The 70534-nt window shown below is 42.8% G+C and overlaps 3 protein-coding genes across 12 annotated transcripts; 2 read left to right on the top strand and 1 right to left on the bottom strand.

Annotated features, from left to right (window-relative positions):
* The first annotated feature begins 1130 nt into the window (after positions 1-1130).
* On the top strand, positions 1131-27065 carry YBX3 (Y-box binding protein 3). The gene is made up of 9 exons (XM_064462663.1): positions 1131-1517; positions 5349-5412; positions 7138-7171; positions 12088-12177; positions 12840-12962; positions 19269-19363; positions 25165-25336; positions 25983-26083; positions 26542-27065. The coding sequence occupies exons 1-8, from the start codon at positions 1241-1243 to the stop codon at positions 26046-26048; spliced, it is 921 nt and encodes a 306-aa protein (XP_064318733.1). The 5' UTR covers positions 1131-1240; the 3' UTR covers positions 26049-26083; positions 26542-27065.
* Positions 27066-29569: 2504 nt separating this feature from the next.
* SYCE3 (synaptonemal complex central element protein 3) lies at positions 29570-36860 on the bottom strand. 4 transcript variants are annotated; one of them, XM_064462702.1, is made up of 3 exons: positions 36560-36860; positions 35200-35308; positions 29570-34119 (listed from the first exon to the last, which is right to left on the bottom strand). In XM_064462702.1, the coding sequence occupies exons 2-3, from the start codon at positions 35306-35308 to the stop codon at positions 33950-33952; spliced, it is 279 nt and encodes a 92-aa protein (XP_064318772.1). In that variant the 5' UTR covers positions 36560-36860; the 3' UTR covers positions 29570-33949. The 4 variants fall into 4 exon arrangements, with proteins under 4 accessions (XP_064318772.1, XP_064318763.1, XP_064318744.1 ...); XM_064462693.1 differs by having other exon boundaries at positions 36526-36612; XM_064462674.1 differs by lacking the exon at positions 36560-36860 and adding an exon at positions 35955-36471.
* On the top strand, positions 36500-59081 carry STYK1 (serine/threonine/tyrosine kinase 1). 7 transcript variants are annotated; one of them, XM_064462598.1, is made up of 12 exons: positions 36583-36841; positions 39914-40125; positions 42351-42686; positions 50183-50287; positions 51123-51330; positions 52303-52551; positions 52836-53017; positions 54658-54741; positions 54994-55202; positions 55445-55485; positions 55749-55845; positions 56544-59081. In XM_064462598.1, exons 4-12 carry the CDS (start codon positions 50273-50275, stop codon positions 56746-56748), a joined length of 1290 nt encoding a protein of 429 aa, XP_064318668.1. In that variant the 5' UTR covers positions 36583-36841; positions 39914-40125; positions 42351-42686; positions 50183-50272; the 3' UTR covers positions 56749-59081. The 7 variants fall into 7 exon arrangements, with proteins under 7 accessions (XP_064318678.1, XP_064318668.1, XP_064318657.1 ...); XM_064462617.1 differs by lacking the exon at positions 39914-40125 and adding an exon at positions 47084-47181 and having other exon boundaries at positions 36585-36841; positions 51187-51330; XM_064462608.1 differs by lacking the exons at positions 36583-36841; positions 39914-40125 and adding an exon at positions 36500-36563.
* Positions 59082-70534: the final 11453 nt, after the last annotated feature.

Consider the following 70534-nt stretch of genomic DNA (forward strand, 5'->3'; position numbering starts at 1 on the left):
GCAAAACTTTGAGAAGTGTTAAGAAGGCCAGGTGCATGAAGCTTCATTCAGGCATCCATCTCGTAGGGAAGGACGGACAGAAGGCGGAGGCAATTAAGAAAAGTGATGTGGTGGGGGTGTGGAATAAGGATGGGGTGTGGAATAAGGATGGGGTGCCAGTGTGCAAACTGCAAAAGAGTAGGACCGCCACCAACACGGCTCTTAGGGAGGCTGTACAAAAACTCAGGGGAAGACGGGAAAAAAAGAAGAGGTAGGACGGAAGGCGAGGGAGGTGTAGGGGCAGTGCCAAGGAATTGCGGCAGCAGCGGGACGGCAGGGGTGAAAACTAGACGTCGTGGAGGGTGCAAACGGGCGGCCACCACGGGAGAAAAAGTGCCGACGTGGAAAAGGTGACCACTTGGACGTGGTCACTTTCCACCGACGTGGAAAGGAGAGTGACGATGCCAACGCGGACATATCCACGCTCACCAACACGGCTGTGCCGCCTCTCACCAGCACGCTGATGTCCCCCACAAAACGCACATGCACCCACGCCCCGAACACGCACGCTCCCCCCCCCCCCCCCCCAAGCAGACGCACAACCAGCCTTACCGTCACCCGCGGCGGTGTGGGCGCACAAAGCACCGCGTGTCCCGCGCGGAGTCACGCTCGCACGCGCGGCCACCCACTAACAGCGCGCGCCCTCCGCGCACCCACGCGCCGCTGCGTCTGCGCGTACGTATCTACACACCCGTGCGTAGGGGTACGCCTGTGTGTACCCACGGACGCGGATGTTCGCGCACACGCGGCGCTCAGCTCCACGCCGCCCCCGCGGGCGGGCGCACTCCCCACGCACGTACACACACTCCTGTATACACACGCGGGAACGTATATACCCGCACAGACGCGCACGCACAAACGGCCGAAGCGCGTCCGTCCGTCCACCCACTCACCGGCACGGCACGGCACGGCACGGCACGGCACGGCACGGCACGGCACGGCACGGCACGGCACGGCACGGCACGGCACGGCACGGCCACGCGCGGAGCCGCTCCCCACTCCGCGCCACCCGCTGAATGTCGGCGCGGCCCCTTTAAATGCTAATGAGGCGGCGCGAATCCCGGCGCCGGCCCCCGCTGACTGTGTTAAAACTTCGGCGGGGCCATTTTGGGGGCAGTAAGACCCAGCGCGGGCGCCAGGGACACCCGCCGCCGAGCGCCGCGCACCCACCCGCCCACCGCCCTCCCTCCCGCCAGGCACCATGAGCGAGGCGGCGGAGACCGGCACCGCCAGCCCGGCGCCCGCCACGGCCGCCGCCGCTACCACCACCACCACCACGACGACGGCCGCTGCTGCCGCCGCCCCGGCCGGAGCCCCTGCGCCGCCGTCGCCCGCCGCCCCGGACGCCAAGCCCAAGAGCCCCGTCAGCGCTGCCGCGCCGGGCGCGGCTGTTAGCGAGGCGGCTCCCGGTGCTGCTGCTGCCGCCGCTGCCGCCGCCACCACAACCACCGCGGCTGAGACGGAGAAGAAAGTGCTGGGTGAGTACCGGCCCCCGTTCCCAACTTCCCGGGGCACCTGCGGCGGGCGCCGTGCTCCCCCCCCCCCCGCCCGCCCCGGGCAGCACATGGCCGCCGCCCGGGGCCCGGCCCGGCTGCCCCCGCCCCCCCGCGGCTGTGAGTCAGGCTGCGCTCGGGGGAGGCGGCCGTGCCTCCTCCTCCTCCGGCCGGGACGCCAACTCGGAGTTGGGCGGGAGCACCTGTGTGCAGCGGCGGTGTCCGCTGCCCCGCCCGGCCCCGGAGAGGCGCCCGGGGCCGCGCACCGCTTCTCCGGGGCCGGGCGGGGATCGCGAGTGAAGCGCAGCCATGTTGACGGGCTTCCCGGCACCTGCCGGCCGCCCCCTGCCCTGCTGGGGCATCCCCCCTTGCAAGGGGGTGGTGGCAAACCATGCGTTGCCCTCCTTTAATCTTAAGGTCTTTGCATAACTTTTATATCTATAAAGAATACGGCTTCAATAATTCTTCTAGGATTAGGGTTTTGCTTTTGTTTTTTGTGTTTTTTTTTTTAAGTCTCTACTTTATTAGGAAAGAGGCAGGTGGAATGCCGAGCTATCTGCGCTCAAGTGCAGCGCGTAGCTGGTGCGGTTCTTTTCTTTTTATGGTGATTAAACAGGATGAACCTGTTGAAAAGGACAAGATATCGATCAGCAGTGGAAATAGGGATCTGCTGTTTGTAACTGCGTACCTTTAAGAGGTTAGTAAGGCAAAGCTGTGGCTGGCTGCTAGTGCAGTCCCGAACTTCACTAAGGATAGACACATCTTGGCTCTGGAGGGAAAGGCTGAGGTCTTACTGCAGCAGGTAGAGGAGCCGGGTAAAGGATTTCTCTGGAGCTGAGGTAGGAAGGATTCTAGTAAAACAGAAACTGGAGGTACAGTTTATGTGAATTTTTTTTCCACCCCACCCCCATTCTGTTAAGTGATTTGTCAATAATCAGTCAAGGCACATCCACATCTGTTGGTATATCTGGCTGCTTCTTGCCATAACATGGCTTGTTTAATCCTTAGTAATGTTTTCATCTTGTTCATCTTGCTATTGCTTGAGGAGGGGGGAGTGAAGGCACAAGTGCCTTTCCTGGTCTAGCAGGAAAAAGAAAACTGCCATGTTGATGGCTTTGCACATGGTCCTGTTACTATGCAAGCTTTTTAGCAGGAATTGTAAGGAAAATGATCATTGATAATGCTAATTGAATATGGATTTATGTTCAAGTCCACCTCAAATGTCCCTGTTGATGGTCTTGTAATTACATTTACTTAAGCCTCCTTTTACAAAGATCCCATTAGAAGCAAGGTCTGATGCTGGCCCAGGGCATCTAAATGTCTGACTCCTAGGAATAAGGATAAAGGTTAGCCAACCTTCTCTTTTTCTCTTGGTCACAGAGAACTTTGGCTTGCCTTGTTAAAACTAATGGAAAGGTTATTTTGGCATGGTTGGGAGTGGCTGATGATTGTTTCCTCTGATAGCATCAGAGTACAGCATCTTGTAGAAATACACGGGCTTTCACTTGCTGGTGGGATAGGAGTCATCATGTCAACTGCCTTCTCTGACTCTTCAGTAAAACTGGCTATGGTTTCCTCTGGACTTGTCTTCCTGCTTGTCTGATTTCCCTGCTGTGACAGCTCAAGCTTAACGATGGCTGCACCACTGCCACATGGATGTTCAGTGTCATGCTATTGTGTCTGATGATCTCTTTCCCTGCCCCCCGGTAATGATTAGGGGAGACTGTAAGACTAGTGCAGGTAGGGAATGGTGTTTCCCCAGTATACTGTTTTAGGGAATACATTGGAGACTCGCTCCTGGTCTCTGGCAGCTTGTGCAAGCAAAAGGAGTAATGTTGCCCTGAAGCTGTGTTTGTGTACTTCCATTTATCAGCATCCAGCCGGTCATGTAGATAGTTTTGACTGTCTCTCCTTCCACCAGCTTTCTGACTCCTCTGAGAGTTGTCATGAGTTTTCCTAAGTTTCTCAACCTCTTCCTACTCTGACTGAAAGAGGCCAACAGACTCAATAGCTATTTTGCAGGTCAGGGAGAGGATGATGGTGGGGGAATCACACACTATATATAGTAAGGGAATCACTAAAACCTACATGTGCCATTGGCACCTGCTTCTGGCCCCCATTTCCCCCCCCCATCTTCTTCCCCTGTTGACTTAGTGCAATAAGCTCTTTCATGTAGCCAGTGCTTTTGTGGTAGCAATAAGCATCTGTACCTAGTGATGTCCTCATGAAACTAAACCTTAAAGCACAACTATAAATGTTGATGCTAGAAACAGTAACAGTCTTCGAATCGGTGCTAGGCAGTGAAACTTGGGGTTTTTATCTCTGTAAACAAGAAGTCTTGGGAATGGATGCTATAGTAGGTAGAGTCCTTTTCTCTAACTGTCTCAGTCTTAGCATGGTTTTGCTGCTTCTAAATATGAACATTTTCTGCTAAAATTGTATTAAGACCAAAACCTTCCCTTCTAAAAGTGCAATGAGAAATGGCCTATTATTAGTCTAAACAACAGCAACAGCACTACCATGGAGCGCTGTCAGCAAACATTCCTACTTTAGCCCTGTATTCAGGGGAGGAGGAAGAGGTTGCCTTTTTTTTTTGCCTGTCAGAGCGGTATATAAAAATGGCAAGACTGCGTAAGACCAAAGGTGTCTCTAGCTCTGTCATCTCCTAGTGGATGTTTAGGGAAGAATGAAGGTGTAGAGCAAATGAAGGTAACAATTTGCAATGTGTTCTTGCTTCTAGCAGGCTGGCTTGGACTTCTCAATTGGAGATTGTCTCTAGACTATTCTTTTTAATTGCCTCTCGAGTTCCTCCCATCCCCCAAGTATACGTAAGGTTTTTAACAAGCAGTCATCTGTAGGCAACTAGACCCCTTTCGGATAAGTATGATATAGATTGCTTAGATTGTGGTCATGCTATGTAATAAGTAACATCTACTAAAATCTAGAGCCCAAAATTCTCCCTTTCCTGCAGGTTTGAAAAGTACAAGTTTGTGGTTTCCACCCAGTTGCTTAGAGGGAAGGAGAGGTTGAACTACCTGCACTGCTGTTGAGTTCCTCCTACACGTACCTGTATATTGGAGGAACAGGTTTCACCAGATCCTGTAAGACACTCGGTATGGTTTCTAAGTAAGATGCTGTTTTGGTGTTGAGATAGGAGTTTGTCTTGATCCTAGAAGCCTTGGAACGTAAAGTTGGTCAGTTTGTAACTGGTAAATCACAGAAGGTCTCCAGAAGTAGGAATATATATACAAAAAAAATCCCAGTCATCTTGTGGGGTCTCTTTTGGTTAGAGTGATGCTGACAAAGCAAGAAAGAGCTTGTCCAAAATAACGATGTGCTGCATCTCCACTGGAGAGCTGCATGGTGCTTGATACTGCTGCTTTGGCCAGTTCTGGTTTCCAAGGAAGATAGGAAGGGTAACTCTGAGTGAAAGAGAATACTTTTAAACAGCTTTCTTCAGCTATGTTTCGTGTCTAGCTACTAAGCTAAAGAGAACTGATGAATGGCAGTGGGATTTTCAGCTTCACTGCCCATTTCTGGGATAAGAAATAAAGAATGGATGGGTGGCCAGCTCTGAATATAGAGCTGGACTTCATTCTAGATGCCGTGCATTAAACTCTTGGCTGAAGAACAGCAAGTGAAAACACTGCTTCCTGCTACTGCTTTAGTATCAACTGAAGTGGGAGATGAGGGTATGCTTTGAGTGTTAAGGGAGCCCAATATGTCTGGTTGTGACTTCATGCAGAGGTATAATAGTGTTTTTGTAATATTCTTACTTTGTTATATTTTAGAGTAACTTTAACTTTTTCTTTCCAGCCACCAAAGTTCTTGGCACAGTCAAGTGGTTCAATGTCAGAAATGGATATGGCTTTATCAACAGGTATGTTTAAATTGTGATGGTCATATTTATACTGCCCTGAGGCTCATGATACAGGTAATATGCCATGCGTTAGTCAGATCCTTGGGTCCCTGCTGCAGTTACTAAAGTTCATGCAGTTGATGGCCAGATTTGGCCAGGCATTCAGCAAACTTGGATATTGTCTCATCCAACATCCCCCCTTCCCCCTGAAGGTTCTGTGTATGGGGAGAAAACAGAAGGGGTCAAAACTCATTACAAACTTGATCTGTTACTTGTTTCTCATGTTTACTTGTACTACACCATTCATGAGCTGTATGGTCTTTCATGACTGCCTGGCTTTTTTAAAGGTGCAAGTAAGGTTGGAGGATGAAGGGAAATACTTTTGGATAAAAATTCAAGTGCTAACTGATTGGTCAGAATACCTACTCTAGAATCTCAATATATATTTAATGTCATCTAACTGAAGATATTCCAGGCCTGGGATCACAGACATTATCTTTCTGTATCTTTTCTTCTCTTTTGAACATGAACAAACCTCTGAATGGCATTGATAATCTGAATAGCAGTAAGAGATACTGATCACACTCCAGCCCTAGGTTTGAAAGACCCGTGCTTCCAAGTTACTGGAGAAAACTTGGCTTTTAAGGCTGGAATATCTGTGGGATTGAGGGGCTTAAATGTCTTGTGTGCTTTATGAAAAACAAAGCTCCTGCATGGTGAATGCTTGTCTTGCAAAAGACATACCTGGCAAGTTATCTTTTTTTTTGTCCTGCAAGTCTTTGAGCTGTTGCACAGCAGGTAGATTTGGGTAAGTTGGACACCTGTAGAAAGGGGTAGAAAAGCCCTGTTTTATGGATCTAAAGCCAGTTCTGGTACAGTATTAGTCCCAGACTCTGGAGACTACTACCCAGTGTTATGTAAGGCTAGAAGAAAAGTTTGAAAGACTTTAAGAGTACTTCCTAATTCATAGCAGTTCATATGAGACCCTTCAGCTGGATATGGTGTAATAACTTGTTGTGCTGGACTGAAGTAATTGTAGACTTCAGTTCAGGAAGAAAGCTAACAAGTTTTGAATTATGCATTATCTTCACAAACTCTTTGACCTACCTGTTTCTTCTGCAGAGGAGGATTGAGTGAACAGGCGGCAGGGTCTAGGCTCTTTCTGTTGTATGGGAACACAGAATCAAGGTCTCGGACCTGTCTTCATGTTTTGCATGTGGAAGCCTGAACTGGCTGGCCTAATCCAGGCAACCTCATGTTCATGTCTGTGTCCCCCTCCAATGGACTCTCCTAACACCTCTTTTGCATGGTTACTTTGAGTCTCACTGAAAGGAGAGCTCTGTTAACAGCTGTGGCCAGTCCTGTTGATAGTCTTGCTTGACCTCTGGAATAACAGCTCAGGTTGCAACCCATGTGGAAGTTTTTTTTGGGGGGGAGGGGGAAGATGGGATAGTGAAAGGCAAGCAGTCCTGACTCTGCCCTGTGTCAAAACAAAATATTGAATGTTTGCCAGAAGAGTTCAGAGAACCTCACCCTTCTGAGGGGTGTGGAGTCTCTTCTGCTGTCAAGCATATGACCCTGGAAATTCAGAGCAGGGTCTTGGTAGCACAGACTTACGCAGAATGTATGGAATCCAGGGGACGTACTACAGGCTGGGGGAAGGCAGGTTCCTCTTGTGAAGTCAGGGATTTCTATTTAAGTCTCTTAGTTTAAACTCTCTTATGACTTCTTGCTTTCTTTTTGCAGAAATGATACCAAAGAAGATGTGTTTGTTCATCAGGTAAGACAGCAACGACTGTATTTGGAGATGTGCGCTATGATAGGTTTCTAATGCAATTTTCTGAAATAGCCATTCAACCTTGTCCTGGCTTCTTAGAATACTTACCACAAATACATTGAATGGACATGTATGAAATTTTCAGGGAGGAATATTAGAGTATGTTTTCCTTCTCTCTGGAATTATAACTGAAGAAGTAGGTATTATAACCCTTCATACTTTCTTTTGTCTGCTCTGATTTAAACACTGAAGGTTTTTTGAGCGTGTGTTTGGTTGCCCCTTCCTTGATGAGATGACTCCTCTGTTTTGTAAATACCTTGCTACATGTTGTCTGTCCTTCTCCTCCATTTCCTCGTGCTCCTTGTCTTCTGTTTCTTTGTACCCTCTTCATTTCCAGGTCTGTTCTGTCTGCCCTCCCTGGTATTAGAGAGAAAGTGATCTAGTCTGGCTCTTGACCAGCCTGGGTTGCCATCAGCTGTTGCTACATGAGGCAGCTGCTCTTGGGAAAAAGAGGAGGAAGGCTGTGTGCCAAATGTGCCCAAGCAGAGAGAGGTTGCCCAGCGGCTTGTCATTGGTTAACTTTCCTTGAACTGTCAGTAGACTGTTCTAAGTTTATACTGCAACCCTCGGGTCACAGGCAACTAATGGGAAGACGGAGGATGCTGTCTCTATGTTCGTATAAACTGAGTAGTTGGTTTAGATCTGGTTTTACATCACCTGAGAATTTCACTTCACCAGAAAGTGAAATACTGCCCATAGAGCTTGTCACATATGAGATGTCTGTAGGCCCATGTCATTCTTAAAAGCATGAGCTTTCTCTGTGGAATAAGTGGCAGTATTCCTGGTTACATTTGATGGAAAACTTACCTCAGAGTTGGTGACATGTGCATGTGTAGTTGTGTTAGACATGCTGGTCAACATCGACAGTTAGTTTAGTTTTTGTGGCTTCATGACTAAATAGCCTGTGACAACTGTTTCTTTGGGTCAAGGGGTGTAGACCTGTTACCCCTAAAATGAATGAAGCTGGGAGGGAGTAAGTCTAGTGCCCGTATTGAGTGAAGATATCGGGAAGTGTACACAGTACATGTTCCTGGGTCCAGTTGGTGGACTGGGAGCAAGAGCTCTCAATGCACGTGCTAATTTCTAATGGTCACCTTCCTTCCTTGATGACTGTGCATACCGATACAGATAATGCATCCACATCCCAATGGGAGTGTGTCCAGAAGAAGGTGGGAAGAGTTCTAGTAATGGAAACATGTTCTGGATAGGCAGAACTGTAAAACTACCTTGAAGACAAATGAGGTCTCCCTGAGACCTGTGAGAAGATATCTTGGAAAGTGACTGTTGTGCTGATGACAGAGATAACATGGATCAGCTGTTATTCTGCTTGGGAAGGCTGCCTGTGGAGACCCAAACAGCGACAGCCCACCGCAAGCTAGTATTACCTGTCCTGTCTTATCTACTTCACTTGTGGAGGTTATTCACCTAAATGTAAACTGGTGTGTCTGTAGTTTATTTCTCATTCTCCAGTGGTTGAAAAACTTTTGTAGTGATCACTGAGCAAAACTGGCTTGATGTTTCAGAAATACTGCATCACATGTAAGCTTGCATCCGATTAACCCTGTTGGTGGGCTGTGCATGGCAAAGTAGATGCTTCCAGCGCTGGCCTGGGCTGGTGGCAATTGGGTGTTCCTCAGCTCTTCCACCTCGAACTGTTCCTGTATGTGAATGTGCTCATTACCAGGGCCTGGGGCTTTCTGGCTGGAGCTCCTGGCTGAGCATTTGGCTCAGCAGGGCCAGAGGATGGGCCTGCCTGGCAAATCCTGCTGAGAGCTCCCTCTCCATGGTTAGTGCTGGTTCTGCCCCTCCTCCCTGTGCCTGTCCCGGGAGGGGCTGGATTACATGCCTAATCCCTTCAGAATAAGGCTGACCTAGTTGAACAGATACAGCCTCCTCCCTGCTGCCCTGGCACACATCCGCAGTGGGGAGGGAACAGGCCGATCTCATGATTGGAATGGGGGTTAATGCTCGCTGTCTGGCTATTGGATGCTATTTATAAACCTAGTACAGATTAAAATGCTTTTCTCTTTAGGGCATGCATGGTTTGCTTTGAATTAACCCTTTGTCTTGTGGGGGACCAAAGCAGTGTTTTGGGGAAGGGCAGTCCTTCACCTGCATTGTCTTGCTTGGGTCTTGTTGAACCAGCTGGACGTGCAGGTGCTATCTAGAGCACTGTGTGAGTTAGAGGTAGTGCAAGCAATACAGATCAGATCCCTCAATCTGATCCGCCTTGTGGGGTAGAGTGTGTTGGGGGGCAGGGATCTTGCAATTTAGCACCATTAAAATTGTCAGTAGCCAGAGAAGTCCTGTTTAACTCCTCCTCACTGCTTGTGATTCAAATTATGCCTCATTAATCTCTTCTGCTGCACAGGTCTCTTTCTTAGCTTCACTGGATTGTATTCTCTGTAGGCAGCCTGGTGTAACTTTGTTACTGGTGTAACAAATTTTGGCTATTGCTGTGACAATACTGGACGGGCATGTGATATGGTGATATCATGGGGATATGGAAAAGAACTCTTCCAAACAAAACACTGAACTAGCTCTGAAGATTCTAATAGCTGTCTGTTCATCAGTGTACCCTTGGGAAAGGAAAGGCTCTGTCTTAATTGTTGAGTGCTGTTTGTGTTAACACAAAACATCTGTCTTTTGAATTAAAGAAGCTGGAGCTTCTTTAATTGGATGTTGGTGAACAGTAACAGGGAGAATAGTGTTCTCTGTCCTCTGGATACACAGAGTAAAACTCGTTTCACCAAGCTTAGAGCATAGGCTTGTTAGAGGCTTATTTCAGCAATGTTTACCTGCAGCTGAAGTAGTAAGCAGTAAAGCTCTATAGTTTCTGCTCTGAATTCTAGGACTTTCTCAAAATTTTTCCTGGTTGCCTTTATAAAACAAACCTCAGCCTACTGTGTAGCAGCCTCTATTTCCTATTGGCAGGTTATTAGGTTGTAAACCTGAATTTTGAAGTTTCTGTCCATAAAGCTGTAACAGAACATGTGTAATCCTGTTGAATTTATCTTCCATTACCCTTCTTGGATGATGACTGAGGAGCTTGATTAATCTTAGGTATACCCTATGAAAAGAAATCTAGTAGTCCTTGCTTCCTCTGCAATTACAAGGAAGGGGAAGGAGTTTGAAATACAGCTTGTTGACACCTCCGTCATATGCAGAGCACAAATCTTATGAATTTGGGTCAGTTGTCTCAGCACAAGTGGTGGTGGAAGAATTAAACCCTTAATTGACAATGAAGATAACTTTGTTATTAGTATATAACACTTATGGAAAAGCTAGCACTTCCAGCTGATTTTAGAAATGGGACAGTTGCACTAGCAGGTCAGCAGAAAGCAAACAAAGCTGTCTCAGCTGATGGTGGGTGTCTCTGCTTTGTAAAATAATTCCCAGAAGAATTCACTTGAGCAGCTCATTCTCTTCCTGTATAAAAAAAAAACCCAAACACATGGGTTGTTTTTGTTTTGGTAGCAATAATATGTACACTCTTGCATTCTTCCTTAAGTTGTTCAGGAACACTGCAGGGTACAGGGAAAGGTGTGGCTAGATGTAGGGCTAAAAGGACATGCTGGCTTACTGCCTGAAACAGAGGGGACTGTATTCAGCAACAATAAGAATACTTTTCCTAAACTGGTCAAGCTCAGCTTTAAACTGATTAGAACTTTGCTTCAGTGGGAAATACTTTTTGGGCTATTGTTGTCTGAATGATCATAGTTGCCACGCACAGGCAACAACTCAGCTGACCTTCCTTCTGCCTGTTTTTCTTGAACTGCAGACAGATATGGCAACAGCCTCTTGTGTTTCTGCCCTGCATCCAATTTCTTAAGCCAGATTTGTGTCCTGTACTTCCATGTGTGCTTCTGTCTACTGGATCTGCACCTGCTTCCTTCATGCTAAAAGATGATGACCATATCAGGAAACTTAAAGTGAATTGGTCTTTAGTAATCTTAAGAGAATTTAAGTAAAAAGCTGGCTCCTAGACTGACTTGTACAATGTGTGTGTTTTGGTTTTGTTTAGGTTTTTTCCTCCCCTGGCCTCTTCAGTTTGTGAACCCTTAACTAATGTACAGATAATAGGGTTCGTCTTGCTAACTGCCTTTTGTGGAATGCTAGAAATAATCCAGAGTGAATGGCATCCATAATTGACAGGCTGAAAATTGCTCCAGGAGGTTTGAGTGTTCCTGTGAGTCCGAGAAGGTTTTCAACTGGTTTTGATCTGAAGCCATATTGTTAATAGTATTTTGGGGTTTCTGTTTAGGAGATGACAAAGACTGTGATTGTCTGTTTTGGTACTATTCCTGTGTTCTTTAGGGACTCACCTAGTTTTGGGGGAATCTCCCTTACAGTGCTTACGTAAAATGCTCATTTGTGTAACTCATTTATGAGTTGTAGTAATTCTTTAGTTACTATGACTTGCCATGATGCCTTATAGTTAATGCCATCTTCTACAAAAATGCTTTTGGTCTTAAGTTCTCTGGATGATCTACAGGACTCCTAATGACTGTGAAGGCATGGGTCACACTTGCTGCTGGAGCTGCCTTGGTACAGCTTGCAGGAGATCAAACACTCTGTGTGAACAGAGTTCACACAGAAATATGTAATGATCTGGATATTTAGCAGGCCTGACAAAGTGGGGATCCTGGGGCAACAGCTGATTGATAAACTTGTAAATACTGAGAAAGGAGTAAATGTTCCACACGCCTTCCAATACTGAGTAAACAAGAGAGGCATCTATGTATTGAAATATCTTGGTGTGGTGACTGATCTGGTGTGTAGAGTTGGGATTGTACCATCTACAGGGCTATGAATGTGTAAGATAATGTATTTTTTTTCTATATCTTCTTTCTTTAAAGACGGCGATAAAGAAAAACAATCCACGGAAATATCTGCGCAGTGTTGGTGATGGAGAGACTGTAGAATTTGATGTGGTTGAGGGAGAGAAGGTGAGATATTATGGAGACTTAGGGGTGTGATCCACCAGAGTTAACATTGCTCTAGTGGGAAGTAACACAGAACCTTAGCTGTGTATCTGGTGTCTTTGTCTAATGTGTTAATCCCTGGGGTGGGTGGCATTCATACAGCTTTTCTGTGGAAGATCTGTTTTTTAAAGGCTTAAGAAGTGTTTCTAGATATGTATCAAAACTCTACTTTAACTACACCATAGTGCTTCTAGAACCTGTAATTTTTATTTCATAGAGCATTTGAAGCTTGCAGCTTGCCCAGTAATCATTAACTAAGGCATATATTGCCCTGAAGAATTTGTCTTGGAGTCACGTAGCTTAATAACTGTTAAGAACCTTTAAGTTCTTCGCAGTTCTACTTTCTCAAACATTTTTTTAGTTTCCTAAGCTTTTTTGAATTCTTTTTTAATCAATTACTTCTTGCTTTTTCCTCTGAACTCAGTCCAGCTGATAGGGTCTTAACTCATGAGCATAACTCTTGGTCATGGGATTAAGAATAACAAACCTGCTTTTTGCATTACATGGGAGGAAGGAATATCTGTAGCTTGGAACTGATGCTAAAAAAGCCTCTTGTTTCATCTTCTCCCTGTAGCTGGTTGTTCTTATCTCACACCACCCTGCTATACTTTGTTTTGGCCTTTTAGGGTGCAGAAGCAGCTAATGTCACTGGTCCAGATGGAGTCCCTGTAGAAGGCAGCCGCTATGCTGCAGACCGGCGCCGCTATCGACGTGGCTTTTATGGCCGCCGCCGCGGACCACCTCGAAGTGTAAGTTTAACTTCTTTAGTGATGGTTATGCTACCTCCTCAGCAGTCTTCCAATCCCCTCATGAGAGAGAACTCAGCTTCCGCACTGGTGCATAATAAACTGGCAATGCCTGACTAAGTTGTGAGTGTTCTTTAGTAATAATCTGGGTTCCTCCAGCACATCATTGATGTTAATACTGATATTTTCTATTCTTAGGTGTCCTGTAGGCTCTTCCTTGGCATGTTTTTCTGGAATGTGTTAAAAGCATCTCTTTGAGTATTAAGGTATCTGCTTGTTTGAACAAGTAAATGTAAAGAAATGAGACACTTAAGTGGTTCACCATGCTCTTTACCTGAAGCAAGGGAAAGTATTTATATTACTCAAAGTAGTATAACTATAACTTGGAAGGGTTACTTGGAAAACGGAGTTTGTTTAGAAGTTCATCACTTTTGCAGGGCATGGTGGTAGTTTGACCAACTAGCTGAAACGTCCATGTGTCACCCCTTCATAGGTCTCTGCCTACAGCAGTTCAGTGTAAAGATAACACATTTTTTCTTTAAACTAGCTATGCACCACTGTTCATAACATCTGCAAGCCTTCCTAAGCAGCTTCCCTGCAAGTTTCTGCAGAGGGAGAAGTATGAGCAACATGACTGTAGTTCTAGCAGTTACCGCTCATATCCACATCATGCTTGTGCTAAAGTCATGCCTGGAACGATCCAACAAACTAGAACACACTTCAGGCTTGATTAGCTTTTCTTTAATAGTTGAGTCTGTGATCATCACTTGCAGAAATGTGTGAATGATTCAATATGAGAGTCCTGGTGGAAGTCCCTGCCCAAGCAACATAACACTCTTCTAATCTTGTACAGAGTTTTGGCAGCATGGGGGGCAATTAGAATGAATAGTGTCAAATCCTCCCTTAAAGCCTAGCTGCTTATACTAGCTATCATGAGGTCTTTTCTTTAACCCTGCTGGACACCTGAGCCTTAAATACATGAAAGGTGTTCTTTCTGAGTCCCTTGGAGACAGCTAGAAGCTAGTGCTGGTAACTGATGGCTTATTACTGAGTATGCCTTTTTTCTATGGTGATACGGTTTGCAGCTTCAGCTTTCCTGCCAAGTGGCAAAGAACTAGGATACTGGGCTTTGTTCAGCTCTTTGTTTCCAGCCTTATCTGCTAGCTCATCAACAGCTACATTCCAGTATTGATTCTGTTTCCTTTTGCTCTCCTGAGATTAAAATCTCCCTCAACTGTCTTTATTGGGAGTGAATGCTTTAGTTGGTGGTATTGGTGTTGTCTTGGAGCTGCTTCAGATTTTAAATGAGCAGACATTTCAGGGCTTAGACAACCCTGTGTACTGCTGAGTATGGAAAGCAGCTGTTTCTTTCTGCCTGAAGAGTGATAATGTGAGACCCAACTTGGACATGGGGAACATTCAGTCTCAGGGTACTCATGCTGGGACATGTTCTCTTGGATGTCTAATGCAAACTCATGCAGCTAAAAATCTGGCTTGCATGTGATACTGTAACACACTTGGATCCTGGTTCTTGAAGATCTACACAAGGGGAACAAACTGATATTGCACTCTTCTTTTGTCTTGCTTATATTTGAGTCCCTAGACTGATTTGGTGTGGGTATAAGACCTTAGCTGTTGTGTGATTGGTGCTTGATGTCCTGTGAAGTCATCTCTTGTTTCATAACATAAAGCATACTGTTCTTTTCTGGGATCATTGACTTAGGAAGATTTATAGCCTTCAAAACTTGCAAATGATAATTTACAAAAGGACACTAACCTGGGTGTTAATTTCTTCTCATGGTTCATGAGGTTTGTTGGTCCTTCTCTAGCTTGTTGAGTATCCTCTGAATGTCAGGCCTTCCCATCAATGCACTGACTGCTCCTCTGGATTTTGTATCATCTGCTAAAATAAAGAGTAAATGCTGTTCCATTCAAAGATGGTGAAGACCTTAAAGTACAACTCACTTAGCATGCCACTCTAACAGGTAACAAGGTGAACTCTGATTGCTGTGATCTTTCAAAGCTGATACTGGCCAGGCGTGACATTGGCCAGCTCCTTCAACACTCCCAAATGTATCCAGTGTAGTCTCAGACTTGTGTGTGTAAGCCTTGTTTAAGTGATACTTCCTTTTCTTGTCTGAGCTCAGTCAGGAGTTCCTTGTGCAGCCAACGTTGACATTCGGCTATGCCTGCTCAACTTTCTGTATGTTGCAGTGGACCCTTTGTGTGTTCTGAGCTAGTTTGAGGTGCAGCCAGTTCTACTGGGCCTTTCCCACTCAGTTATTAGTTGCCTGAACAAGTCAAAGCTCCACTTTAAGGAATTCTTTGCAGGGACTGCAAAGGAAGGGCTGTGCAGGGACTATCCCTGAAATTGTCCTAGTGTAGGTCAGTGAAACCACTCAAAGTTGTCCAAATATTATTGGCACATCCCCTGTGTGTTTGCTTTGATAGATCAGTTGAGAGTAGAGTGAATCCTTATCTGAAGCTGTTGGTATTTCCTTTTGGAGACTTTTCACTTGCATCAGTTAACACATTCTTCACATTGAAACTGCATGTCTACTGCATCTAGAAAAATGCTTCTTTCTAATATCCTTTTCCTTTTGCAAGGCCTCCTCTTTCCCCTTCCATTCCCATGCCTGTAAAAGGGGAAGAGAGGTAACAATGTCTGTGAGCTATAGCAGTAGGTGTACACTATTCTGTGTGGTCCCTCTACTTGAAGTATTTTTTGGTTAACTGTAGGATATTTCTGAGGCAAGTTTGAGTTGCTGATGGTATGGCACGCTTGGGCTGTATTTGTTGAAAGGATATTTACTCAGCTGCAGGTAACTGCTGCTGCACACCTGAAGGAAAAGGTTGCAGCGTACCCAGGCCTGCTGTGCTTAAAGATCTACTAAGCTGCATCTTGTACTTACTGAGAAGGAAAAAAAAAATTTTGTAGTTTGAGGTGACTTTTGACATGGTGGCCTTCTAAGTTTCAAGAACTTTTAACTGATGTCATAGGAACTCCAGTCCAACCTTGCAGTGCAGCAAGAGTGGATTTATCTTTGTTTATTGGCATGGTTTTAAGTAAGCTGAAGGTGCTAGCTCAAATATGCTTGTACTCTGTGTGTGACTTAATGTAGTCAAAAACAGACTCAGTGTGTGAATTTCTCAAGAGTGAAGAGAACCTGGAGGCATCTGAGGTATTTAAACAGCTCCAGTGGAACTGCATCTGGATTGCACTGAGATTTCTGTGGAAAGTAGAAGTACTTGTTCATATTAGAACTTTCTTAATTGTTTATCTACTGCAGAAAAGAAGCTGTGCTCTTCAGTGAACTGTGACATCATAGATGTGGTGTGGAGCTGTAGTCAGAATGTTAGAACAGGCTATGAATTGTGGAATAACCTTGAGAACTGATGATGTCCTCATGTATATATTGTGTGCATTACTAATAGAAGGAGCCTCTGTAGCAGTAAGTCAGAAAATAAGTTAAATAGTTGGAGAGCTGTTTTGTAGGCTGATGCTATTTCTTGTAGAGAGGAGGCCTGAAAAGATGAATAGTATTATACAAAAGCTAGAAACTGATCTGAAGAGATGTAAGAACAAGTGAAGGAGATGGTGAAAAGCTTGTTAGTTACAGTTAATGTTTACAAAACTTTTCTTTGGGGGACAGCAATAAAATTTTGTACCTTTTTAGGGTTAGAGAAATCTGTGCAAGATCTTAATGGGGAATCACAGCCTGCCTGCTATTTTGGTCATCTTCAGAGGAAAATAGAGTGCAGCAGGCCAGTTTCATTCGTCCTTTAGGATGACTCAATGTTTTGTTAAAGTTATTAAACTGAGTTAAAAGGTTCCTGTGGAGGACGCTGAGTGAACAGGATCATGTGTGCGCTAGACATGGTGGTGCTTTTAAGAGTACCAGGGAAGCTTTCCTAATAAATGAATCTAATATATTTACTATTAGTACAGAAAACAAGACCTCAGAGCTCAGGTTCTGTTTTCTGGTCAAATCACATCTGTTTCAGTGACTTCTGACAGCATAATTGTTTTTATTTTGGAGCCATACTTCACTTCTGACCAATAGTCCTAAATCAACTGACAGGATCCTAGTGTAACATGTTAACTGGATTTCTGTGGTATCACAGAAGATGCAGGAAATTATCAGGACTTCTGGGTTAAGCAATTCAGTTACTTTGCTATTCTGTTTTCAACTGATTGTTTAAGCAAAACCCATTTAAAATACTGACATAGCAACATTCAGTTCAAGATGAATAGAAAAATGTTTGCATTGGTTTCAAGTAATGCTTCATTGGGTTTAGTCATTCTGTCACTACAGGAGATGGAGTCTTTTATCTGAGATTCCAATGCAGCCCTCTGTACGGAAGAGTGGACTTGGGCTGTGCCATTAAAAATGTGCAGAAATTCAATACTGCCTTTTAATGAGCTATGAATGCGATGCCGATTGTCAAGTGCTACAGGAGAGCTTTGGCTGATGAAAAATATTATGTGCCCCTCCCTACTATTAGGTTGGCTGCTGCTTTGTTAAATTCTGGCACGTTGTCCCTCAGATGAGACCTACTAGGCCTTTGTGGTTTTGTGTTTCTGGCATTGCAGTGCTAGAACTGAGTGCTGATTCCACGTGCGCTTTCTCAGAAATCCTGGAGAAGAGAAATGGCAATTATGCTGGGACGTGTTCCTTTCATGTCTCGCTACTCTCTTCTGTTTCTGTGCTTTGCCAGCCCTCATATGAGAGAGTGAAAGCAGGAGCAGTGTTAGGTCCTTGCTTCACAAAAGGCAGATCAAGACCTCTGAGTCACTGTTGCTACACACAATACTGGTGATGCTATTTCTCACCTTACTGTCTGAGACACTTTTGACCATCCATGACAGGTCTATTAAACTGTAAAGTTATGTAGTACAAAGCATCTTGATATAAACAAGGCAGACTGGTATTACAAAATAGATAGAAGTATAATGCTGTCGTAAACTCAGAAGTGTAATTTTCCTTTTGGGTTCTTTGTCTCTCAAATACTTCTCAACTGCTATCAGATGCTATTATTATTATCTGCTTAGTCAGTAGGAGTTCCTGTGGATATTTACTTATCCTGATCAGTTTTATACATGAGAGAACATGATGGATAATATTATTTATGATCATGGGTTTTTTAAATTGAATTTTGATTTCTCTTGCTCACCTCAGCAACTGACCCTGTCATATTGTTAGAATAACTGGTATAGCTATTTTAGGTACAGCATGTGAAATATTCCAGTTGCCTTTAGGCCATGTCTTTGCTTTTTGAAACTTGGAAAGCTACAAAGAGTGCTTGAAACTATTAATGCATTTTGAGGGTATTTTACTGTGGTGAGAGGAAAGGATTGTCCAGGTTGGTCACTGAGGTTCATTTAATTCCCCAAGATTTCTTGTTACAACCTCCAGCTCTTGTAAAATGCTCTGGCCTTTCTCAAAGCTTATCATCATGTTACCTTAGCTAAAGAAAAGTTCACTGTCCATGCAGCTACCTGAGATTGCCAGTTAAAATAGAGCAAAATGTGGTGGTGGTGGTTAAAATAGCTGTGGAGTAGTACAATGGGAACTGTAAATCATGTAATGTCTGTTTTATTAAAAAAAAACAAACCAACATTACTGATAGCTGACATTAAAAAAACAAAAACCCCAAACCACAACAAATCAAACTGAAATATAGCCTTATCAGTTAAGAACTAAAGGGGAAGGGTAATCACTGCATCTCTGACAGACTGAAAATGTTGAGTGTGTAGAAGAGTATTTGACATGATGTAGTACAGCTTTTCTGTCTCTAAATTCTTCATGGATTTGTGGGAGTTCTCTGTGGAATGGGGCTTTGTGCAGAATGAAGCCAGAAGTGGTCTCTGGCAGGTTTCAGCATGATGTCTTTCCATTACCTTTCCAAATTCAGAAGTGTCCTGATCAACAGCTTCCTCTCCATAACATGTCTAGCCCTCACAATGCAATGTCATGTCTTGAAATGCACTTTCGTGTATATCAGAGATAACTGTCAGGTTCTCTGCCTTTCTTGGCAGAATAGGAAGAGGCATCGTCAGGTAGCTTCTTAGCCTTTTACTGTGAGGAACAAGGGCAACGTTATTGGCTCTTGTTCTGTCCTACTCTATCTTTGCCCAAATTAAAGCCTTTTGAGTATCTGCTTCTTTTTACCTGGTATGCTGCTGTTTCTGTACTGAGACACTAGTTTTGAACTCATGTTCAGATCATTGGGCTTTACAGTTAGTATACTGTCTGTGAAATAAGCTAACACTTCATCTTTGACTCTTCTGTTTTCTTTTGGCTGCAGGGTGGTGAGGGAGAAATCAAGGATGGGGTCACAGAAGGAGGACAACTTAATCAACAAGTTCATAGGAATCCTACCTATCGTCCCCGTTACCGCAGGTTTGTGCTATTGACTTTGCTCATAATTATGTTTGGATGCTTTTGAGATATATACAGGCTTCATTAGGAGCAGGAAGCTGTATTTCCTGGTATTAATGTGCATGCAAATGGTAGGGACAGTGAGAAGTATTTTAATTATTAGGAGAAAGGTGAGCCACAGGAATAAGGAAATGACCGTAGAATTTGTATAATGTGCTTATATATTGCTCAGAGCCAGGAATAGGTTGAGAAAGGGCAAATAATTCTTTGTATCCTGTTAACATCTCACAATTGAGCAACATAATGAAGTGAGTTGCAGGGTTTGTGTCTTCCCAGCTGAACTCTTATACTTTCCTGGACAACTAATGAATCCAAATACCACTTGGTCTGGGACAGGTAGATCCACTGTGTGGAGGGGCAGGGCATGCTTCATAATTTTCTGTGAACTGCAGACAGGTGTTTGCAGCTCAGCACTGGACTAGTAGCTTGTGCACGTACAGCTCAGTCCTGTGTCATGCAGGCTTGGTCTTATGCGCTGGTGCTCCTTGTAGGTACAGAGGAAAGCCTACTGTTCAGTAAAAACTGAAGTTGTGTCCTATCTCTTACAGGCTGTTAGATTATATGGTAGCATTATAGTTACCTTGTGGCATCTGTGCTAGTGGAGGGTATTGCTGTCAGTCAAGATGTAAACTTCAGGTTCCTTGAAGGTTCCTAAAGTAGACGGTAACAAAATAAGATAGAGTTACTTTTGCTAGAACTCTTTGAGAAAGGGGATGCTAAACAGATGGTACAGCTTCCAGAATAATAAGATAAAACTCTTAAATGATTGAAGGGAGGGGGTGGAAAGTGTGAAGACTGGAAGTGCCTAAGGACTGAGGCTGGGAGAAGAGACACGTGAAGGCAGATTAGAGGTCACCAGAAAAATAAGTGGCATGGAAAGGATGGATGAAATTTGCTTTTTCTTCTCCTAAAAGAATACAGTATGAGAAGCCTTCAAATGAAGGAAGTGGGAGACATGATGAAAAACAAAAGGAGGTTCATAGAACCATAGGACAGCCCAGGTTGGAAGGGACCTCAAATCATCCGGCACAACTTTTTGTGGGAAAGGGAACCTAGATAAGGTTATCTAGCACTGTGTCCAATCACATATTGAAAACCTTCCGTGATGGGGACTCTACCACATTCATGGGGAGGCTATTCCAGTAAATAATTCTCACTATAAGTCTTTCCTATGCCAAGACAAAACTTCTCCTGGTGCAACTTGTACCTGTTGCCCCTTGTCTTCTCAGTGTGGCTCCTTGCGAAGAGAGAGCCTCTGTTGTCTTTGTAGTGGCCCTTTAAGTACTGGAATACTGTGAGTTCTCCCCCTAAGCATTCTGTAAGGAGAAAGACTGAGAGCATTAGGTCTTTTCCTTACAGGTCAGTTTCTCCAGCCCTTTGATTTTAATGGCCCTCCTTTGGACTGTATCCAGTCTGTCTGCCCCCTTTAACTGTGGGGACCAGAACTGGACACAGTACTCCAGGTACAGCCTGATAAGAGCTGAATAGAGTGGCATGTTCACATCTCTCTGCTACTAATGCTTCGGTGGATGCAGCCCAGGATCCATTTTGCCTTTGCTGCAGTGGTGCACTGATGACTCATGTTCAGGTTGCTGACTCGGGTTGTTATGCATACGGTGGATTGTTGGAGCTTTTTGCCACAGGGTGTTGGAGATGTTTAAAAGCTTGCATGAGCTTGGGGGAGACTCTCAAATAGCTAGAAGAGAACACCATTGAGATATCTCTAAACAGGCAAACTGGCTTAAAATCCCCAGTGTGGAAAACAATTGGAGGCTAGGAGGCTATTTGGGAAGTAGGTTTCCTTGCCTTTATTTTTCCCTTGGGATCCATAGAACTGGGATAAGTGGTCTGCTGGTTTTGGCTGAGAAGGGGTTAATTCTCCTCACTGTGGGGGTCAGCTACCTTTCCAGCTTCCCGCGCTCTGCCGCGTGGCGGGGGGGACTGGGAGGGGCAGGGCCATGGTGGGGATGGCTGACCCCGACTGGCCAATGGCAGGTTCATTCCATACCATGTGACACCATGACCAATATATTGAGGTGAGGGCAGCTGCAGCGCCAGCGCGGAGGCGGCGCGGCGTCGGGTCGGCGGGCGGCGCGCGGCTGCGGCGCGGGCAGTTTGTTCCGGCGGTTCGTTCCCCCTCTCCCCTCCCTTCCCCCCCTCCCCCGGGGCTTTGCGCCTCTCGTTGTTCTCCTTTCCATTGCATTTCTACTGTTGTTTTCTTTTAATTTTAATTATTAAACTGTTCTTATCCCAACCCACGAGCGTTACCCTCCTGATTCTCTCCCCCATCTACCGGTGGGGAGTGAGCGAGCGGCTGTGTGGGGCTGAGCTGCCGCTAAACCACGACAAGTGTACACTAGAAGACCCAGTAGCCTGTTCTTAGTAAAGATCCCTTGGAGTTCACATGGACACAGATGCTTTCCAGTGGATTATGCTGAGTAAGGTGCCGAGTCATCTGTGTTAGTCATACCTTAAACTGGCCAGTGTAGGATTATTTTCTTCATTTTCCAGCCTTAGTTCTGACATGACTGCTCCAGCTTCCAGCCTTCTCACTAAGGGAACAATTCCATAGCTGAGGAATTTGGTGGAGTTAAAAATATCAGTGTGAAATAGTCAGCCTCTGACTGGCATACCTTTTGAGATGTTGCCTCACGTTATTTTTTTAATGCCTTTAAGTGGAAAAGCTCATTAGGATTCTTGGCTTCTTGTGACTTGTCACTCATTCTCCAAGACAGAACAAGTTAAATAATACCCTGGTGTACTTTCACTGGTGTTCTTCATAAAGTCGTTTGACACAGACCCCCACAGTGTCCTTCTCTGTAACTCAGAGACATCGATTTGGTGGGTGGACTGTTTAGTGGATGAGGAATTGGTTGGATGGTCAAGTACAGAGGGTAGTAGTCAACTGCTCAATGTGCAGATGGAGGTCAGTGATGAGTGGTGTCCCTCAGGGGTCCCTACTGGGACCAGTATTGTTTAATATCTTCATCAATGGCATAGTAGGAACAAGTGCACCCTCAGCAGGTTTGCAGACAACACTAAGATGAGTGGTGCACTTGACATGCCTGAGGGTTGGGATGCTGTCCAGAGGGACCTGGACAAGCTCAAGAAGTGGGCCCATGTGAACCTCATGAGGTTCAACGAGGCCAAATGCAGGGTCCTGCACTTGTATTGAGACTGGGGGTTGCCCAACCCAGGCTGGGGGATGAAGGGATTGAGAGCAGCCCTGCAGAGAAGGACTTGGGGTACTGGTAGATGAAAAGCTGGACATGAGCCGGCAGTATGTGCTTACAGCCCAGAAGGCCAACTGCATCCTGGGCCACATCAAAAGCAGCATGGCCAGCAGGTCAAGGGAGGTGACTTTGCCCCTCTACTCTGCTCTGGTGAGACCCCACCTGGAGTACTGTGTGCAGCTCTGGAGCCCTCAGCCACAAGAAGGACATGGACCTGTTGGAGCAGGTCCAGAGGAGGGCCACAACAATGATCTGGAGGCATGGAACACATTTCCTATGAAGAAAGACTGAGAGAGTTGGGGTTGTTCAGCGTAGAGAAGAGAAGGCTCTTGGGAGACCTTATTGTGGCCTTTAAGTACTTAGAGGGGGACTATAGGAAAGATGGACATAGTTTTTAGCAGGATCTGTTGTGATAGGACAAGGGGTAATGGTTTTAAACTAAGAGTTTAAAAGAGATTCAGACTGCAAATAAGGAAGAAATTTTTTACGATGAGGGTAGTGGAACACTGGAATAGGTTGCCCAGCAACATGGTAGATGCCCCATCCCTGGAAACATTCAATGTCAGGTTGGAGGTGGCTTTGAGCAACCTGATCTAGTTGAAGATGTCCCTGCTCACATCAGGGGGGTTGCACTAGATGACCTCTAAAGGTACCTTCCAACCCAAACTATTCTGTGACTCCGCTTTTAAGGAGCTGATTTGTCTGTCACTCACTCACTTCCTTCTCTTCATCTTGTCCTTGTCTTTCTATCAACTAGCTTAGGAGGTCAAGTTCCAACATTAAATTTAGAAAGATGAACTATGAAATGGATGTGAATTTTCATATGCATGTTCAAAACCAGCAAGAGGTAACTAACAGTGCAAGGGCAATAAGAAGCTTAATTTCATAGGAATAACAAGATTGTCCTTAATTGTAATGACTACCTGTTCATGCAGAAGGGATCCATCCTACCAGATGCTGGGTGTAGAAAAGCTTAGAGTAGAGGCGGAAGGGTTGTGGTTTTATCTGTGAATGTTTGCATTTAAGTTGGCTCTCTTATCTACGATTGTGGGAAATGGGGTAATACTGGTGCTGCTGATTGTAGAGATCTGAGCAGAATAAATTATACTCCTGGAAGTGTTCATTAGCATTGGGCAGTCAGGAATAGCACCACACCAAGTACAGTGAAGCACCTGAGCTTTTGCATGTCATGTGGGTGAATCAAGCTGGATAACTTGCTCATGGCTAATGGGAATTTATGCATTTGTGACGCAATTTTTTCCCTTGTAAGAGGTATGATAGCTTACTGTATCCAATATGACTGCAGAATGTTTCTGTTTGAGTTAACAGATAGGTATTGCTTGCATTTATATACACTAAATCCCATGACACTAATCCTTTTATGTTAGATTCCTTTGGAAAAGCTTAATTGGGATTGGGTAGTTGTAGATTAGCTAAGCCAGCTAATGGGAACTAGATAGTAGGCAGTGATTTTGTCCTCACTTTGGGCTGTGTTTTGACAGTTCATAATCATACTTCGTTTATACTGGAAATGGGACCAAATGCTCTTGCATACTTAAGGAATATGGACTTGATAGCTTATAGAATCATAGACTATCTCAAGTTGGAAGGGACCCATAAGGATCATCAAGTCCAACTCCCTGCTCTTTGCAGGACTACCTAAAACTAAACCATATGACTAAGACCATCATCCAGATGCTCCTTGAACCCTGACAGGCTTGGTGCCATGAGCACTTCCCTCGGGAGCCTGTGCCAGTGACTGGCCACCCTCTTGGTGAAGAACCTTTCCTAATGTCCAAGCTGAACTGCCCCTGATGTAGCTTCATTCCATTTCCTCCTGTTGTATCGCTGGTCACCAGAGAGGAGGTCAGCACCCCCCACTCTGCCCCCCTTGAGGCAGTTGTAGACCATAGTTGTAGGCTATAGCATGTATCTACACATTTGAGATGTGACTACATGTTGTAGTTCGAAACCAAAAGCCTCTCTGTCCTCTTTTGGATAACCAATCCCAGAGATCTCCCCTATGTCATTACCATGTTAGTGTTAATGGGGTCCAAGTTGCCTAATGGAGATATGTGCTACAATTCCTTATATGGTCAAGAGGGGCAACATAAGGCAAAGAGGAGAGATCCAGGAATGGCTTACAAATGGAATTGCAATTCCCAGGGATTGCAGCATTAATTATGAATAGGCCTGGACTGGTATATAGCTAGTCCAAGGCTAATTTGGCAGAGTCATCCTGCATGGCCACTACTGCCTTGTTTCTTCTCCTAGCCAGAAATTCAAATGGGCTAATTACGCTGATGTAGCTTCAGCAGTGAAGAGACCCAGGTTGCTTGTCTAACCCAATGAAACAGGTCTTTCCCTTCCAACTATATGCCAGCCAAACTCCAAAGGGATGCTTTGCTAGCATTCAAACTTGTTACAGATGGTACTTGGTTAGAGAGGTTTTTGCTGGGCTAAAATTCTGGTAGCTTTAACCTTCTTGGGCTTCTCTCATACTCAGCACATGTTCCCCTCTCTCTTCAGAGGACCCCCTCGTCCACGCCCTGCCCCAGTGGCTGGAGAGGCTGAAAACAAAGAGAACCACCATGAGGCCAATGCTATGAGTCAGCAGCCACTTCGCCGTGGGTATAGGCGCCCATACAATTACCGGCGTCGACCTCGTCCACCCAGTGCTCCAGCTCAGGATGGGAAAGAGGTAAGCATGCTCCTGGGAAAATGTGGCAGAGGCAGTTTTGATGGGGCAAATGCCAAAGACCCTCTGTCCTGTGAGAGTTAACAAGCAAGTTGGTGTGCTGGAGGAGTCTGATGGCCAAGTCCAAAGTGCTGATGGTCGAAAGTAGCTGGTTTCATTGCCTGTTCCTTGTGAACCTCTCTGAGAAGGAGCAGCTTATCTTAAATGGAACCAGAATGGAGATAGGGATTGTTTCTGGGTAGTTCTGAATTGGGGTCACACTGTAACAAATATTTTTTGAAGTGGAGAAAAACAGTTGTGTGTTCCAGCTTCCTCAAACCTTCAGTATGTATGTAGTACAAGAGATGGATTTGAAAGTTCCAGATCTATTTCCTGAACTCTTGAATCAGGTGACTTCAGGGAACTGTTCACAAACAGAGATTTTACCTTAATAAGGAAAGACTTTCTCATTCTAGATCTATTTGTGGCAGTCCCCTGACAGAACCTGCTGTGTAATACTGAAACTTAATGTATTTCTTATAGTTAATAGTTTCTGAGGATTCATCTTCCTTCATTATTTTCAAAACTGGGTAATGCTGGCCCTACCACTGAACAGAGGAAGGGTCTGGAGGTCAGTCTTTGCCTATAATAAAGGTTTACTATGTCTCAGACAAAGGTGACTGAAACACCTGCTGAAAATCCTGCTCCAGTGACCGAGCAGAGTGGTGCTGAGTAATGTCCGGCTCCCCAGGCACCTTTACCATCCCTCAGGTAAGGAGTATAGATAATTCCTCTTCTCCAGCTAAAGCAGCATTGTGTATACTTCTAGGACTTGGACTCTGGCCACATCCCTTATGTATGGCTTTGTGATAACTTCTGAGTGTGCTGCATAGGCAAACCAAGGAACTGTTTGCTGCTTTCTCTTCTTTCTCTCCTCTGCCTATGTGTCTGTATCTGTCACAAAGTAAATTTTGCTTTATCAGTCTGACTCGCCACCCCCCTCAGATGATCTGTGTGGTCTATATAGCAATAGCATCTGCTGATGAGTTAGTAGTGTTTTGCTTTAGGAAGATACTGTACTCTCAGCTTATAGCTAGGATAACCTAGCCATGCTTATCCTATCTGTTATGATAACTCCCTCTCCACTTGACATCCCACCTCTTCAACAGGAAAAAGAAACTTAAACTAAACAAGTAAACAGCATATCTTTTAATATGGCCTTTTAACAGGTGTCCTAAAATACAACCTAAAAGTAACACCAAAGAAACACTCAAGCAATAAATTGTCAACAGTGATGACAAAAGCAAAGATTTGAAACATCGGAACTTAAAAGAGGAAAAAAAAATACCAGCAGCTGAGATCCAGGGAACGCCTGCAAGATAGATGGAAGAGAAAAAGAGAGCGAGATTCAGAAAAAGCAACCTCCCCAGCTTCAACAGCAACTGTGGGGAATTTTTTTTTTAGAATTTCAATGTTTCACTAGTATTGAATTTCTCAGTTTTTCCTTTGGTATCAAACTGAAAAGAGAAAAAAATCTAACCAAAGAACTGAAATCGAAATTAAATGCTTTTTTTTATTGGATGCTGGTGCTAAACCTCCCAGGTGTGATGAGTTTTTTTTTTCTGTGCCAGTCCTGCTTACTGCAGGACACGGGGAGGAGAAACTTCCGCTTTCGTTGGTAAGATCCATTTGAAACTGCAGCATGGGTGACGTTCCTCACAAATAAAAGTGATTTCAACTACCAAAAAAAAAATCTGATTTAGTGTGTTTGTTCAAGTTAACCTTAAATAATTCATGACTAATCCTGCTGTTTCAGCATTCATATGTGAAAATGAAAACTGCGTCTTCAATATGTGTTGATGTAGCTCATCTAAAACCATGCTGGATGATACATGTGCAAGAACATGGCAGGGTTAGGTGGATCTACTTCAGTCCAAAACAACTTCTGCAAAGAAATTATACAACAGCTATAATCTGCGTTCCTGGCTCAAATGGTATTAATAGTTGGGGTTTTTCTGTTACCATCTTGTAGCAGGAGTTTGGGGGGTTTTGAGTGGGTTATTGGGATATTATTTTCCCCATCTGTTTGCTAGGCTTTTGTGTTCTATAAACAGTAGAATCAAGCTTTGAAACACTCTGCTCAAAAAAGACAAAGTGGGCTAGCATCTGCCACTTTATTCAAGCTTCTGTTCCAAATAATGGCAGTACCTTTTATTAGCTTCTTGAATTTTCCTTACTTGGAACAAGTAAAATCTCCACACCTGTGCTGTTTTGTGTTAATGAGCAGAGTACTTAACTGTCTTACTAGTGTGTGTGTTTTTCTAATGTTCCTCCATAAAATTTGGATATCTTGCAAGTGTTATCAGTCTACTTCCAGCTGTTGGATAGGGGTGTGTTTCTTCAGTTATCTTGTGTCCTTCATTCTCTAGTCCAACACTTCTCACATTCCTGTCTTGCAGTTGCTGTTATCCAAAGGTTAGATAGTATATCTGTTTCCTTCAAACACCTCTTTTTGTTCTTAGCTATGCAGTCTTTACCCAGCCTTTCCTGAATAATACTTCATGTAAAAACCCGTAGTCTGGAGCAATACTGTAACTGTACACATGTAGGGCTAAGTGAGAGTAGAGAGATTCTTGACAGATACTTTGTCGTTGTCTCCCCTAGTTTCCCTGTTCCTCACACTATTGATGAAAAATTATATGCGGTTCTCTGGAGACACACTTTCTCACTACTCCTCAGGAAATGAGAAGTAGGGGCAATTTAGGGGATAGTTGCGCTCTAAAGCGCTTTGCTTCCAGCTTCTGGGACGGTGAGGAATGGCCCTTGTACCCTGGTGCCTTTGCCTTGAAGTGGTGGGGGAAGGTTTAGTGATGCATGAGTTGCACTGCCTTAGCTGTTGGCATTTGGGGATTTCCTACTTGCTTTTGCAATGCATTAGGAACTTCGTAACGAGGTGTGAAGTGAAAGCTACAGGCTTGGTTTAAGGAGAACGATTCCAACTCCACGAGTACATATGTTGCTGCCTTTACTGCAGGGTCATATAAGTGTAACCTGCTGTCGTAGCACTGGATCACTTACCCAGCAGTTCTGAAACTAAATTGACAGAAGGATTGCTGAGAGACTGAGTTTCTGCACCAAATCTGGTAAACTGTAGGCTGGGAAAGATGTTGAGCTAGACATAGCAGTATTCTAATGCCTTTCCTTGGAAGTGGAAGAATATGTCTGTTTTGACAGAGGACATAAGGAATACACCTTTTAAATTCTGAAGTGGGATAATCATTAGTAGGCTTCCGTTTTGTTCAGAACTAAATCTACTTCAGGCACATTGGGGTAAGGTTGGCAGTTTCATCATAATATAAACAGATGTAAGGTATTAAACATTGAAACTACTGCAGAATTTTTCATAAAAACTACTTGAACTTCCTTCAGTTGTTCAAAAGCAAGTGTTTTTTCTTAAAGTAAAATTTTACAGGCCAAATAAAATTTTCTTAATCTCTACAAAAATGTAGGCTAGACTTGAATCAGTTTAACAAAAATGCCTAACTATTTTTTTGAGAGGAGAAATTGAGGGAGAGACGCAAGTAGTGTCCTAGCATCTAGTTTTTTTCCTGCTCTTTCAGTCCTGTCTTTGCATAGGTAGAATCTTTGCATAAAACATGCTCATGACTGAGAACCCCTTTAATACCTGAATTCCTGCTTATGAAACTATAGGCTCAACTCTTATCAAATCTAAAGTACAACTAAAATTGCTTTTTAGATGTCTTTGGGCATAAATTGTTCCCTTGCTAGGCTACTTGTTCTCTTGTTGGCTGAAGAAATATAAAAATGGTGCTCAATACTGAGGGTCACTTCTCTGTGGTGCTTGTACCTGTAAATAAGGCTATGGGTTATTTGTTTCAAGCAGAACTTTAAATGAGTGCTTAGTTTTAGTTTAGTGGTATGTTTGGGGTTTTTTTTTAAGACTTAGCTACAAGGATTTTGAATTTGCAGAGTAGTTAACATGCTTTTATACCTGCTTGGGGGCACTGTTTTTGTGCTATGTTGATTCTCTCATTCCAGCATTCTTCCCTTCCATGGGCACTTAAAATGGCTTACACTTGGAGCGGATTACACTTTTATAGTGCAATCACTTTACAGCATTTTCGTAATACTCTGCCTGACTGTAACCAGGCTTTTTACTTGTGAAGGCTGCTGTTTACTGTTACTTAGCCACAAAAACATTCCCTGGTGTTTAAACAGTCACTAAATTAACCTGCTCTAACTAGTATCTCCACAAGCCTTTATTTAGTCTGGCTTTCTATAAATGGGAAGATGCCATCTGTCCTCTTTATTCACTATATGACTTTTTGAGGAGCCACAGAGAACTGTCTGTGTGTAAAATTACATGTCACCTCAGAATGTTGTAAACTTCCTGCCTATGTGTGTATTCCAGTGATTGAAACCTAAAGCACCTACATCAAACCATGCAAGTAGACAATAGTTTATCAGAAACAGAAAAATCAGACAATATCATAATAGGTTTTTGTTGAAAAAATGTAAACGCATTTTACAGCGGTTCAGAGCAGGGAGGAGGCAGTGCTATAAAACAGAAATCAGTATTAATAGAATTTACACAGAAAAGACACTGCCACTTTCATACCAATAGTGCCTAGGTGATACAGTCCTTGCCCTGGAGGAAATGAATGGGAAGGAATGTTGTGCACCCCTTTTGTTCTCAAGTTCTTTGCTTCTCTAAGAATGTCAGCAAAAAGAACATATTTTAATACTAGTATGTGTAAATAGGCTGTTAGAGATACAATAATCTCTCCACACACATTTTAGGAAAAATCACTGCAAGGATCTGGACTGAAATTTTGAAACCATTTATGCCAACAAGTAAAACAGCTAGTATGGATTATCTTCTTGAGCCTGAGATAACCTGAATTGGAGCTATAATAATCAAGAATTGGAAATCACTAGTACTAAATTAAATAAATATTCTAAACAGAGCTCTAGGTGACGTTCTGACAAGGATCGAGATCTCTAAGTGGCCATGTGTAATGGCCACAGCTCCTTCTCACTGCAAAGGCACAGTTCAAACCATCAGAATTTCCCAGGAGGCTGCTTGTTGCCCTTTTAGCTAAGTCTCATCTGTTTCTCAGTAAGAAACTGTTAAGAGTTTCCATTAACAGTGTTGAGAATTCAGGCAGCTCTGATGAGTGTGGCAGCACCTGAGCTGCCAGACGAAGAGGGGCTGCAGGACGTCCTCTGTTTTACAGGAAAGGTAGCTGTTTATATTCAGGAGAGGAATGTGCTTTGAGCTACACCATTACAGGCTGTTTGGGCCACGCAACATTTGGCTCGATTTGATGGCTCTTGGGTAGTTCGCTCTTAGGCATCCAACTCTCACCTTGTGGACAGCTGAAGTACATAACTAAGACCAGTAGATTTGGTTATGACAAGGACAGTAAAAGCGTTGCAGCATTAAACACCAAAGCATCCACTACCCTTAATAGGTTTTTCAGGGTCAAGTCCATAACCTCTTTGCTAAGCTTTACACGCTTCTTCATTAAAGCTGATAACCAACGGTGGATATAAGACCTGTCCTATCTACTCAGGCAAAATGAACCAGGGGGAATACAGATTCCAGTACCTGTCCAGGTGTCTGCATAACAAGAAAAAAAAAAATTTTTTTGACTGATTTGCGACATGCTTATTAAGTGTTACTTAATAGAGGATAAGGAATGAATAGCTAAGGAAATGTGTTTGGGCATACAGATTGGCAGTGCACTGGTGCTAACTTCTCTTGCTTCTGTAGCTGTTTTACAGAAGCATGCTTTGCCTTAAATTTAGTACAGGAGGCGCCAGTGGTAACTGCTGTACAGGCTCAGATCACAAAAGTGGAGTACGCTGAGAGTGAACATAAAGCTGAACTGCTGCTGACGCTTTTCGTTATGGAAATCTCTGGTGATGGGTGATTAAGAGATGTCAACCCAGCAATCTGGATTACTGTTACAGTTTTAAGGTATGTGAGCGCTAGATGGGGCTGTTGTTCCACATACTTTTTACAGAAAATTTATGAGACACACCCCTGTGACAGGAAAGGTATTTCAATGTGGGCTATCTGGTTTCTGCTGCAAGCCTAAAGCACCCAGCTGGGCTGAAATGCAGTAGATGGTGAGAAGAATGAAATAAAACTCTCAATCCCTGCAAGCAGATTCTCAATGTGAAAAAGAAAAGAAGAAACCAACCTAAAATAAACAAATTATTTTAGTAGAAAAGTATAATCATCTTGCAGTATAGTTTTTCAAGGACTGTGCACTGTTCCTACACTGCTACATATCCCTAACTCTCCTCTGGTTATCATCATGCAGCTGGGAGGAAAATCTTGGGGAGAAAGAGGCCTACTGTACCCAGCCTATTCAGCCTGCTAGATTCCCCAGGCAGAGTATATGCTGTGCTCCCAGCCGCAACCTTCAGTTCTCTCTTCCCAACATCTCTCCCTATGGCTCATCACCGTTAGGTGTTCGTGGTCACACACATGAGAGCTTTCAGGAGCAAGAAAAAGGGTGGCAGAGATGACAAATGTTCACCAGTATCCCCAGCACCCCTCCTGCGAACTCATTCTGTTCCTTCATAGTGGGGTGACCTGGTACCTCAGTGTAAGCACCTGTCCTTGAGACTAAATCAGTGCCTGGTGGTTAATAGACCATACTTTGCATTTTTGTGAGGAGAAAATTAGGGTGCTCTTACTGCCATCTGTTGATGGTGCTGTAATGCCTTCTGCCTACGGAAAAAAAAATAAATTCCAAAATTTGGAAAATTGTAAAGTGATGAGACTTGAGGACTTAAAAAAATGTTACTAGACACCTCCTCTCCTTACAGCTATACTCTGATCATGGCCCTTCGCTCTGGAGAAACACAGTATTCTGACAGACTCACTTATTGCAGCCTTACAATCACAGGAAGTAGGATTCAGCTTCACGTAAAAGATATAACTTCACTGAATGTCACATTTAATCAGAAGACATTTTTTTAGAGTGTTGGTTTTGAGCAGTATTCTCTATTCTCAATGGGACTGCTGGATTGAAAAAAAAATTTTTTTTTAAACACTGGCCACTTAGCTTAAATGTTTAAATGAAAACTGAGCTTTTTGGAAAATCTGCAGTCAATCTATATGTGGCACTTTATGGCCCAAAGGTCACACAAAATCATAAAATTCAGTATGTTCCTACACAAACTGTTAAAGACTGTGCCTCTTCAAAGAATTTAGTTTTTAATACAGAATTAAAGAGTGAAGACAATGTAATCAAAGGTACCAAAGTAACAACATGTCATTAAAAATCCTCCAGAGATTAATCAAAGTATAAGTTTCCTCATGCTGATCTGCCATTTTGCCCTACCTTGGCTGGAATGAAGACCTACCCACTGGAAAGTCAAGAGTAGAGTTCAAAGTTGATGTTCTTTATGATTTATACCTCTAGAAACACTAGGTAGCATTGGAAAAAAAAAAGTGAAAATACTTACATATTTTTCATTTCAGTGGGGTAAACATCCTGTCTGTGAATCAAGATCAAGCAATCTCAAGAGAATGCACAGTCTAAAAATTAGCCAACTCCGAGAGATCATTAAGATGTGATTTAAATCAGTAAATGGCTCTTCAGAGGAGATGCTCTCACTTGCTATGTGGTGCTTACTTTCTAGCTAAAAGAGACTAAGTTTTAATGAAAGGGAAGATTCTTCTCAAAACTTGCATTGACGTCCATCTCCGATAAAATACTCATTTATGCATTAACTGCAAGCCAGAAGGTGGTGCTCTTGACTACACATCTTGACTACAAAAGAAAAGGGTTGGTGGTTTTTTTTCTTTTCTTTTTTAGTATTGCATAGCAGGAACATACGGAGAAATGCATGTTTAATAACATGGTTAATTTGGTTTCTGCAGCAATCCCACAGACAACACCACACACAACACAGTCTATAATGGTAAACTTTTTCTTAAATGCTACCGTCAGAAGGTTTGAGAAGAGCAATCTTTCTGGGAAAAGTAGTCCAAAGATATGGTTAAAAACCCAAGGAAACAAAATGAAGCAACTACAGATAAGCTATCTGAATAATAACATTCTGTAACTGAACACCTAGTTGGCAATCCCACGTCAAACTAACTCAATCTACCTGCAAATCTACAATTTCACCGGTTTTTCATTTGGAAAAAAAAGTAATTATTCAGTTTTCCTTGAAAGGCATGTGCTGGTGTGATACCACTGCAGTGGTCCATGGCACCCCCCATGCTCCCCTCCATCCATTTGTCCAGGTCTCAAAGAATTCCACATATATTGACAACGAAGTGAGTATGATCTTCCAGGAAGAAAGACACAGAAAGCATGTAAGTTGCATATGCACACACACTACAAGGATTACTGATAAGCATAATAAAAATAGACACATTGTTACCTTTTACCTTCAACGATATAAATATATATGTGTGTGTGTAATTTCATTAAAATACTTCCATAGATGTATACACATAAGTAGTTCTTAGCAAGACGAAAGCCAATCCATTTACCGCAGTGTCTGTGAAACCTCCACGGCTGGGAAACAAAAAGGCTGGAGTGATTTTCCAAGGGATGTAGTTCTGCCAGCACGACTTAATTAAATTTATTCATTTTTTTGCTCTTCACCTTTAGATTCCATTAGCGCCTCTTGCCATTTCTTCTCCATCTCCTCTTTGCAACTCAGGAAGGCATCTTCCAAACACCTCATGGAGTTGGCCAGGTCTGGGTTGGTACGTATGACTACCATGTCATATGCCATCCACGTTGCCTGCACTACAAACCCAACATATACTACTAAGCCAGGAATTTTGGCTGAATAAAAGCAATGGCTGATTCAATAAATTAATACAAGGCATGAATTATCATCAGTCCAGATTTTATGTCAGAGAATTCACTGACCACAGTAATACTCAAGATTAAATAAAAGATTCTTCAGTTTTACTTCTTAATAAACATCTCAAAATGCTTCAGAATAGAAGTATACTGACATAAGTTACAAAAGGGAGACAGACACTTTACCTAAAAATTACAACAAAACAGGTAATCAAAAAGAAAGCTTCAACAGACTGTTATAAAATAAATGAACCAAAAAATCCTCTCTCCAGACCAGTTAGAGTCAGGAGGCTTATGTTAGGTGAGAAAGAGTAAGATCAAGGAGGCTGCAGCAGTAGGTGATTAATAACCTACATAACTAAACTGATTTTGAAATAACAAGTATCTGATAATGCAGAGCAAATAGTTTTAGCACTTATTTAATACTTTCCCTTTTGTTTTGATATAAATTGACTGTGGTTTTCTCAATGACACTCATAAATTGCGTTTAGTTACAAACAGTTTAATTAACAGTTTCCATCTGTTCTTGTTAGCTGCACACACAGTTTCTGATAGCATTGTTGCAGAACATGGAGAGGAATATGCAGTCCTCTCCATACATACAGGACTAAGATTAAATTTGCAGAGGAGTCCGAGTCGTTATTCTAGCTGAGGAATTAAACATGTCTCAGGCACTGACCTGAGAGGTACTATGTATCCCACCATTTTTCAGAATTAAATCTCATTTTACATACTATGTTTTAATAACTGTACCTGAAATACCATAGTAGTATTTGTTTTCAACTACAACTCTGAACTGAGCATCCATCACCTATTAATTTTCAATTCTGAGCCATCTGAAACTTCTACATTGTTTGCACACTTTCTCCCAATTAAGAACATTAGGGCATTAGTTGATTGTGATTGTTTCCACTTATATTTTTATCATGCAGAAGTTTACAGCAATGAATACAAATAATAAATCTTCAATGTCTTCCCTCTAGTAGACAAATCCATATCATTCTTAACAAAGACCTGTACCTGTTAGTTTTTCCACTTCCTCCAGAAGTTTTTCTAAGTCCCTGTTCAGGTCCTCCACCGTCTTCACCATGTTATCGTAGTTTGCTTCCTGAGGTTCTGATTCGGCCATCTACAAGGAAACCAGGAATTTCATACTTTACTTTGAAGGGAGTTGATTTTCACACTTGAAGAGAAAGTAACATTGCAGTAAATTAAAAAAGTATATAAATATTCTGTTTACATGTGAATTCATTAAGAAACTGGCCTTTAAGTTACTGGTCATCACCTGTATGCTGCATGCTATTTTCAATCCATTTCGAGATTAATTTAAGTAGAAAGAATTACACTGAAATATGCTGTGTTTGTGCCAAATAAAGAATTTGGTACCAATAATAACAAAGATCACTGTGTCAAACACTTAATTTGAAAATTTTATTTATTATCCAGTTAGAGTTGTCTTCAAGCTTCTCTCCCAAATATTCTGACGTAGAGTAATTCCTAATTTTCAAAGTTAGTTGTAAAATTCCCATTTGTATCCAGTATTTCACACCTGCACGCTACAGCCGGGTAATGACATATGCCAAGTTCTGCTACCATACAAGCAGCTAAGTGTTTATGATTTACTGACCTCCGCTGTAGCGTGCAGGTGTTGTAGGTAGTAAAATTTCAGGAAGTAAAAATGCTTGGGGCAAAAATATAGCTTTAGAGGCCCAGCTTCTGCCATTAAAAGTTTCAGAACCTCGATATTAACCTGAAAATGTGACACACAGCCTTGCCTTTAATTTCCTTTTCTGAAAACCACTGACGGATGGGACAAGATTATGAAGAGCATGGAGAAGCTTCACTGTTGAGGCCATACGCATCACAGAGCAGGCGTAGCTTTCGTCAGCTTTGGTTTTTTTATGTATGATTTCTCAGACCCAGTTAGCGGGTATCCATTTTCCGTTTATTACTGCCGACAGACGTGGAAGGAACGCAACAGTCTGTAAGGGCTTTATCGCACTATAAAGCGACGCTAAGCCTCATCGAGACGCTGCGCTCGAGGGTCTCTTCACACAACCAACTTCGTGAGATAATTGCGTGACGCCAAACCCCCGGAGACCATAAAAAGCCAAGACCCCGTCCCGTAGCACCGCGGCCACGCCATGACTGCCCACCAGGCCTGTCCCGCTCCCGCCCTCGCCGCCTGCCCCTCACCGCCCACTATCCCGCCGACGCCAACTGCTCCGCCCTTCGCGGCCCCCGAGCCCGAGGGCACGCGGAGAGGAGCGGGCGGAAACGGGACACGAAAAACCGGTGTTCTGTCCCCTCGTCCTCTCCTGCCCGCTCTGCCCCCGAGCTCACGACCTCGATTAATTCTGTGTTTCACGAAAACAAGCACTTGGGTGAGGAGTCAGGCGGCCGAAGACCAGGAAAGGGAAAGGCAGGGGTTCGCCCCCCGCCCCGCGGCAGGGAGGCGGCCGGCGGCTCCGGATCCCGGGCTGTGGCGCGTCTCCGTGTCCGGCCACCTCTCTCCTTCCGGTGCACCTGCAGCCGGTCCTGGGCCGCGGCACAGCGGGGCCCTGCAGCCGGCCTCGGGCAGGCCGGGCTTCCCGGGCAGCGCCTCGTCCCCTGCCTGCCGCGGTGCCGCAGTTGCCCTTCCCCGGAGGCCGGACAACAGGAGGTAACCCCCTCCCCTGCTCACGGCCCCTCCGGCTGTCCCCCGGACCCCCGGGCCGAGTGGCCCCGGCGTTAGCCCGCATCGGGGCCTCTGCTCGACCCCGTCTCTGCCCGCCCCGAGTCCCGGCCGGCAGCAGGTGGCCTGTCGTTTCGGGAATTATTCTGAAAGTAACCCAAAAGTCACGCCTCGAGCCCGAAGTTTAAAAGTTCGGTGGTGCTTCTGCTGCTTTTCTGTGGGGCTTCATCTCCCTGCAGGCTGCACCACAGAGAGAGTCTTCGGACCAAGGCCTGGAGCAACAGGGCAAGGGGCAAGAGTTTTAAACTAGGAAAGGCTAGGTTTAGATTAGATATAAGGAAGAAGTTCTTTATGATGGGGGTGGTGAGACATCAGAGCAGGTTGCCCAGAGAAGTTGTGGATGCTCCATCCTTGAAAGCGTTCCAGGTCAGGTTGGATGGGGTTCCGAGCAACCTGTGCTAGAGGACGGTGTTCCTGCCCATGGTAGGGGGTTGGACTAGGTGATCTTTAAAAGTCCCTTACAGCCCAAACTGTGCTGTATGACATCTTTGTCTCTGTAAAAAAAGAAAAATAAAAAAAATCAGAGAAGGTTTTTGCAGGAGAAGGGTTACAAATTTTTTGATGACTGAGCAACAAGGCTCAAGAGTTTGTTGGTGCTAGGAATTACCTGGTGTATAGCAGGGTAGGAATCAAATACCTTTTCTGAATTGCTCATGCCCCAAATTGTGTCCAATTCCAGATCAATATCCAAACCTTAAGTGGTTTGGGCTGTCTCTTGTTCTCCTTTTTCATCCATGCAAATACAAACTTTGTCCTGTTTTTAAATGAATGAGTAAATTAGTATTCTCACCGTGCATGAAACTTACGCATCTCTTACTATTGCCACTTATTTCACTGCCAACTGAGTAGCTGGTTTGAAGATGGCAATCCCTCTTCAAAACAATCAAAATGAAGTATTTGTTCAAGTTACATGAATGCTGCAGAATTTATCACAAAGCATTGTGTTGCTAAAGTTTTGAAGGTGTTCAAGAGCAGTTGAGCAAAATCCTTTGAGGCATATGAAAGAAAATTATGTTTGACTAAATAAATCCTTGAACCACAGGCTGCTGGAAGCTGGGGAAAGTGTTAAGGGAAGTATCATTTTATGTTATTAAGAGTCTCTTGTCTCCCTAGACACTCTCACTGCCAGCTGTCTGAGGCACAGTACTAGGCTGATGGACCCTTGGTTTGAGGTGCCATGGTCATTTCTTAGGTAACACTAGCTCCTAAATTCTGTGCTTTTAAGCTGTCTCCCAGATGCTGCCTCCTGCTGTACATGTGTGCGTACATGGTTAGGGGGCCCGTTTTTGGTCTAGCGGTGTTCCTTTTTAATACTGCTTCATTACTCTGTGAAAACCTGGGCAGCAAACACCATGTGTTTATGCATGTAATACCAATAGCTTGGCAGCCACTGCATAATAAAAAATGCTCTAGAATCTGTTTTCAGTGACACCAGCATACAGGAGCATGTTTTGTTTCAACATATCTTGGTTTATTTGTGAGTCTTCTCTACTACAATTAGGACACAACAATGTGTTTGAGGGTGAATTACAGATTTAAAAATTATATTATTAAATGGAACAGTTCTTAAATGCATTTTTATGTAACAGTGTTACAGCTCTTGGTGTTACATACTTTCTAGTTCTTCTAAGGTCTCTATGGGCATCCTTTCCAGGGAGAGCTGGCTCCTCTGCTTCTTTATGTGTGAAGCCCTGCAATTTATTCCATCCTGAGACTGGGTGTTTAAGTCACTATAGGTCTGTTCACTGGCTTCTATGTTTTACCAAGAGGAGCTGTTGGGTTCTCACTGGAAAATGTGAACAGTGTAAAAATGTGGTGACAAAGAGCAGGAACTTAAAAGGAAAATTTATATATTTAATAAAAAGAACAGAAGAAACTGAAGGACAAAAGGTGAAATATGCATACGTATGCAGACTATGCAGAAGAATATGTGTACATATTCGCAGGATGTTGGTTGCTCAGGACAAAAGCACTTAGGAACTAGACAGAGCAGAACTGAATGCATGTGATATGTGCTGCACCTGACTTACAGCCTAATAGTTCATCTGTCAGCCCTGGAGTTCTGGGAGAGGCTGTCGCCAAGCTACCAAGTTACACTGCAGATAAGTACTGATTTTGGGAGACAAAAGACCTCCTGCTCAGGGAAGTTATTTCTTTGAAGAAGAGGAAGACAACAGAATTTAGCCCAAATGTATGGCATCTAACTTCTGACATTTGACCAAGACATGTAAATCAGGAGCTAGGTTACCCTTTGTACCTGTGACTTCGGTGTAGGGAGAGAGGATTTTAGTACTTGAATTGCTTTACAGACGTTCTTATGACCTTGTATTAACTGCAGAGGACCTAGAGCAACTATGCCCATAACTTAGTTTTTCAGCTGTGTTGAGTGAATCCCAGCTTCTGGGCCTGGAAAATCTGCCACAAAAACCAGAGGGGAAAACTGTACTGTAGCCTACTTAACAGCATCTGACCAATCTTCAGGATCTTTCCTGAGCATGTGATTTGAGAAGGGAGGGCTGACCAGGCCAGTGACTGCATGAAACTGCAAATGAATTTTCCATTTAGATTTAAGAAAAGAGTTAGGAGTATGGAGGTCTAATTCGGCAGGAAAGTGGCAGAAAAAGGACTACTATTAGATGTGCCTAACCCTGACTAGAGGAAGTGCTAGCAAATTACTGGACCCTCAAGTGGCTGAAGAAAATTGATGCATAATCCTTCAGTCATTTTATTTTTATAAGGAGAAGCTCCTTTTTTTTCTTTATTTATTTTCATATAATACTACCCCCTCCTAGCATTTGTTCCTTTGGAAATTTTAAATCACAAAAACTGCACGGGTGAACTGAAAATCACTCAAGATCTACCATTTTCAAGAAAAATCTAAATATTAAATAGGCAAATGAATTGTTCTCAACTCAGAAGACCTGCCGTCTTGAGAGGTGAAGCTCATGAGGCAGAAGAAAGACTTGGAATAATGATGGGTGGTTTTTTTCCCTCTTCTAGATCATCTATTCTGATTCTTACCCCATTCAGGGATGAATGGCTGGCTTGCAGAAAGAAAAGAGTAGGTACTGACCCTTTCAACCTCTGTGGGCTTAGGCTGACCAAAAGATCAGTCACAGTCTATCAGCTATAAGCCACAGTTTTAAATCACAGGATCACAGAATATCTCAAGTTGGAAGGGACCCACAAGGATCTTACATTAGGATGTGCAAGTAAGTGAGAGACCTTATCGCCTCTAAATTACTTAGAGTATGCTTACCTTCTGGAAGTTGAACTACAAAATTAGCACCCGTGTTAAAAGAGTCAGCACATAGGACAAAGACTGAATGGTTTGTGGTTGAACTGCAGCTTAGGCCCAGAAACACATCCTGAGGCTAGTGAGCAGCTGCTGTGTGGTTTGGATGGTTGCTAGGTCTGCTGTAGCTTTCTTGGAGTTAAAGAGGATGTTTTTGTTAATAAGACTGCCAGTCTGCTGCCTTTTGGTGTGCCTAATCATACTTGCTTAAGGGAAAAACAGAGAGAAGGACAGGGGAATTTAAACATGCGGTGTTTTCTTTGTGGATGTGCACACAATACAAGACTTAGAGCGGAATTTTGATTTTCACAGAACAAAATGTGACAATAAATGGCTGCTGTCCCTTAACTAAACAGGGGGAGGGGCTTGTGGATCAGTGAGGAAGATTATATACTCTGAGGCCTGAACCATTAAAATACCTTCTCCAACCAGTCTGACTGGGAGCACAGCAGAAAGATTGACTGGGGCAACTAAAATCAGCAGAGGTTGCTGCTTTTGCATATGCATATCTTGACTATTAACCCTTTGCCTTTCCCACTCTTTCTTCTACAGTTGGAGGCTGTAGAAACTGTGATAGAAGGAGCAAAAGGAGGAAGATTGCCAATTATATTTTTAAACAGGAATCTGAATAGGTTCCCCTGCTGCCCTTGGGAAAGGTGCCTGTGGAAAGTAACACATTTCAGTAAAGAACTCATTGAAATGAGGAACTGTCCTTTGTATTTTAGCCACTTTTTAATGGGGAGGAGTATAGGACAGATCCCCTGATCCTTCAGGGAGAAGGTACTGTGGAAAGTCAATGCAAGTTCGAACCAGAATAAGAGGAAAGCTGAAACCAGAGTCTGAGCCTACACTCTGCAACTGCAGAGATCTTTCTAACTCAAGAAAAAATTCAGTGTAGAAGATGTCTCTCCTGGTTTCTCAGGGGATGAAAGTCCACATTACAGAGCTATTTCACTAATACTATTTTGCCCACTTCTGCTAGTCTCTGTGGAGAGATCAAGCAATGAAGAAAACCACTCCTGGTTTTCACCATTTTGCACACATGGACAGTAAATGCCAGCTGGAAGAATAATCCCAGAGAGAAGTTTAGGATGTCCTGGTGTACAGATATATTGATATGCAGCCTTTCTTATGGATAAATTAACTATTGTGTTTCAGTATCTAAAACTATTGCCTATGCCGCAACTAAAATTTTCCCACAACAAAATAATATGTGCAGCACCAAAGTGTTAACAGGAGTACATAAGTTTTGCTCAAACAGTGGCAGAGTTCCCAAAGCAATCTGCATCACGTTGTTGACTGTGAAATGAACTTTGTCTCTCAATGATAGGTCTCATATTAATTCCTTTTGTAATACAACTGCCTCTCACTTGTATGAAGTAGGTAAGCAAATAATCTTGTACAGACTCTTATAACCAGGAGTCAGGAATCTGAAACTCTTAACATGAGATTTTTCAGTGATAGGAGAGGGCAGTCTTTGAGCTAATGGAAGGAGTCTCCAGGCCACCATGTGGGACTTGCATATGCAGGTTGGGTAGGAAGAAAGGGCCCAGAACTAAAATGTCAAGAAACTGAGGTGCAATTAAGATTATGCTGCATAGCTGATGAGGACTGAGGGCACCAGCAGAGCCCAATGGTGACCCCAAGGGCATCACAGCAGAAAATGTCACAGAGCAAGTTCAGGAATATTATCCAATCTGGTTGGGGAGCTCAGGACAGATTTTGAAGGGGGTTTGTGAGTGAGGGTCATTGCCGGGCTGCGTGGGAGCTCTGGGTGGGACTGGTGGGAGGAAAGGGCAGGGGAGAGCTGCATTTTACAGTAGGGCTGGAAAATTTTGGCAGCCCGAGCAGGAGGGATATGAACAAGCAAAGCAGAACGTGAAAAAGCCTGCATTCCTATTGCTGCTGTCTGTTGTAGCATGTTTGGGTGTTATTAATCTTTTCTCTCTTTCTTCATTCTCAGATTGTGTTCCTGATAGAAAGGGCTTTCTGTGTCTGGAGCCTGGGTTTTGTACAGATTTTCTGTTCCAAGAACCCATTTTTCTAAACATGAACCTGTAATCCAAAGTGTATGATTTCTGTTTGTTACATTAGCCTATCCCTCTTGATCTGTGTTTGCCTGCCTTTCAAATTACGCTCCAGGTCCCTGCCCGAGGACTCTGCTTTGCCTGTCTCTGTCATCCCGGGTGAGCAGCTGGTGTGTGGAAGCCAGGCAGACCCGTTTTACAAGTGTGTGCTGGGACTTACACTCATGCGATCTCCCTGGGGAGACAGCTGAGAAGACCTTGAAGAGGAAAGAATTGAAGCTGGGCAGGTCTGGGGTAGGAAAGCCAGTGAGGAGGAACTTAGTCATAAGAATTACAACCACACAGGGTAACCATCAGTGTTATCAGGAGTGGCCTCTGACAGACTGGGAACCAGCAGCAGGCAAGTTTCAGGAAGAGACTACTGCAGGGCAAGAGGAGTGGTGTAATTCAGGTAAGTAAAAGAAAACACTGCTGGAAGATTAGCTGATGAATGTTTAATTTTTAAAAAAGACTTTTATTAACATAAGTGTCACCTGAAGTAGCATATAGCTGTACTGTGAAGTCTGTGTGTATATGTGTATATACCCCTGCATGTACTTACTGCTTGTATTGAAGTTACTTACAGTAACAAATTTCGGTGATCATAATGGTTTTGAGAAAAAAAGAGGTATGTCCCTACACACAGGTTGATTTAAATGAAATAACTTCTAGGCACATTTTAAACAGGAAGAAAATAACAAAGAAAATAAGTTTCATGTAAATTTATTTAGTCTCAGTTCACTGAAACAATACAGGAAGGTAACTCTAATCCAATGTGGTGCAGATACCTAGATTTTTCTCTGTTTGCCTGTTTGCATGTATCTGTGTGCGTGCATGAGCTACTGATTAAATTATAAACAAAATCTATGGTAAATGCACCAAGAAGCATCCAAAAGTTGGGAATTTTGAAGCTAAAATTGTGTACACAGCTTCAGCTCAGTTTCCTTGTGGCTGGGTAATTATGAAAGCAGATTCACATTCCATTTAATAAGCCATTTTCCAGCATGTAATATCAGGCAGTATTCTTACCACACAGTGTTTTTCACAAGAGCTACATGTATGCATCATCCTTTGAAAAAATACTGCATTCTTATGTCCTGTCACAGCTTTTGGTGTCACAGTTTTTCAGAATATCTGTATCGAGTTTGTGCTATGGTTTGATATGGGCTTAGTACTGGCCGGTACCACCAAAATCAGAGTTCAGTCAGTAAGAAAGAGACAGAATGGTGAGCATTTTCAAAAGCAGTGTGTGGTTTTTACTACACAAAAGGAAATCGCAGTTAAGAGTGTGCTTTGGAGAGTTTGGCCTCTAGACTTTTTATATCTTAAACAGCCTGCTCACTGAGGGCTTCAGGTCAATGTATTCCTCACTTTTTAAAAATTATTTTAACTTTTATTTTGCAGATTACCTGGGAGGAGTAACTTTTCATGGCCTTAATTCAGGGGGAGTGTGATCAAGATATATGTTAAATTTTCAGAAATTATAGTAGGCCATGTCTGCATTAGAAAAAAATATTTTTGTCTTAATCACCATTCAGTTTCTGTACTGTTTCACACTTCTGTACTCAGACTTCCTCACACTGCACAAATAAATTAATTTCTGTGAGATGGTCTAAGTTTAAGCAAAACTTAGCACCATGAGAACTTGCATATCTCCACTGATATGGTGCCAGTTTGGACTAACCCTGTTAGGATAAAAGCACAGCAGTACAGAGTCCTCCTGACTCATATTTCTCAATGTGGTAGCAACTGCTGACTTTGCCTATTTTTTCTGCTCCCTTGAAAAGGAGCCAGGTTTGCCTTAAGTAATTCACCTGCTCAAATAGCAGCATGAACCTCATTATCTGCTCTTTTCTCCATGGTCCAGCTCTTCAGAAGTGGTCAGCCTAATTTTCTTTCACTCCTTTAATATGCTTCAGTAGCAGCTAGCCTAGGTTTGATATTCAGATATTGTTGACCAAGAGAAAATCTTGAGTCACTGTATGTGATTTTTTTGAAACACTTTGTTTTCTTATAGGGTGTTACTGTTACCAGCTGTTGCAAAAGTGAGTTAGAGTACTATATAGCTGAGACATTACAGCCACTACAGCAAGCCACAGGATATTATCAGTAATCATTGTTCAGGACAGAAGTGAGGTGCCTCTGTTATGTTATAACCTGGGCTGACTGGTCAGAATTTCACATTCTACATCATTGGAGATGCTGCTTGGTAGCCCATGGGTGCTTTATGGTGAGAGGTGAGATGAGTCGATGGGCCAGGGAAACCTTGTGAAGATGTAATGATCTGCCAGGGTGTTTGAAATAGTCGCTAAGGCCTTCTGAAGGCAGAAGAGATAGGATATGTAGTCTAACAAATACATAGATTTTGCAGGAATATGTTCTCATGGCATCAAGTTGTAAGGCTTGAAACCTGAGAGACTTGTTTTTTATTTGTTTTGGACGCTGCTTTTAGTAAAATGGTGGACTTAACAGGGGAAGAAATATCTTTTTCACTGTTTGCTTTTCCATGGTGCTTTTCTTCTCCCTCTTCTCACATTCAGCATCCACAACCGCTCAGCTGTCCTGAGCTCACACATTGTGGTTTCACTGCCATTTTTGTTCCTTCTGTTCCCTGATTGCTCCCCTCCCTTTCAGCTGCATGGCCAGGGCAGTGCACTTGTGCATAATCATTGCCTAAGCCTTGACTCGTGGCTGGGTTCAAAGGTCATATAAAAGAGGAGGAAAATACTAAAAGCAATACAGAAACAGTGACTGGAAAAGCTTGAGAGTATGGTTCTGCCACTGTAAGAAATTAAATAGAAGGCATCGTGGTTAAAACATTTGTTTTTTTCTTTTATCAGTTCAGGCAGTATGCTGGACTGAAGTGAGTTGCTTAGCTGTTCTTTATGTGCCTGTAGTCATATTACAGACATATTGGTCCTTGCAATTAGTGCATGAAAAATACCTGTAAAAATATTTTTATAATAAAGTGGTGTGCAGTTAATGGAGGCCAGGAAGTCTGGAGAAATAACTACAATAACTTCCATATCAGCTTATAGCTCATGGTTTAAAAGGTCTAATGAAGATCCAAATGAATCTTAGCTTTTATTTTTCTAATATTTAATTAATTTAATCAGGTGTTTCTTTAGACAGAATAGCTAATCAGTACTCAAGGATTTACAGTTTTGCACTGATGGTGGGAACTGATGTTAGTCCCAAGTCAGACATATTCACTGGCAAAACTGTTTATTTACCATGAATATGTACATCATCTTATTTTTCTGAACACGGCAGGAGCAAGGAGCAGGCAGTTTCTGTGCATGCAGTTCTCAAGCCGTCTGTTCCCTTATATCCCATGGACACATAAGGCTTTATATTTCTCTTCCTTTTCAGTCTCACTGTCACTCAGGCTTCTTGATTCTTTATGTCCTCGCACTTTAAATAGCATAAATTGAGCCTGTTTAGAAATTTAAATCCATAAAATGTGAGAGAGGATTGATTATGTTAGGGCAGATCACCTTCCCAATGCAGTTTACCACCTTGCCATGTGAATGCTGCGCTAGCACTAAGATGACAGTATACATGTGGGAATGAATGACAGGGGACTGGAAAAATCATAGTAGGGCTTACATTGGCACACAGTGCCTGTGGATCCATGCTGACACAGAGAATGGTTTCACAATTGAGCTTTAGCCATGCACCACCCTGGGTAGTGGGAGATCCATTTTCCCTGTTCCTGCTTCTGGATGTGTGCTCCTGACACCTCCTTGAGCCTGTGCTAGCACTTGTTGAATTTCATGGTGAACTAAAACCACTCACTAAAATGGCAGCATACTACTATGGCAAAAGAAAAGTTAATTTTCCCTGCTAGCTTAGTGGTTTGAATCCGTTTACCATGTGATCAGTTGCACAGCTTAGAGTGAAACAAGAAGTAGAATTGAGCTGAGAGGAAAGAGATACTCCCTTCTTTTGGTGTTGGTGAGCACTTAATTCAGCTCAGCTGCATTCACAAAACCATATTCACATTCAGTATTGGGGCTTCCTGAACTAGTTTAAGCAGCCCCCACATCTGCCATCATTTACCTACTTACCCCTGTTCCTGCATTGCCCTCTGTGCTTTGTCTAAATTGCAAGGGCAGCAGATCAGCTTGGCAAACAAACGAGGTTGAAAACAAAACACCACCTTTTTCCTCAGTGTGCAGCCTGTTGGCAGACATGCGCAGAGGAGCAGTAAGTGTCCGTGTACGGCAGATTTGGGGGCTAATTAACCTGGCACTGTTGCCAGGCTGTGAAACTGCTGTGCCTTGTGCAGTTCACCAAGTAGTGTGCTAGCAGCAGTTTGTGAATGCTGTAGACTGTAGGTTAGCTTCAGCTAAGGTTTTGCTATGTATCTCTCATTGTTTTAAGGGCAGCTGATTCTGCTGTTTCTAGATACCATAGTCTTCATTGTATATTTAGCTTGGACATGGGTCTTCGGATTTAGGTATTAGTCAAAGAAAGGCTTGACTGCCATCATTGTTGCAGTCTGCTTGAAACTGTGTAGTTTCTGAGCATTGTTAATAATACATTAAGCATTGCCCTCCAGGCCACTGTATCTGCATTTATTCTTAGTCATTTCTTTCTGCCACAGCAAAAGCTCCAGCGTATCTCCAAATCTGCTTGAAAACCCTGTTCCCCCCTCTGAGCTCTGTTCAGGGCAACATGTACCTTTTCAAAACTCATTTACAGAGACCTTCACAGCCCCTTGTTGCTCCCATTCAGTCCCTTGTGTTGAGATGCTTTGTTCTAGAACAGCTCATTTGCTTTCTAGTCACTGTTACAAAAGGGTAGGTGTCTTTCAGGAAGGCTTTGGAGAGTGAAACTGAGCCGAACGTACCACCCTTACCTTGAGCCTTGGCATTCTGAAGGAAGAGCAGCCTAGTACTGTGGTCAGTACCTATCATGTTTGATTTTTATATTGCACTGGCAACTAGCTTTCTTAAATAAGGTGTAAGTCACACTGATGTACTGCACAATAGAAGACCTGATGAAAAAAGATGCATGTCCAAGAGAAAAATGAAATTTCCAGGTTTTGTGTAAACAACAAAAATAATCAGTTTCAGCTGAAGAAGATGGAAATCAGAATAATCTGAAAGATTAGATGGGCCCAGGCAGGGAGAGCAGGCTGTTGAAGCAAATACATTTTTGAAAGTAAACAATAAAGAGAAATGAATTTCAGTGAGTGGATTTCATTGTATGTAAAAGAGTAATCAAAAACAGTGGAATAACTAAGCTGACCTTTACTTGCAGTTGCACAAATTGTCCAATGCAAATTCTAAATTGAAGTAATACAGAATATGTTCTCCTGTGCTCATGATCTAGACAGTACTGGTCTTGGTACATCATAACAGACAAGGAAAATCAAATTCCAGTGAGGTAGAGGTTTTGAACCTCTTAAGGTATTTTTGTCCCCCTTATCCTGGCTTGATACTGGAAAACTGTCTTCATCAATGAAATAAGTATTTGAGCACTACCAATATGCTTTCTGCTGTGTAGTGGGTATGCACCTTTATATTGAAAATGTTAGTTCCACATAATCTCCATGTGTCCCCTACTGGTACACTGCAAAAAATATTTGTTAAATGTATAATGAGAGATCTGTAGATTTTTGAGTTACCGCTCTCGTGAAGATGGAAGTATGGGAACTGCAGGAATGTTAATGTTAGACCAGTAAGTTGCAGAAAGAGCTAAGTATGCAAATTCATTTGGTCTCAGCCTGGAAAGTAGCGCTGAAAGGCATTTCAGAATTATCTTATTAAGTGCAACTTCTTTTCCTGCTTCCTGAGTTTTGCAAGAGGATAGAGGCATAGAGTGTAAATGGACTTGTCCAATCAAATTTTCCAATGGTAAATCTGTGCTGCTCTATAAGCAACAGCAACAAATGGGAGTGCCATTGCAAATAAAGCACCAATGGCTGCCAGTGTTTTTATTTCTGGATCCCATAGTTCTGCCCTAAGTATGGTTAGAAAACTTGTGTTCCACCCACTGGCGTCACTGATGGGAGGTGCATAAGGGTAGGAATCTTGTTTATGGACAGGGGACCAGTGTAGACGTGTTTGCTGCATCAAAACTTTTTTCCATGGATCTTTGTGACTGTATGAGTGCCTTTCTGTGTAAGTACAGGTTGTGTGCCTGTGCTTATACGTGCGTGTGGATGCACATTGGTTAAATGTAAGTGTACATTTCTAGTGAGCATTTGCACAAAGCAAAGTCATTAGCTAGTGTTAAGATGGAGCTTGGGGTGTTTATGATTCATATTATACAACGTGATTGTTGGCTAATGGCCCTAAAGTCTATTGTCCTGTGATGCCGTCATGTCCGTTCATATGCATTTTTCCTATCTGTGTGTATCTGAGTGTGAAATAAGCTAGAACTGTTCCTCTGATGGTGATACCTGTGTATTTGGAACTGTGTGTATGCGTTATAGCCAAGGTAGGGTGAGTTAGTGTGATTACTTTCAGAGTGTACCTGAAAAGCTTGGTATTACTACTGTATATTGCTCCTTTGATTGGATTCATGTTGTAGCCACACCCCAAAAATAGGTGAATTTGCTAACATTAAGAATCAAAGGAAATAAAAAGTGAAATAGACTTTTTTGGTATCTTAAAGTGCAGATATATTCAATTTTCCCCTTTCTGCTGCCTATGTTGTGCAACTGATAAAGCATAATTTCACCCCTTAATTTTAAGGATGAGAACAAACTCTGTTTAATGTTTCATCCATTAACAACTTCCATAAAACCATATTAGTGTTAATAAGAATGTCACATTTTATTATTAACATTTGCCATTGTGGTTAATTGCCTTGAACCCATAGCTGAAAATAAACACTTACAGGATGAAAGTAACAATGCCTGTAAAATGTTTTAGATTATACTGTTTGTGAAGCTGTTAAATCTCAAATTTTTGGCAATGTTTATAAGAAACAGTGGCTAAATGTACATGCCTTGCCTTTCTGTCAGTCATCACTATTCACCACACTGATTTTTACGATTCAGAAATAATAGTCCAGGTCCTCTGTTGATATAAATCAATGCAGCACTGCAGAGCCTATTCCTATCTTATGACTGCAGTCCTCAGTAATCTGTAATGCAGAACAGCTGAAACTCTACATCAGGGATGTGTTTTGGGAGGCCTGCAGCTGATCTGCAGTCCTGGCTCAACTGGCATACACTGGCAATGTAGCCCTGTCTGAGCGGGGTTGTACACCTGACAAATGCACTTACACAATCAGAAGGTTTTGTAGGTGCATGGTTGCACATGCTAAGGTATTATGCTAGTGATAGCTGAAATTGCAACTGGAAAGGTGCACGCTTGCACAGGCTCTGGGTTTTCAACTACAAATGCAGAAGACTTCCAGATGTTGTGATTCAGATTAGTTATAGACCTGGCAGTGCTAACGAGTCAGTACCAGAGACCCCTAATGACAGAACTGGTCTTTTTTTTTGCTTGTCTTTGTGGAGCACAAGTTGTGGGCAGGGGCTGTAGTGACAGACATTTTGTACACATGCTGCTGATCTGTTCATTTGTTATGGACAGATAGAAGACAAAGATTCTGCCATCTAAGTGTGTTAACTAGAAGTGTATTAGCTATTCTTTAAATACTGTTAAGTTAATGACTATGATTTTTTGTGCATATCCCTACCCAATTGCTTGTGAAGCACTGTAGAACAACCTCAGTCTTAACTTCTCTCTGGTCATGCAGTCTACCATTCATAGGATTTGATAGTGGTTATCCTGTGTCGTTCTCTAGGCCTTGAAGTCCCAGTGCTGCTTTTTCACACAACCTCTGATCATAAGGGGTAGAAATGTCCATATTCAGCTCACTTGTTGCTTCATAAATCATCCTTCCTCCCAATAAATTTCATTAATATTCTTTGCGTCTGTGCAGAAGCCACAGGTTGGAGACCCACTTGCTTGTAATTGAACATGGCAGGGGATGTAAAAAGATTAGCACGAATGCTACTGGAATGCAACAGCAATGACAAGCTATGTGGTAAGATTCACAGATTCCTTTAAGTAATAAGCTTTCACATGCTGAGCAGGAAGGCCTGCTTTCCTAAAAAGTGAGCCAGCCCTTTCCCCTCCTCCCCCTGCATTCCAGCCCACACAGAAGGATTTGACTGAGCTCTCCCTGCATTGTGTCCCCGGGTAGAAACTTCTAAGGGGATGCAGCCTTTGTGGTGGGATTCATCTCACATAATTTTAGCCATTCTAGAGTATTTCTGCTTTGAATGAGACTTAATATAGTCTTTAAAGATTACCTGCAGCTTCCCTAAAGACCAGTCTTTTATTTCATTACTTTCTTTCATCTTTGGGAACTGAAATGTGGTCTTGCCCTATGCAAAAATAGCACCACCTCCAAATCTGGGGACCTAAGAGAGTTAGTTGGCTGCAACATCCTTGTTAATTGCAATGTCTTCTAGTCAAATCCAAACCAGGTGACCACACCCTGTTTTCTTTAAAATGTACCCTATAATTTTAATGGAAGGAGCTGAACCTGTAATTGCATTTGTATTTGTGATGGCACAGTAATATCCAGCCCTTCGCATCTCCCTCCTATCCCTCTGCCAGGGCTTGCTCTGTTTCACTGGTGGATGACACACATGGCTACAGTGTGTCATATACAGCCTTTGTATTAAGGCATCTAAATGAGTGACCTTAGGTGTGGAGTCCCAGTGGTTTCATGCAGTTTAGAATCTCAGCACCTTTGAAAAATAGGGTGGCAGCATGAACAGTATTCAGTTGCTATTCCAAGGAGTAGAGGATAGATACGCATGCTTTTGGGATTGAAAGTTACTGAAATTGGTTATTACTACTTTGTTATACAGAGCCAATGTGCATCAGGCAGTGCTGCTTATTCCTTGGCTTCCCATTTGCTTTTTCTGCTGATAGTTGTGCGTGAATATCAGACTGAAGTGATTGTTGTCCCAGCTCTCCTTGTGGGATTTTTTGTCATCATGCTAACTGTGATCCTTTGGCTCCACTGTCGAGGCTTGCGAGCAAAGCGGGAGCAACTGTCATCACCTGGAGACCGAGGTAAAAAAAAAACATGTTTCAACCAGAGAAGAGGGTGTTGGTTTCAGTGGCCAGAAGTCAATCCTATTTCCCCATTGCTTGAGCTGTCAGGCAATAGCATTTATGGAGAGCCTGACTGGTTTTCAGCAATCTAGTGAATATTAGAAAAACTGGGAACCCTGATTTACCCCACTTGCAGTAGTAATTGTGGAATCTGTGGTATAGATAGATCTGAGAAAACCTGAAGTAACATCCCATATAGGCTGATTAATGTACTGTGGTGACATCACTAGAAAGCTGCAAAGTGTGTTTATGTAACAGCCTTCTTGATGTTACTGCAAGGAGAGTTTCTCTGGAGTAATTATGAATGACAGTCATTTTGATGTAGGCCATGCCTAATTAATCTGTTTTCTATACTGTCATTTAAGAAATTTAATTTCAAGCTGCTGCCTCCCACTTCCTATGGGGACAACAAGAAATAGAACAGGGACTGGTAGGGGGGTAGGGAGAGGTTTGTCAATACTGCAAACATATTTTGCAGTGTGGAAATGAAAATCCAGTTCTGAACTGATTTTGGGATTGTAGAGGAAAAAGCGTCTTCAGCTTATATATAAACTGAAGGGAGATAATTAAGAACAAAGATGGGGCCTTTGTGGGAACATCCTGTGCATGTCAGTTTCATAACTGGTAGCTGGTGATAAAAGAAAATGGTCATTGCTTCAGCACATGGGAATTATGTACAAGTGCATGTTATCTAGAAAGTTTACATAGTTAAATACAGTACAGATATCCAGACTCAGTCTGCCTTTTCATTGAGTGGGAGATAAATTCCTTTACCTTTTCAAATAAGATACAATAACAGTTCCTTACTTTGTTCTGATTTCCAAAACAGTATGGAGCAAAAATCAAAGAGGGTAGAAGGACAGACATTGCTACCTACTACAAGAGTTCATCTGTCTGCTTTTATGCATCATGTGTATTTGTTTTTGTCAGTGAATGACAAGAATCAGCAGGAATCCAGCTTAACAGAGAACCTATATATCCAACTGAGTGAGACATCTGTGGAAAGCCTGCTAAATTCTGCATCCCTGACTCTGAAAGAACTGGAGATACCGCGAGAGAAACTCTTACCAGGCACCTTGCAGCTGATAAAGAATGGCCGCTATGGAAGCATCTACAGAGCACAGTTGGAAACTGGGAACCCCGGGGAGTCTAAGACTGTAGTATTGAAAGCCTTACAAGGTAAGGCACATGGCCAGGATCCAGTTTGGTACAGATCTCTGTGTCAAAGACATGATGCTGGGCAGAACTTTGCAGTCATGACTGGGCAAGAACAAGCTGTGTTAAGTATCGTGTTAGCTAGTCAGAGTGGTGTTTTGGTGGGAGTGTCTTGGTAGCACTAAAGATTGCCTTTCATGTTGATTTTAAAAGCTACTCACCCTGTTCCTTGCTGCTGCCATTTGGTTTTTTTCTGTTTGTTTTTTGGTTTGGTTTTTTTTTTGGTGGGTTTTTTTTTGTTCTTTCAGACCTGGCTAGTTCCCAGGAAGTAAAGGATTTCCTGGGAAGGATTAAATTCCATCAAAATCTTGGCCATCATGAGAACCTGGTTGATCTGGTTGGATGCTGTGTAGACCAGCTCCCACTTTATGTGATCATGGAAGATGTGTCTCTTGGTGACCTGTTGACATTTCTATGGACATGTCGGAAGGTGAGTCAAAAGAAGTGATGATAGAATATCTTAAATTCCTTAGGTACATGTCTGTCCATAAGTCACAGATGATTCTTTTAATCTCTCTATGCATCTACCTATATCAGTCTAAACTATTTCCATCCCCCAAAGAAGTTCCACACAAATCTAAACTGGAATAGAATTAGTGGATATCTTGACTGATATGATATAGTTTGGAGAGGTTGACATACTTTTGTAAAGTGAAGTCCTACTTTGCAGACCATTGGAATGAGAATTGATAAAGCTACCTGAATTTCTAAAAAGTTTTAAATAATGTCCCACTCCAGATGCTTTTAAGAAAACAGAGCAGTTATGACACCAGGGAGAAGGTCAATGACTGACAACTAATTGATTAAAAGATGGGAAACAGCATAAAAGTGGAAGGTTGGTACTTGAATGGAGGGAGGTCACCCACGGGGTTCTGCTGGTATATATGCTAGGACGTGGTGCTATTCATTGCATGTATCAATAACCTAGAAAATGGGATGGCAGTGAGGTGATGAAGATTGCCAATGATACCAGCCAGTAAAGGCAAGTACTGGCCTTGAGGAATTGCAGAAGGATTTTCCAAGATTGAGAGACTGGCCAATCAAAAGAACAGATGAAATTCAGTATAGTTAAAAATGAAACGATGCTCATGTAGAAAAGCTATCCTAGCTTCACATGTGTAATGATGGCCTCATAGCTGCCCATTGCTGATGAGGACTGAAATCATTGGACCGATTGTACAAAAATATACAGTCTGATGAAAATGTTAACTCAAGCCAAAAAAGAAAACAAATATTAGCCATTATTAAGAAAGGCATAGAAACAAAACTCTGCCATGTCACTATATAAATCCATCATTCTCCTACATCTGTAACACTAAGTTCAGAGAGATTGTTCGTTTTCTTGTTCAGCAGAAGGTCAAGGTGGTAGCAAATAAAGCTAGTAAGTGCCATGTTCAAAACAAATGGAGGTGGTTCTTCATGAAGTGGGGAGTTGACTAAGGGAATTCCTTGCCATTGACTGCTATGGATTTTGAAACTTTACATGGGTTCAAGACAAGAGTGAATACGTCCATTGAACATAACCTTTCAAAGGTTACTGAACATGTTGAAACTGTAATAATCTCAGGAAGTCCTTAAGTTGAAAATGGTTGGGGGCTGGAAAACTACACAGGAAAAGCATTGTGTGCTTACCTTTTTCTCATCGGGGTGGCACCTAGTGTCACTGTTACAGGCAGAGTAGTAAGGGAGGTGGACTGCTAGTCTCATACCAGATAACCATTTATATGTTATAAATGTGCTTTTCTATTCATGGTTCTAATGTATGATGGATCTTCCATTCATCTGTGTGGATTGTGATTCTGCCCATTCTGTCTTACCTATTTATTTCTTCTCCACCCTTCAGTTTACCCACCATTTTTCTCTAGTGTACTTGTCTTACCCAGCGCACCATCCATCTATCCACATCACCCATCCATGTACCCTTATATTTCAATTTATGACCAGTTGTGAAATTAGCTGGTGGAGCGTAAGATTAGACAGTACTCATTTTATTAGATTAGAAGGAAATGTTCCCCAGTACCCTACAGCTAAGGCATTTGTTTGATCCAAGGACTGCTCTTTTGTTTCTAGGATGTCATGACAATGGATGGCATCCCCTATGACCTCACTGAGAGGCAAGTATATGAAATTGGAAAGCAAGTTGCAGCAGCTCTGGTAAGTCTGCTCATATTCACTGCATTTTTCCTTTCTTGCTTGATTGCAACACAAGTCTACATGGTGGCCTAAGTCTTCTTGGACTATGCATGGAGGATGTGCTTTGTTAAAACTGAGCCAAATACGCTTGCATTATTTTGGTGACCATACACCTCTATTCCACAGCGTGAAGACAGGCGTAAACTAAATGAAAATTTATGTCAATTAAAATTCCTTTTAAAATTATGGTCTCTTTCTTTTCCAAATTTCCAGGCTTACCTTGAACAGAAGAAGTTGTTCCATGGTGACATTGCTGCCAGGAATGTCCTCCTTCATCACAACTTCACTGCTAAGCTCTGTGGTTTGGGTCTGGCCTATGAAACTCACACATATGGTGTCAACTCAGTCACACAGATTGTGCCAGTCAAGTGGCAGGCTCCAGAGCAGCTCCTGAAGAAAACCCCCAGCATCAAGGCAGACATGTATGATTTAATTTTTGGACCAGAAGTTCATCTGTCTGTCAGGCCTGTCTCTTTCACTCCTTTCTGTATCATGCCATGTCCTGAAGTTCACAGTAGGGCATATCTATTCTCAGCATAATGCTCCACTTTATAGCTCATACCTTCTCTTCTCTCTTCTGCAGGTCATGCCTAGTCATTTATCTGTATTTAAGCTAGCAACCTAGAAAGGAAACTTAACATTGCTTTGTTTTCTTTCCTTGCAGATGGTCTTTTGGAATTCTGCTATATGAAATGATTACATTAGGTAAGAAGATTTAATGATAATAAAAAAAATATGTAAGGAAGCAGCAAATTAACAAGACCCCAAAATCTCAAATTTCAGAATGTAAAGTTGGACCAATTAAATTAGCATCCTGTTTTTTCCAACATGCAAAGTCTTGACAATTCCTTTTAGACTTTCTGTCCGTGTGAATTGTGGTAGGAAAAAAATGGATTTTGGTAGGGAAGGCATGCTTATAAAGAAGCTGCTAGCTGCAACCATTACCTTAATTCCTTTTGCCCTTCCAGGTGCTCCACCATATCCTGAGGTGCCACCTTCTGATATCTTATCGCACCTGCAGAGAAAGAACATTATGAAGCAGCCCTCAAGCTGCCAGCAAGCCATGTAAGCCACTCGCTTTATGGACAATTGAACTTGAGATCTGCAGGGCTAAATGGAAGTGAGACATACAACACTAGATTTTAAAGAAGATCTCTGAGTCTAGGCTATATAGAACAGTAACCTGTTAGCCAAGGAGACTTGTTCTCACATGTCTGCCACATCTCCTTACTGGATTCTGCTGCCTGAAACCTTGATTGCCAAAACCGCTCTTTCCTGCTTTTGAAAATTGCTCTTGTTTCTGTTTCCATGTCTGCCCTTGCATTTTGTTGCTCCACTGCTTCCCTGCAAGGTGCAGGACTGTTCTGGAGTAAACTTTCTCCTCTAAGTTGTGGGATTCTCCCTGAAGTGAACAAAGCATCCACAGGGAAGATCTAAGGCATTGTATTTCCTCTTGTGAAGACATAATTTCTTTTAATATTCAGAGGCTTTTTCTTCCCTAAGGAATCTCAGTTGCTGTTTCAAAAGCTAACACCAATCTTTTTCCCTTTCCCATACTTACAGTTGACATCCTCACAAACAACTGCAAGCCTTTGTCCCCACACATTATTATGTGGTTGCAAATTTCAAAGGGTCATTGAAAGAACTTTATATGAAGCAGAAAAAGAGGTCTCGACATTTTAAATATGAGATGACTTGACGGTAGTAAAAATTTGTCTTGGTGCTTTTCATTCCCAGCACCTCCTTACTTCTCCATCTTACAGGTATGGCATCATGAAGTCCTGCTGGCAGTGGAATGCAGCTAACCGGCCTTCTCCAGCAGACCTAATCCAGTCCCTCCAAAGAGCTATGAAGACCAGCAATGACCATGCAGTACTGCAGGTGCCTGAGCTAGTGGTGCCTGAACTCTATGCTAGTGTTGCTGGTGTTCACGTGCACAGTCTAGTGAGTGAATACACTATACTCTGAAGGACCCTTTCACAGAATGGTAAAGGAAAAGTCTTTTGAGCTTGCCCTTTCTAGACACTTTGCAAGCTCAGAATGAGGTGTGTGTGTTGGGAGGGATCCCTTTGTTTTTCAAACATATTATGTATATCAGATCTCTCCTCCATGCCTGAAACAACAAACTATTATCATTATTATTATTTAATCAACCTGTTGATATCACTGCCAATGTTGATTTGGGAGCAAAGTGGGTTTAGGAAGCTGTAGAAAATGTAACGAGAAACTTCAGTTAAAGGAATGTATTGGGTTTGCATAGAAGGTTTTGGTAGTGGGGGGCTACAGGGGTGGCTTCTGTGACATGCCAGAAGCTTCCCCCATGTCCAGTAAAGCCACTGCCAGCCAGCTCCAAGATAGACCTGCCACTGACCAAGGCTGAGGCCATCAGCAATGGTCATAGCACCTCTGTGATAACATTTTAAAAAGGGTAAAAAATACTGTGCAATAGCAGCTGGAAGAGAAGAGTGAGAATATGTGAGAAGAAACAACTCTACAGACACCTAGGTCAGTGAAGAAGGAGGGGGAGGAGGTGCTCCAGGTGCCAGAGCAGAGATTCTCCTGCAGCCTGTGGTGAAGACCATGATGAGGCAGGCTGTCCCCCTGCAGCCCATCAAGGTCCATGTTAGAGCAGATAGCCACCTGCAGCCCATGGAGGACCCCACACCAGAGCAGGTGGATGTGCGTGAAGGAGGCTGTGACCCTGTGGAGAACCTGCACTGGAGCAGGATTGCTGGCAGTACTAGTGACTCCACGGGGGGCCCACAATGGAGTAGTGTGTTCCTGAAGGACTGCACCATGTGGAAAGGACCCACGCTGGGGCAGTGTGTGAAGAACAGTAGCCCATGGGAAGGACTCATGTTGGAGGAGTTCATGGAGAACTGTCTCCTGTGAGAGGGACCCCACGCTGGAGCTGGGGAAGAGCGTGAGGAGGAAGGAGCAGCAGAGACAACATGTGATGACCACAATCCCCAGTGACAGTGCCTTAAATATTTTTCTTTAATTATTTTGGCACTTTAAGCAATAAAGATGCTTATAAAAAAAGGTATAAATGCACATTAAAGGAGTATTTTTAGTGTTCTGTGTGAAGAGTGGATTCAATGTTCACTCAATGTCCCTCCAGTTAGCATGACCCTTGTGTATGTTTAAATTCGGAGGGCATGCTGACCTGCAAAAGGCTAATTGCAGTCAGTTATATTCATTAGGTTTCAGTCTTTCATGTAGTTGAATCCCTGATGATTTCAGAACAAATTGCAGGCCTTCAGCATTGTACAATGCCAAAATTAGGTGTGTTAGCCATGTAGAATGCAAGGCTAAAAATCAGTGTCATGAAAAAAGCTAAATGATGGCTCTTCTAAAGGGGAATATTTACCCTGAAGGAAGTCTTCCAACATCACTTTAGTTATTAAACATACATAGCTGTACAAAGGAGCTTAGATTCTGGTTTCCATCAAAATTTATTGCTCTTCTTCCAAAGACAGTGTTATGAAGTTTTCTCTTTTAAATGCAAAATAATGTAAATGGAATGGTTGTTTTTCCTCTGTCACTTAGGCTTTGTAAGAAACTATGTTTCCATCCAGAAATAAAAGTAATGTCAGTTCATACAGGACATATATCACCACTATATACCAGAACATTGCAAACTCCATCAAAGAGCGCTCAGCTTTCTGAATTTTCTAGTGGTGTTGAGTAATCACCACCTTAATGTCTATAATTACTGTTGGTGTAAATCTAGCTTGAAGAACTGAAACATATTCTTTTCAGAATGCTAAAGCAGGTATGTATAATAACATCCTCTTCTCTCTCCCTCATCTGAAAACAGGTTCAAAGCTACCTGGTAAATTTAGGTCAAATCTATAGTTACCGGTTGGCTGATGTTATTGTTTTGGTGAATAAACTATTCATTTAAAAAAAATTCGCTTGTTTCACACCTCCCACTAAGAATGAGACATTCTCAAAGGTCTTACCAGTGAAAAGTGGGTGTGTTTTAGGAATGTAATACAATCAAGCACCCATAGTGCTGTGGCAGACCTGATGAATAATGCACAGTGGTTCATAGGGAGCTTTGTTAAATTGAGAGGTAAATGTGACAAATGCATCACTGTTCTCAAAGCTCCCTATCTTGTTACATCACAGAAAGCAATGTTCTGTTTTACACAAACTTTGTTTCTGTTATCAAAGCTCTGATCAAGGGAATCTGTGGGACTTCAGGATACCGGGCACCTCACAGCCTCTAACAAAAGATCTGCTATATAAGAAGGTCCAAATTTAATTTCCTTTCAATAAAGTGGCTTGATTCTCAATGTGAGCATTCTTATTTTGGTTTGACTGCCTTTTCCCCAGGTTAGCTTATAGAGGTTTGGAAGTGACTGAATCTAAATCAGATTAAGTTTTATAGTGGCATAAAAGGAATTATGCATGTGGAGTTATGCTCGTTTAACTTCACTTCATGCTAATTAAAGTAGTCTATATAGAAATATTTTCCACATGGCAGCCTTGTTCATGCACAGGTCTAAATTTTTAGGTTCAGTGTAGACTCATGCATTAATTCCTTCACAGTGAAACCACTGATGGCTTTATGAAAATTTTTCGTAGTTGTTTTGTGGAGAAGTGTGGATTTTCAGTGAAAGACTTTGTTTTATTTGTTTAATTGTAATATCTTGTTCCCATGAAAATGTTGACTCTTTATTATTATGTTGAAATTTTCTCCAAGACGGCAGGGCCATCTGCATAATTCTATCAGTCCCCCGATTAGTGTGAAGCAGAGGAGCCACAACTCCTTCAGAACTGGCAGAATGGATTTTGCACCTGGACTTTCCCTCTCTGATTTGCGATACCCCTGTCTGACAATTTGCCATCATTGAGAGCATGAGTTTACTGTTTCTTTGAAACAAGCTTTTTACTTTCCATATGGTGGTGCCCTAGGCTTGGGGTATAAGTCTGGAAGCTTTTTTAGAACATGAGAGAACACTTCCTTCATCTGGAACAAACGCAGAGAACCAACACAGCTGTTGCATTGCTGTCTCCTTTATATTTGAAGCCAGGGCTCAAGCCCTTACCATGATAATACAATTATAAATTAAAAATGGTGTAAAATAATTTTTGAAGAAACGAAGTGGGTAAACCCATTCTATTTAGTGTTTTAGCAGGACAGTAAGAAGTAGCTGAACTCTGTATTACCTGAATTAGAATTCATCTGCATTTACCATCCAATATGCCACTGTGTTACCCTGAAGACCATCTCCCACCTCTTGACACCTCCTCTACAGAGATACTGCACGTGTACACTGCACAGTGGGAGGCAACACAGACCCTCCAACTTAGTACTGAAAGTTGGAGCAGTGATACCATGACAGCGAGACCCTGTGCCTTAGCAGGTCAGGTCTCCTGAGAGTAGCGAGTGCTGGGGTCAGCAATGGCTGTCTTGCCTCGCCACTGCTCATTTGAGTTTGCCCAGCCTTGCTTCTGACAGGACAAGGAAGGAGCAGTTTAGCAGCACAGCACGGGAATCATATGTGTCTGAGCCTTTATTTGATTAGCGTTGAATGCGCCTACTTATATAGGATTGGAGGCTGGAAAAGAGTGAATTGCTCCACTGTCCTCAAGTGTAGATGTATCATGTCTTTCATTACAGATAAAGGTTTATCTCTGCTACCTGCCTTTTGCAGCCATTTGGTCATGTTTTCAGCTGTCCTAAGGATGAGGCAATTCTGTCCAGTGCAGGCAGAGAGGAAAAAAAAAGGTTGTGGTCCAAAAAGTGACAACAGACAGGATGCACAGATACTAAATATTCATGGTGCGGTTTGGCTTCACCATATCTGGAATTTCCCAAAACCACAGATAAGCCATTAAGAGTCTTTTGAACTCTCTAGGCCTCCATAAATCATCTTCTTGCTACAGTGGGTGTGTAGCTTGCTCTTCTGTGGTCACAGAATTGCATTTTGGTGAGGGCTGTGGTTTAGTCATGAGGATGTGAGAGCGCATCTGTTTATGCTGCCTCCTACAGCTTGTGGTTTTATTTATAGCAGGTACTGCACCATCAAGAAGTAGCAATAATTCACAAGCATAGCCCCCCAAAAATCTCTCCAAGACACATGAAAGTACTAATTTTTCACATTAGTCAGTCTTATATTTATAGAATGCTTTAACGGGTCTTTCTACATACAACAAAAGGAAGAGGTGGCCTGGGGTTTTCCTCTTGTCCTGTTTTTAAACAGCCCCCACTGTCATTCACTTCTGCAAGAGGCATTTTACTTCTGTAGCTTTGTGTTTTACATTAGAGGTGTTGCTCTTCTGTTCCCATGTCAGCATAGCTTTTCACAAAGCATGTTATAGCTGTAGCTCAGAAGTTGCAAGCTCATTCACCTTGCAAGCTTAGTTACAGTTTTCTACCAGTACTTTAGGTCTAGTTTACTTCCCCCTGCTGCCATCACACTGCATATTTTGCTCTTTATTTGTCTTTGCTGGAGCAGCCTTTGCTGTCAGAGCTGCTCTGAGGTGGCATCCTAATGACAAGGATCAGTCATGCTTCACTGCAGCAGTCGCTCTTGCTAAGGCAGGGGAAGTTTTTCAGATGTCAGCCCAAACGGATGTCAGAAAAATCCTTGAAACAGGGTTACAAGTGCCTTTACTTCACACAGGTTCATAAAGGGTGCCAGCATGGTTTCTGATATAAGAAACAGGCAGCAACTTGACAAAACTCAGCCCTGTCCCACAGACTGCAGTGTTTGCCTGTGTTTCCCTATAGTTACTGCCATTTGGTTGTACGGCAGGACTGACTTGTCATACCACATCTACCCCCTGGCAGTCTACCTTAAAATTAAGAATGAATGCTGTGATGCTAGAGGAAGACTTGACTGTACATCTTTTTTGTTTAGATGCAACTGCAAATATGAATACATTTAAAACAACTCCATACATAGTTGATTCATATATTTCAGGTAACAGTAGGAGCTGTACTGTCTTCTAATACACTTTGAGCTTTCAGATGAAGCCTGTCACATTTGAACTTCTGTAAGAATTAAGACATTCCTGTTCCTCTTTCTGGGTTATCCCACACACATACTGATTCGGTGCAGCCTTTTCTAGCCAACCCTTTGGGCCATTGGTAGGATTCTACTCTGTATAAAACTGATAACTCATATACAAAAATTTAAATTGTTTGTTTGGTGATGTTCATGCAAATGTTTGTCTTTTGTGGTTTAGAGCTTGCTATCCAGTAATTTTTTTCCAAATGTTTATGAACGCTGTCTTAATTTTCGTATTGTAAACTGTTTTGGATTATAAAATTTTTACCTCAAATTCCACCTCTTGTAGAAGGGATTGTTCCTGCTTGGCCACTGGAGCCCAGAGCAGTGCATCTGAGGACAATTTTACCCTTAGAAGCTTATTTTCATTCCTCTTTTTCTGACAGTTCTCCCCTGCAGAACTCAATCCCAAGAATGTCATATGAGTATGTAGCACACTAGCTTGAGCTGCCATCACTGACTTCTAGCAACAGTGGCTTGAATATCATATCAAAACCATTCTTGGTTTAATATCACACACAAAAATATAGTAACTCTTATTTTGTATGGCATGAGCAATCCTGCAGAGCGTAATAGAGTTATTCAATACCCAGCAAAATAGCTGGATTTCATATAGCTTGTCAGTAATCCAAGGACTTTTGAATGTAGCTCATGTACAAAACATACCAGGAAAGCAAAGATGACCAGGAAACATGCTGGTCATCTTCACTCCAAATGGCAGTAACTATAGGGAAACACAGGCAAACACTGCAGTCTGTGGGACAGGGCTGAGTTTTGTCAAGTTGCTGCCTGTTTCTTATATCAGAAACCATGCTGGCACCCTTTATGAACCTGTGTGAAGTAAAGGCACTTGTAACCCTGTTTCAAGGATTTTTCTGACATCCGTTTGGGCTGACATCTGAAAAACTTCCCCTGCCTTAGCAAGAGCGACTGCTGCAGTAAAGTCCATGACTGAACTTATGCATGTTAAAATAATTACATATTTTTGGAGTTTGTTCCAAAAAGACAGGAAGACAGCAGGCTTGGAGGCCTTATCCTCTGGAGAGGTAGTTAAAATAGACTAAACACATATAGGCAGAGTTGTACAGAAAAGCTTTAAGATGTTTGCAGGGTAGTTTAAACTAATATTTTTTAAATACTGTGTGGAGCCAAACTGTGTGCTTGCAAGCCTCATTCTGTGTGGCAGTACTTTTTCTGTTCAAAGGTTATAAAAGCTGCTAGATACAGCTAATGGCTATAGAGAAAGAGCTGACTTGAGCCAATGTAGGTGCCTTTAGCCAGGTGAAACCAGGAGACAAGATCACAGTCTTTTCTTTAAGGTGTGCATACAACATGAAAGATGTGGGTGGCTATGGGTGACTTTTCAAATCTGTAATGACAATGCAGTCTGGAGTCTGACTGAGGATAGGTATCAGGTAAAAAAGAACACGTGGAAAACACTGACATTAAATCATTTGGGACTGACAACAAATACCTATTTTTTCAGGCCAAGTGATACACTGGAGTTAGAGAATGCTCTCTGAATGCCTGTCATGTCTTATCCGCCTTTGCTGCTCCTGTTAGAAGTGTTTATAATCTCGTGTGTATGATTGCAAATCACTCTCGATTTGTGATGGTCCAAGGTTGGAATGGCATCTGACCTAGCCTTTTTTTGCTGTAGGTGATGGGATACACTTCAGTTATGAAGAACTTGTTCAGAAAATCGTTACTGAAATCCTGATGTGCTGTGTTGCTGCTTTTATAGCCTCTTCAAAACTGAGTTTGGTGGTTGTTGGTTTGCGAGCTGTAAGCTCCTTGCCATGTGGTTGAGCTATAGGTGAGCAGCCAGCAAGCAGCAGATGAAGAAATGCAGTGTGGAAAGCACAGCCATGGTGTTTTCTTCTGCATGCTTCTGTATGTTCAGAGTGAATCTCACATGGATGCAACTGGCATGAGAAATACTGTCTTATATCAGATAAAGCAACAAGGTCTGGAAGTGTTGGATCTTAGTAAGGATGACACGTATCTGTAGATCCTGCATCCCATATAGTGTCCTTTAAAGCTGAAGCAAAAATTGCTGGACTCCAGCTGTCCCAAGAGTCTTACAACTCACAGATCTTCCTTCTTACTTCCCTCTTGGGTTTGATAAATGTTTCTTACCCAGCACTGGTTTTTTTTTTTTCCTGTTCCTGTTGGTTTAAAGTTTACCCTGGACTTGTTTCTGAGCTCTTAAGACTGCATGAGCTTGCAGATCATGAAGTGTGAGTGGGGAGGCTAAGGCTTCACTGGCAAGTGAGTGGCTGGGTAAGTACTATTTAAACTGAAAACTCTTCTCCCCTGCTGCTGTTTTATGTAGCAGTGCTGGATGCTTTTTTGATGTGTCCTGTGTTAGAGGTTTCTTTCTGTGTATTGAAAATGCCTCTATCATGGTATTTACAGCTGCTATCTTGTCAGACACGGAAGCGTGCGTGGGAAGTGCCCCAGCCTCTTGTCTCCAGGTTCTCAGTGGCAGGCCAGCTTCCTGATGACTGCTTGTAAGCATGTCCTGTTTTATCACCTGGTACACTGCATACACATTGCTCATTTCCAAATATCTCTGTTCAACCTGGAGCATGAATTTCCATCTCAAAGTGTAAATAGGAAAAAAAAGGTAAATAGAAAACTTGCCTTTTTTTCATATAGGGATTAACTTTGTCAATACAAAGAATCTCTCACAACCAAACAAACTCAGTTCACCCTCTCCTTCCCTTCTTCACCCTCTGCTTCACTTATAGGAACTATTTCTGACTTTGGGAAACTTAGAGCTGACATATGGTGTGAGGAAGTAGTGTTTGATAGTGCTAGGCTCAAGCCACAACACTACCAACAAGGCATGTTATGAAATAGTTATAATCCTGTTTAGATTAGAATTTAAATTGGTGCACATGAGTCAAGGAGTGATTTCTGTCCAGACTCTAAATTTGAAGTTTTCCTTCTTGGAGAAGTTTTTGGTACAAGTTAAGATGTCAGCATCCAGGGTTTAAGAGCAAAAGAACTGTTAAAGAAGAATTGAAGAGTACAGGAAGGATTAGAGAAGTTGAGGAGATGTTCATGGCACAGGAAGAGGCTACTGTGTCTTCTTGCTGCCATAGGATGACCCTTGCCTACATCCAGTACCTTCAAAAGGTGTTGGATCCGCTTATCAGGAAGCTTGTTGTTCACATACTAGGTGGTAGTAAGGTCATAGCAGAAGACTAAACCCTGTCATGAGACCCATGCTGTGCCTTTCTTCCTGCTTTCTGCCAGTCACTGCAGAATTATTCTTTCCCTATTTCTTCATTAATCACACAATGTGTGTTTGCTCTGTGAGATATATTCCCTCCTGGAATGACATCTAGAGCCCTTCAGTGCAGTGCCCAGGGACAATCTGATGTGTCAGCATAGGACCTGGAAGACCCCGCCAGTGCAGTAATGTTGAGGTAGTCAAGCAAAGAGTCTGTTTAATTTGTTCAAAAATCAGTGGTTTTGAGCATGATTGTCTGGTTTAAGGCTGTAGAGCAGTACCTGCATTGGAATTGTTCTTTATGCTAATCTTAAAGCAGGACGTTATATGGAATATGCTCTCTTTTGGTCCTTAGTTTTAATAGCTGGCTTCTTTATCTGTTTGTGCTGGTATGCATTAGGATATTTTGTTTTCAGGGCAACATTTGCTATGATATGAGTAACTCCTCCAGGAGTATTCAGAGTAGGAAGACATGCTAGTGTGATTCATATTAATTAAACCAACTTTTGTTTGCAGGAGCTGCTGAATGCAAACATAATTACCGCTTCAGTGAGAGGAGCTGTATGTTTCTTCTGACTCAGGGAACATCTAGAGTTATGTGGCTACAGTACAGCCATGTGATTACTCAGTGAGCTGCTTTACATGGCAAAGGTAAGGACAAAAGTGTTTGAAAGAGCTCTCTTCTGTGGAAGTCTGTGAACTAAGAAGAAATTAAATTAGAAAAAAAATCCCCTAGCTGATGGTTTATTTTTTTGCCAGGCACGACAATATAATTCCAATGTAGGTTGTCTTGTTGCCTGTAACAGAGCCCGCTTTTCACTCCAGAGCTAAAGCTGCCAAGTTACCTCACATTGGCCAAAGCACTTGCCTGCACTGGGATCCTGCCCTGTAACTGTGGTTCCTGGTGATGGTGCCAGGGAGGATTGCAGGATTACAAGCACACTGGAAGCAGGTCTGGATTGTGGTTTTGGATGAGGTAACCAGCACCAAATTTCTCTTTTCAGCCATGGTTAGCATCATTTTGGCAGAAGCTGGGACCTGAAATGAAGCACCATTTGTGAAAAGAAGGGGGTCGTCGTGCCTGGTGGTTTCTTCCTGTCCAGGCTTGTCATTCAGGCTGGCACAGTGTAAGCATGCATGCTGAGATACTCCAGATAGTCTGTTTCTGGCCTGTGGGCATCTGTTGCTTTGTTTTTGTTTGAGGTGGGATTGTTCAGTGCTTGTCTTATACCTGACAGCAGCAAGATGCGTGGCTGATAGTCCTGCCATTATATCCTGCCTGCAAAGTAATTGTGGCGCATGCCCCCAAGTACACTTACCGGGGCTGTAGTATTCTTGCAGCATGTCATGGTTTAGCCCCAGTCAGCAACCAAGCACCACGCAGATGCTCGCTCCCTCCCCCTGGTGGGACCGGGGAGAGACTCGGAAAAGTGAGGAAACTCATGGGTTGAGATAAAGACAGTTTAATAGGTAAAGCAAAAGCTTCGTGTGGAAGCAAAGCAAAACAAGGAATTCATTCACTACTTCCCATGGGCTGGCAGGTGCTCAGCCATCTCCAGGAAAACAGGGCTTCATCAAGCGTAACGGTTACTTGGGAAGACAAATGCCATACATAACTCTTAACATCCCCCCCTTCCTTCTTCTGCCCTCAGCTTTATGTGCTGAGCATGATGTCATATGGTATGGGATATCCCACCGGTCAGTTGGGGTCAGCTGTCTCACCTGTGTCCCCTCCCAGTTTCTTTTGCACCCTGCAGAGCATGGGAAGCTGAAAAAGTCCGTGACTAGAGTAAGCAATACTTAGCAACAACAAAAACGTCTCCACATTATCACCACTGTTTCCAGCACAAATCCAAAACATATCCCCATATTACCTACTACTAAGAGCATTAACTCTATCCCAGCTGAAACCAGGACACAGCACCAGCTGCCCATTTCTGACCTTCAATTATATCTTCTTGTTTTCTTCTCCAGAGAGCGAGTCTAGGAAAATGTAAGGGATGAAATAGTGAGAAGGTGCTTTCTTTGCTTAACACTTGGAATTTTGTGGCATGCTATCAAAGGTATGTTTTTTGGTAAGGCGAGAATATATGATATTCTCATTTGTGTCTTTCTGTGGTCATGTGCATTCAAAATCTTAATGCTCATGTTAATACTAGGCAGAGGATGCCTGTAGTTACTGCAGTTCATTACCAAAACTGAAATAAGAGAAAGGAAAATCCTAAAAAGAGAAACAGAAGAGAAAAAGAAGACAGGTACAGAACTTCACATCAAGGTCAATATTTACATGGCTTCAGCTAGCAGCTGTGTTGTGAGCACATTTTGAAAATTAATGATTACCAGCTGTTTTTCTATCCCATCCATAGGGATGCAGCCTTGAAAACTCTTGCTAATTACTTGCAGATCATGATGCAAGATGCAGATGTCTAAAACTTGAGTATAGTTACACAGAAGCTTCTCTGCAAGATTTTGACTGAGGCTTGAAGGCAGTAAGCATCGTACCTCTGAGAACAATTGTGGTCAGGACAAATTTTACTCATTGTATAGACACTTCAGTGTTTATTTAAGTTGCTGAATGGCAAGGGAGGTTCCTGCATGGTGCTAGCTTAATGCTCCTGTTGTTTTCTGCCCAGCCTGAAGCACACACTCCATGCAAGACAGGAAATGCAAACCAAGGACTCACCAGGTTTTTTTCACTTTTATATATATAAAAACATTAATATGTTTTCATACAGTGAGGGCAGCCACATATGGGTTCTGGTCTTTAATCCAAAGCCAATGGTTCAGAAACAATAAAGAAAACTTAGGTGTTGGATGTCCTAGCATAGGAGCCAGGCTACCAGAGTACAACTCTGGAAATTGGTCTCTCTCCCCTTCTCTTCCCCTGCTCCATGGAAGAATACTGAGACCTCTAGTGGTGGTAGGAACCTTAATTATACTAGGTATGGATATATTAAAATCTCAGGCTTTTAAGACTCCTTTAGGCACTTGGGTGCCAATCCATCAAACTCAGGTTTCTGTAATTTTTATGGATGAAATACCAGCTGGAGGGTTTACTACTTTTCTATTACAGGCCACACCTAAATTACCTAGAAGTACCTTAACCCATGTACAACAATATCATATTTGCCCAGAAGCCTCAGAAGGCATAACTGCTCTCATTCAGGATTTAGAATAATGAAGTATTTTTCAGAACACTTGTTCCCAGTATACCCCCCCCTCCACGTGGCATGTCCATAAGCCTAACGACACCTGGTGTTTGATGGTAGATTATCATAAATTGAATGAAAATATTGAATGAATTGAATGAAAAGCAGCCCTTACATGCTGCTGTCCCTTCTATTACAAATCTTACTTTTGCTATAGAACAAGCGACTCTTCCTTGGATAACTTCAGCTTCAGCCATAAATGATTATCATCATTTATCTATTGGACAAATATTAATTATGTCTCCAGTAAACTGAAATACTATCTATATAGTTAGAAATGTAGAATCATAGAGTCATAGAATCATAGAATCATTTAGGTTGGAGAAGACCTTAGAGTTCATTGAGTCCAACTATTAAGCTAACACCCCCAAGTCCACCACTAACCATGTCACAAATGCCTTGTCTACACATCTTTTAAACACCTCCAGGGATGGTGACTCAACCACTTCCCTGGGTAGACTGTTCCAATGTTTGACAACCCTTTTGGTGAAGAAATTTTTCCTAATATCCAATCTAAAGCTCCCTTGGCAGAACTTGAGTCCATTTCCTCTTGTCCTATCACTTGTTACTTGGGAAAAGAGACTGACACCCACTTTTCTACCACCTCCTTTCATCTAGTTGTAGAGAGTGATAAGATCTCCCCTGAGCACCCTTTTCTCCTGACTAAACAACCCCAGTTTCCTCAGCCACTCCTCATAGGACTTGTTCTCTAGAACCTTTGCCAGCTTTATTGCTTTTCTTTGCACACACTCCAGCACCTCAATGTCTTTCTGGCAGTGAGAGGCCCAAAACTGAACACAATATTCAAGATGCAGCCTCTCCAGTGCTGAATACAGGGGCACGATCACTTCCCTACTCCTGCTGGCCACACTATTCCTGCTAGAAGCCAGGTTGCTGTTGGCCTTCTTGGCCAACTGGGCACACTGCTGGCTCATGTTCAGCCACCTGTCAAAAAACACACCCAGGTCCTTCTCCACTGGGCAGCTTTCCAGCCACTCTTCACCAAGGCTGTAGCGTTGCATGGAGTTGTTGTGACCCAAGTGCAGGACTCGGCATTTGGCCTTGTTAAACCTCATACAATTGACCTCAGCCCACTGACGCAGCCTGTCGAGGTCCCTCTGCAAAGCCTTCCTACCCTTAAGCAGATCAACAATCCCACCCAACTTGGTGTCATCTGCAAACTTACCAAGGGTGCACTCGATTCCCTCATCCTGATCGCTGATACAGATGCACTGAAAGGGTTCTTGATTGGATAACTTTAATGAAGCAGAGGCTTTCACCTTCCACATACCCATACAACAGGTTTAAACTGGAATACTTGATATTTTCTGTCCCAAGGTCTCCAGATACCTTGAGTAGAAGAGCAAAAAATCCCTGTGGGACAGGGCTTTTCTCTCTTTAGTGATGGGAAAGGGAGAGCCAGAATGAGACTAACTGAAAGTCTCACAGTGAGCTCCAGGCATAGCAAGACCCACTGCCAGGCGTCCCTTGACATAGGATGGGTCTTCCCTGATACAAGGTCATGAAGTCCAGCTGCAGCGAGTCTGCTGCCTCCATAGCTGTGAAGTGTTCTTCCCCCTGCCAAAGCAGGGAGCTCTCTCTAATGTCCCCCTGCTTGCGTGCTCTGCCCGCCTCTCCCACAGGGTCCTGTCCAACAGCCCTGTGCAGGACTCCACCATTCTGCTGGAAGGTGCCATCCATGCTTGCAGCTGTGAAGTCCTTGGCCATAGATCTGTGACCCCTGTGGACCTTGTGTGAGGAAGTGTCCTTTGGAAAGCTGAGCTAAGGCTTGATCCCTGTGAAGGTGACTCAGGAAGCTTCTCTGAGAGAGTGCTGGGGGTACTTTTGCTGTAGTGCAAGGAATGAATGCATCTGAAGCCAAAGCCCTGGCAGGAGTAACTGCAACAGGAGGTCTGAGTGCTGCTCCTGGCTCCATTCATGATCGCTTATGATGTTCACATTCATAACCATCGGCTAGTGATAGCCAGTCTTCAAAGTGGTGGAGAGGGGAAAAAAGAGATTTCTTTAAGTCTCTCTCAGTCATTTTCAGAGATACCTGAGCACTGACAGTGGAATGCTGTCCTGGCATTGGAATTCCTATGGAGAGATGGGATTGTAATCTGTGACCTCATGCAAGCTGTGGGTTAATTTCTCTGTCTTGTGAACATTGGTGACATAAAGCAAGGCTGAAAGCTAGCCTAAAGTTTGAAGTTGGCCTGCTTTTGCAAACAGTTGGATCAGATGATATCCAGAGGTCCCTTCTAACCTAAATTCTTCTG

Source organism: Phalacrocorax carbo, chromosome 1, assembly GCF_963921805.1.
Source record: "Phalacrocorax carbo chromosome 1, bPhaCar2.1, whole genome shotgun sequence".
NCBI classification, from domain to species: Eukaryota; Metazoa; Chordata; class Aves; order Suliformes; family Phalacrocoracidae; genus Phalacrocorax; species Phalacrocorax carbo.

Excerpts from the sequence above, each read along its gene's own strand:
- YBX3 (XM_064462663.1), top strand. The coding sequence starts at position 1,241 with ATGAGCGAGGCGGCGGAGACCGGCACCGCCAGCCCGGCGCCCGCCACG. Across the intron at positions 1,518-5,348 it reads GACGGAGAAGAAAGTGCTGG|CCACCAAAGTTCTTGGCACA; the intron begins GTGAGTACCGGC and ends TTTTCTTTCCAG. Across the intron at positions 19,364-25,164 it reads TATCGTCCCCGTTACCGCAG|AGGACCCCCTCGTCCACGCC; the intron begins GTTTGTGCTATT and ends CTCTCTCTTCAG.
- SYCE3 (XM_064462674.1), bottom strand. The coding sequence starts at position 36,041 with ATGCGTATGGCCTCAACAGTGAAGCTTCTCCATGCTCTTCATAATCTT. Across the intron at positions 35,309-35,954 it reads TTCAGAAAAGGAAATTAAAG|ATGGCCGAATCAGAACCTCA; the intron begins GCAAGGCTGTGT and ends GTTTCCTTGTAG. Across the intron at positions 34,120-35,199 it reads GGAAGTGGAAAAACTAACAG|TGCAGGCAACGTGGATGGCA; the intron begins GTACAGGTCTTT and ends TTGGGTTTGTAG.
- STYK1 (XM_064462608.1), top strand. Across the intron at positions 55,203-55,444 it reads CCCAGCATCAAGGCAGACAT|ATGGTCTTTTGGAATTCTGC; the intron begins GTATGATTTAAT and ends CTTTCCTTGCAG. Across the intron at positions 55,846-56,543 it reads TCAAGCTGCCAGCAAGCCAT|GTATGGCATCATGAAGTCCT; the intron begins GTAAGCCACTCG and ends TCCATCTTACAG.